This window comes from Myodes glareolus, chromosome 16 (assembly GCF_982192425.1).
Source record: "Myodes glareolus chromosome 16, mMyoGla1.1, whole genome shotgun sequence".
Classification (NCBI taxonomy): Eukaryota; Metazoa; Chordata; class Mammalia; order Rodentia; family Cricetidae; genus Myodes; species Myodes glareolus.
This window is the reverse complement of record NC_142041.1, coordinates 9,598,761-9,670,849: the sequence shown is the minus strand read 5'-3', so window position 1 is coordinate 9,670,849 and position 72,089 is coordinate 9,598,761. Positions and strand designations below refer to the sequence as shown.

Below are 72,089 nucleotides of genomic sequence, written 5' to 3'. Positions count from 1 at the left end.
AAGGAAGCTGACATTTGACTCAGTTAAGCACTTGCCTGGCCCTACAGACTCCTAAAGCACAATTCTCAGCACTGTAAAGAAGCAGAGGAAATCAACACAGAATCTCTTAATAGAGAGTGCACTAAATGAAGGTTGATATAATCTGTTCACTTTTGAAATAGTTTGAGAAAAAACTTTCCTCCAGAGTCCAAATGGTGCAATTTAAAAATCCTATGTATACATCCAGTTTCATCACTGGCATCAAAATGCATCAAAAGGCATAAGAACAAAGAGCCAATGCCAGTACTTGATACTTCCTAGATATATTGTTTAATTAGGTAATAGAATAATAAGGGAATTGTGAAAATGTTTTATTTCAAATGACAAATTCAAGTCAAGGATGAATTCAAGTCCATGAGCATAGCCCCCCACAAATTGATAGGAAGATTAAAGATATTTGAGCTTCTGAATGAAATTGTCTGTTCCTGTTATATTTTTCATTTGTCTCAGGTCTAACATACCTTTTGTTGCAAGTTCATTTCACAAACTACAGACCACTCCAGAAGAGAATACTATCAGGCAACAAACTATAGAAAACACAGTCGCTAGCCCATCAGTTGGAGCTACAGAAATGCAAGGGGAAAAGATTTCAAGGCTGCATCTTTCTTTGTGTTGAGAGTGTCTGGGGAGTGTGAAGTAGCAACTGTATTTTCCATGTAAAAAAAAAATCCTGAAAAATCTTTATTTGCCCCAACCAGTTGTCTCATACGAACGACCCAGCCCCAGGCGGTACTCACAGAACTAGTGCAGCCTGTGATCCTTACTTCACAGATGACCTGAAGCAACAGTGACAGTCCACACTTCCGTGCATTCTCTTGCTATAGCATGAGCTCATTGTGGAGGGTCTTCCTTTGTTTCCATAGCACAATTTGATTAGTTGAATATATTTCCATTCAATGTTGGACTCTTAGGTTAAAATGTAGCTCCAATAAAAGATCCCTATTATCTATTAAGAGTAACATGGAGTCTGAACTTATTTTGACATGTGGGCTTGTTGTTAGTTAGCATTGTTTAAGTTAGGAAAGTAACTATGTAGCCCAAGCTGGCCTCAACTTCACCATCCTTTGGTTGCTGGGGACAGAATTACGGGTACATGCTATTATGCCTTTCACCTTATTATTGTATAATGCATTTGTTGATAGCACTTCTAGCTTTTCAGTCTCTCCTATAGTCCATGTATGAATGTGTGTTTATGTATATACATTTTATACATGCAGTATATATATAAAGTTATATAGCTCATATACAATATATCCTGTTATATATTCTTTCTACTGAACTTACTATTCACATAACATAATACCATGTATGTACCAAAACATATATAAATATTAACAATATATAATTGTCTGAAACTGTCATAATCACAATTGTTAGATTGCTAATTCCCACACCCCCCCCAAATAATTGGCAGAGATAGGATGAAAACCAGCAAACCTGTCTAAAGCCTGCAGGTTTAATCACATTACCATATCGGTGTGGGGGAAGCAATGACTTCCACATGGCATTTCAGTGTCTGGAAGAATGATGGTGTCATTGCAATAAATAGAAAGCTCACAAAGAGAAACAATACTTTAGAAAATAGAGACAACTTCTTATTAGAATAGATGGTATTTATTTGTGGCATATGGTAAGTTAGACTTTTACAGTAGTCATTTTAGTACTACAGAATAGAGAAAGTTAAAACTAGAGATAGAACCTCCCAGAGAGTACCAAACTCACTGATGAAACTTGCCAGACATCAAAGTACTTCTAGCATCATCAGGGAACATGTCTTTTGCTCCAATTGTCACTGTCTTCATCTTAACAACCAAAATTAAAAGGATGCCATTAATACCATCGATGTGATAGGCTGATGAAACAGTCAGTTAAGAAGTTACCTAGGTAGAAATAAGATTTAATCAAACACAATCATTAGTTATGCTTGTTCAGTAAAACAAACAAAATCAACAAACAAAAGGCAGTGTTTTGTAAACTGCCTAGAAACTCTCTGCTATATACTTAAAAGTGTTCGTTTTCATTTCCATAATCAATTAAAATGAGTGAAATGTCCCTCTAAATTACAGTTAATATGCAAGAATGAAAGGGTGATTATTGACGTCCCAGAAACGACTCTAATTTCCCAATTATATCACTGAGGCATGCCGTGTGTTTCGTTATCTTCATATCTCATATCTATGGGTTGAATATAAAATTTCTTCTAGAGTGATAAGAGAGTCTTTGTTCTGTGAACTCATGCACGATCAGCCTCCAGCTGACTTACCTTACTTCAGTGAATAAATTCTCCCAGCACCAAGGAAATCAAATAGAGAGCAGCTCATTAGAGGGTTGTTTCTCTCCTTGAAATATTCAATGCACAAAAAGAAAATGTAGGGGTACACCAAGTACAGTGTGGCAAAGGTTCAAAAACAATCCCTATAACACCTATATACAAATTGTTCTTTCTAGTTTCCCCAATGGTAAAGGAAATCAAAGTATTTAAATAGAAGGGCACTAAGAAACCAGTGTTTTGCACGTGATATTAAAGTGCACATTACAGGCAAAAGGTTTAAGCAGGATGGAGATATGAAATGGTGGGTAGAAGGGAGTGCATGGAGATTTAAACAAATTAAAGATGTATGAAAAAAATATGGATACCTGCTATTTTGTAAGCTAGTTTTTAAAAATATATTTTAAAATATCATTTGTATAGAGATACCCTGCATGGATGGACAAGGCTGCTCCCAAAAGTCATTTTCAAATAAAATCTCTGTCTCAATTGTAAGATACTTCACTATGTGCTGTTGAGCAGGAGGACCTCAGCAACCCTGCCCTACCATTATTACATTATTGCTATTGTTTTTGGTTGCCCACCAGAATTATCAGTTACCATCATATGTTTAAAGACACCACATATTTTGGTAGCTAATTAGAAAGAAATCAGGCTAGAACTAACCCAAAAGCTTCATTCCAGATAGCTGGTTTTCATATGCAGGCTGTTGGAGGAGAAAAGTTATTGAGCACCTTCTCCAGTTACAGATCCCAAGAACTAAAATAATAGCCTACCAAGCAAGATACACCCACTAGTGCAACTGTGGCATAAGTGTTGTGGGGGTAACCAACCATTTCTTGATTTGATTTGAGGTCTATTCCACAAGAAATCATTCATGGTGGATACTGTAGACCTCTTCAAATGCCCATGACTGGGGAGGTCATGGAAAGGGAAACTTACTATTGTCAGTCTCCTGAATAGACATGGTGCCAAACCGTCTTGTAAATGTCTATGTATATACCCGTACATTGGAACGACTCTCAGTCTCAGTTGGAGTACCTTCTGTTTGGTGATGGTTAATGAAGAGACTCATAATGGGCCAAACTGCTGACAATAAGTAACCATTGGATACCCAGTCCTTAATAGCACATCTACATCAGTTTTGGAGGGCTTCAAAGCTTAGGAAATGGTAAGAAAAAGGAGACAAAATGAATGCAAGGTCTGTAGGATGGGAAGATAGGCAGTACATGCTGTTTCCATTACAAGCCCTGGCTGTTGGACTTACAATCTCACAACAAAGGCACTCATCTGCACACATCAGCAGGCCACCCTAGACAGGGCTGGGGGTGATGAGGTCCCACCTCTCCCTGAATAGTGAGAAGTTACTGGTAAGGATGAATCACATCACTCCAAGATGCCACCAGAGTAGGCTTTCCTTACTCAAGTAAATATAGAAGCCTTGGTTAACGCAGGGAGGTAGACCCGAAAGCCATAAATCCAGGAATGAGTGTTATGAGGAGCAGGCTTGGCAAGAGGGAGAGGAGGGCAAGAGAGGACAGTGTGACTGGAGAGACAAATAGGCACTTAACTTATCTGACAGAATCTTAGCCCAAATTGATCAGATTTGGGGATTATATTCTGGAAAATCTGTGTGGGGAGGAAAAACACTTCATGATAACGGCAGAAGAAAGGAGAGTATCGATTTGCTCTAAGATGAGGACCTCAAAGCTTTTTTTGTGTGTAACAGTGATGTTGATAACTCAAAGTGTAGTCCATGCAGTCAGACGGTGCTGGCGGTGAGTTGGTGTTGCCTCTCTTCAGTGGCTGGGTCATTTTAGACTAATACCATCACATCTAACAACATTTGATTCCATCATCCGTAGTGTGGAGACAATGGTCTAGAAAGCTCAAGCCCATTTTGAGTTCTGTCTAATATGCCATGACAAATATAAATTGTCTAGTAGCACTCCATTCTGTTCTTGATAAACTCCCAAAGACAGATGCAGTTGAAGAATTTTGTATTACATTTGATAACGTTAGAGAACACCGAGGAAACCAACGGCCTTCAATTTGTTTTCTTCTGAGAAACAACAATGCCTTTGTATTCCTGAGGCTATTCTCTTGAAGTATAACACAGAATCAGAAAAAGAACACAGACAAACAAGGATCTTTTAAAAACTGGGATCTGACAAAGATTGCCTCCTGGATCAAATTCTGGCTAGGCTCCTCAGGTTTTCATCTTCGGTGGGTCCTAGCCATGACCTATAAAAACTTGGACAGGGTTCAGAGACAGAGTTTACTTAGCATGAACAAGGCATGGATTCCATGCCAACAGTGAAGGAAAGATAAAAACTTGGGCAAACACTGACATACTGTCTAACAAACTAGCGCTGCTTTCTAGAATAATCTCACTCCCCATACCATTAAAGAATATGCCTGCAAAAACTCAACATCAAAAGCGTTTTGTCTTCGTCCCAGCCAAATCTTGAAGTTAGGGCCTTGGTGGAGAAGCCTGCCATTGATAAGGGCCAGGCAGAGAGAACAGATCATTTCATACACGCCAGTCACCCACAACCTCCTTTTGTAAAGTTGTCTTCTCTGATTCAATGGGATCTCTGATTGCTCTCATCCCTTCTTCTTCAATTACCATCTCAAACACCCATTCAATTTTAGAAAAATCAAATCTGAGTCTAGATCAGGTTAGAACCTCTGCCTGACTGCATGAATACATTGCCAATTAAAATGTGTTCTTACCACTTTCATGTCTGCCTTTCTTTACTCTTGACAGACTTTGAGTGATGGTCTCATTCTGGGTTCTTATAGCACTGGGTGAAACTCTGGAAATTCTTTCTGGAGTTTTAAGATAAGCCATTTTTTTTATAAGCCTCTTAGTATCTTAGTTGAGTTCAAGCTTCAGTAAGGAAAAAATAAATATATAAGACTTGAAATTACAGTTCTCTTAGATAATGTCCATTTATAAACTATTTCAAGTTTATCAATGCTTGGGGCGATAGCTACTATGCCACTAAATCAAATGAAAAGGGACCTCATTTCGAGAATGCCACTCCATAAGGCGAAGTAGGAAATATAGAAGATTCATCTGATTCTCTCCCAGCACTCAGGACGCAGAGGTAAGCGGATCTCTGTGAGTTCAAGGCCACCCTGTTCTACAGATCTAGTGCCAGGACAGGCTCCAAAGCTACAGAGAAACCCTGTCTCAAAACAACAACAGCAACAACAACAAAAACTCATCTGATTTTCATTAAAGGCATCTCTGGTCATGCTAGGACCAAGAATTTCATAGAAGAAAGTCTGAATCCATGGTCCTTCAGCATGAACATAGGCAAACCTGGCTAGCTGTGTCTGCTATAAGAAGGTGGAACTGATAATGTTTCTGGGCTTCCTGCTGCAAGCAGGCACTGTCTCCCAGAGTTTACATATTCCTGAGAAGCTAACACTAATCCTACTTTGCTGGTTCAACAAAGACAAACCTGACACTGGCGTTGGTATCTTAAAGAAGCTGCAAAAGTTTACCAAGAAAAGGCACGGACTTGAGTCTGGAGCTAGTGTACTCCAAAAGTCTTTGGGACCACTTCATCTGACTGTTGTGACTCGGCAAAATAATCTTCCTGTATCTGCTTCAAAATGGCAGATCCCACTCCTTACACTTTTCTATAAAACTTGTGCAACATAGATTTTTATTATGCCAGAAATTACAGCTTCAACTATCCAGCAGTTGAGTTTAAGATCCTTTCAGACAAACAATTCCTTTTCTGTTCTCTAAAACACTAATTCCATGGTTTCCTCCTGATTTCAATGATTAGAGTTGATTTCAGCTGCCTCTGGGAAAACAGGAGAAAGTGAATTGCAGCAATGGTCCTGGGGATATTGTAGGGACAAACTGGAGGCTCCTGGGATGGGGAGGCAGGAGTAGGGGTCTGAGGGGCCTGGTCCCCATCCCAGGTACTTAGCAGACAGCAACAGTATCTGTGGTTGTTAGAGATAAAGTCCTAGGACCTGGAGTCCGGGTATGAGGACATGGTGGCATGCAGTACGGTGTAAGATGGAAATACGGAGATATGGAAACTGATTTCATCAGTGAATACTATATACACATACAGAAATGTCATACCATGGCTCATAAGTATGCATCATCATGCCTGTTAAACAAAACGCTTTTGAAATGTTTAAGGATACATATTTTATACACAAATCAACTGATCACATTGTACCCACAATATGCATAAATACAATAAAAGTTTTAAAAGATAATGCTTATAAGACATCTTACCTAATAACACAGTTATTGAAATACTTTAGATACTATTCATTACCACATCCTAAACGATGTATGTATGAAAATGTGTGTGTGTTCTATTGATTGGAAATCACTTAATGGCTTTGTTAAGTGAAACGTAACTCAATGTGGGGACTTAGAGAAGACAAGAATTAGATCACTTTAGGATGAAATTCCATAGGAGTAAATCCAAAACGCAATCTAATCCCAGCATGTTCTCTTTAATAGACATCTTGAGAAGTTCAGAATGGAAAATTAATAGAATGCAATCTGTCCTCAGCTCATGACCTGAGAACCCGCTGGAAGCATGTATTGTTAGAGTCCCTGAATGTGGATATTAAAATGAAAACCAAAGGCATGGAGCCACTTTGTTTTAGTGTGGACACTATTACCATCACATTAACCTCTGTGGCACCCTGAACGTGCGTATTTCACAGAAGTCTACCGGGGACTCCATCCGTCCCAGCCAGGAACCTGCACAGACATTTCTTGAAGCTCTGTAATGTATTATAGCCCGAGGGTGTGTCAAAATGGGCGTCTTCACTCTGGACAAATCCACCAACTTCTGTATCAAATCCTATTCATTTTGATTGCAATACTGAGTTCCATCAGCCCAAGGGGGGAGGGGGTAAAGAGATTTTTTATTTTCTACCGGGCCAATTTTTCTTCATATGTTCGGCAGTGCAGCAAAAGTTAATTCATTCTAAGGCACACGGATTTCCAGCAACATTGTCAATATTACAATGTTCCTTTGCAGCTCTGCCCTAGCCAGTTTATTAGATGAAGAGAAAATACAGATGGGCTGACAAGCAGGACTACATTTTGTTATAGTAGAGAAAAAGCCACTACAGGATCGTCTGAGTCATTTTCTCTTTTCCAGCACAGGGCGTCTGCTCAAGTTCAGTGGTTAGCCCTCTTTGCTGTTTTGGATCACCCTCTTTGATATCTGCTAAGCTATTAATAGCTCTTTAGCATAACATAGAGCATACTATCCCCTTTAAAATGGGCAAATAGAAAGCCTATCAATTATTCCTATTTGGTCTTTAATGGAATCTCTTAAGAAGGAAGAACTCAACGTGTTGTCGTTAGGGAGTGTACTCCCACCAGCATAGTTTTGCACAGGCAGAGAAAAATAGATACTGCTGTCTGCATCTGGAAATGAATCCGTTTGATGGTTCCCAGACAATAGAGAAGAAAAATGGTGAAAGGGCACCTGTTGGAATCTGGGACCCCCACGTTAAAGCCAGCACAGCCATTGCCTCCTGAATTGCAGAACAAGTTGAGTATCAAAGAACCCGAGGCACCGCTGACATCTCTGCTTCCTCCAGCTGGACAGGGTGAGAAAACTAAGAAGGCCTGGTGTCAAGCACAGTAACTAGAAGACAGGACACACGGATGAACTTCCAGAAACTTCCATCTGATGAGCAAGGCTATTGTTCTTGACAATACTTGACCCAATGCAGGTAGATCCTTTTCAAAAACATGGCCCTGTGTAAGATGAGAGTAGCTGCAATTTAAAACTCTTGTTCTGCCCAAGCTCTTTTCCAGTCATGATACAAATGATGGAGGAGGTGGTCTGCAGCAAGCATTGCTATCCATTGTGGAATGCAGAGTTAGAGGACATAATGCACGGGACTTTTTCCCACATACAACATGCTAGAAAACTATGGCCCATGCTCAGTGTACTTCATCTCCACGTGCCTTGGTGCCATGGAGGGTGCAATGGTGTTTGGGATGTATTTATTGCCTCCAAAATGTTTACGTTCTAGAAAGGCAGATAAAGCCATCACAACACCTATTAATTAGAAAACATCATGCATGAAACCCAGTGATGGTAAATTTGGCACATTTTTTTTTCTTTCATGTTTTTGTAGATGAGACAATGGTTTCCTGACTTGTTTCAGTCAAAATTTTGGTTTCAAGGTTTCAACTGAGTTTCTGGTCTGAAAAGCTTCTGCCAGGAAATGCATGGTCAAAATAAAATTAATACAAATCAACAAAGTAAAATAACACAAACTCAAAATGAAACTATTGGCCCATTAGAAGCATGATATGTGTTTATAAATTTAACCAAAAGCATCCTAGAGTAATGACAGCTTTTGTATATTGTGACATTTATAACTTCCCAGTGGGTCCCAGTTACTGTGTAAAGTGGGTAGATAGACACTTGGCTGGATTCCATGTGCAGGACTTGCTATTCTCTGAGTGAAGCTAAGCGCATGCGTGCACTGAACGTTGCTTTTGTTCTCACACTTCATCTGAGCTTAGATAACGTGCTTTGCTGAGTTTCCACTGTTGCTACTAATCATGATGCTTTTCTATGACCAAAGTAGGACCAAAGAGCAGCCTGTTCAGATGGTTAAGTGGAACCGTTTCATGGGAGGAGGGAAGTGCACAGCTTAACTTATACATTTCTTGGATAAATGGTGAGATGGGTGTGGCTTTGTTTGTCTGTGTTTTACAGTGGTCTGTTGTTGACTGAAATCAAGCATACGGCAGAGGCGTGATGTGACATGAGATGCCCAGGCCTCAGAGTGGGAAAAGCCTAGCATGAAACCACAGGTCTTGCGTTTGTCACCTTGATGGCATTGGTTAAGACACTGAATATTTCTGTGATTTTTCTCTAAATTTAAAAGTCAACCTAAAAAGAATTCTCTCGTATTTCTTTATTGAGATGAAACGGTATATAAAATTTCTCCCATTTGAAATAGGAATCTCTTCCTTCAGTGCAGAGAACACCAAGTTCTTATGCAGCAGACGCTAGTATAGTCTTGGACTAAGGCTAAGGCAGATGAAAGAAAGAACAAGCAGAAACAAGGGGAAAGAGGAGAAGATGATTGAAAGTGAACAAATCAAAGGAAGACACTAAGCTTGAAAGCTCCAAAGAAACCTGACTCAATTCTGGGAGACTTAAAATAATGATGACTAAGCCTTTTAATATATGCCCACAGAAAGCCAAGATTCACATGTAGAAACATTTAATTTAGAAACCTGGGAAAGGCTACAATCTGGATGGGCATAGACCAAGTTATCTCAAGAAAATTTATTTCCATACATGAAGTTGGAATAAATCTATTTTAATGAAGGCTCCAATTGTCCTTTCCTAGATCAAACCATATGTAATTTAGAGAATCTCGATGTGCTTCATTTGAGAAAAAAAAAAAAACTTTAATGTCTCCACAAGGCAACTCCCTGAGATCGCACGAGCTTTTGGAACGCCCGCAAGTAAAGTGCGATTCAAATTAGTCCTCAAGCTGTTCCAATGAGGAACTACAGCTGACAGCATCTCAGTTCAACAGGGAGCTACATGTATTTTAAAAGTTACTTATATCTACGAGATAAGCCTGAAAAAAAAAAAAGTGAACCCAAAAGTGAAACCCGAATGAATAGTGTAGATTAAGGAGTGAACTTTTCTAATCCCCGGGGCAAGTCACGATCATTGGGAAGATAAGTATTCTTGTTCAAACCTAGCGATTGCTAAGGCCATTCTTCCTGAAAGTGGTCCCTGGAATGATGTTATTTTGTGCATGATGCAATTTGGGAATGGAATTCGTTGCCTGACTGTAATTTTCAACTGAACCTACATCTACAGCCACTTTCCTCCCACCACCAGGACATACCCTAACTCCCAGAATCCTCTGTGATCAATGGCGCCTCCTCATTTTCTATTTGTAGCTGTCACTACAGCTTAACCGACAGAGAAGTGTAGTGCTAGCCCGATCAGTTGACTCTCAGAGGCATAGCTCTGGCTGCTCTGCTAACCTTCAAACATGAGTGAGCCACTTGACCTTGTCAGCCTAAGTCTTGGAGTCAAGGGTTGGCTTGCTCATCTCCAAGGTTCTCTTCTACGGTTACCCTATGATTCTATAATGTATTTCTAAGCAGTTTGCTTAATCACACAATTACCCAGCAGTCCTCCAGACCTGAAAGTGGATGATTACTTGCCAGGGGCATTGTAGAGGGTATTTGTGAATTAGCGGGAGGTCAGTTTTTAACCTCAGAGGTCCCTGAAACTCGATTCTATTCTGGCTCCGGAGAAGGCTGTTTCCTGGCCCGATGTTCTACCCATCAAGAGGATATTACCCAGTCTTGGAAGCAGTCAGTTTCTAGCTCATTAATAGGGGGATAACAGGCATTGAAATCAAGCTGTTTGAATAAATGGTAAATATAAAGCATTACCAACTTGTCCTCTTACTAAAATAATCACATACAGAATCATTGTAAAATAATCTTGCCATGAGAAGTTAAGAAAACAGAGGCATCATTTTGGTGCCCCCAAGTGGGGATCCATGATGGCTGCAGCTAAACTGTGCCTTTGTAAGGTATTTCAGGGCATCCTGCAGACACACAGATAGGTTTTGGAGCTCTTACACTCCTCCTCTTGTATTTGTCCCAGGAGGTCTTCTAAAGAGTTTGAGTCTCTTCATGAACATTTTGCAGTTACTTAAGAAGGGACAGAGGAGTATAAGCATCTCGAAGTCTGAATTCTTCTCAAGGATTGCTTTTGACTGAAATATATTACCCAAGGTCAAGCTGATCTGTGAGGGAGGCCTACAGATATCCATCAGGATCCATTTCAATTAAAAATCATAGAGCGTTTTAGTTCTCTTGACACTCAGAACATTAGAAACAGACTAAGTATCTCCTGGAAGAGTTAAGTCCTAGTCCACACGCTGAAATCCACACTGCATTTCACAAGTGGATATCACCGATGAAAGCAGTCTGGCAATGCCTGTGGTGCAAATGCTGGGAATGCGTATGGGGGAACTGGCATCCGTTTGTCACAAAAGCTAATGACCAGAAGTCGTCAGTAATCTGCAAAAGTTCTTCTGTCTAGCAGGTTTGATTATCGACTGAGACAAGCATTTCAATGCATTCTCCAGGGACAACTTTAACGTCCCTACTGTGCACTACCCCAAGTGTCCAGCAATTGCTATCAACTTTAATATCCCTACTGTGCATTGCCCCAAGTGTCCAGCAATTGCTACCAGCAGTGCTTACTCTGGGCAAGCTTTTTGTTTCTTCTTCATTCTTTTTAAACCTCACAGTATCCGTCCGCTTTGATATTAAGTATTTAAACAATGATATAAATAAATTATAAAACCTACACTGGGTCAAGGAATGACTGAATCAAACCTGTTATGAATCTTTGCTATAAGAAGGGTAGTTTGTTAGGCAAACGATCCTACTACCAGGGAGAGGACTGCACAGAGCAGACAAACATCAGCAAAACACAGATGTGCTAGGCACACAAAGTCCCTTAAAATATGACTACAGATAAACGAAGAGAACCGATCCCACAGGAGGCACTCTCTCAGTAATTCACTCAAAATATTCTGAGATCTATCTGAAAGGAGTGTGTGCTTAAATGATACGTGAAAATTTCAGACAACTTGGATCTAGGACTCCAGGTTCCTGTGTTCTGAAGTAAGATATTCCAGAAAACTTTGTGAGAAAAATAAAAGAGGGAAATTGGAGGAGATAAAAGGGCATCCATGGGGTCATGGTTTATGTGTCTAGATTGGGAAAATAAGAAAAATCATAACATGAAAGTTGGAAGATTTGTTTGAAGAATAATGGATTTTTCTGAAGCAAAATATTAAGAATTATGAATAACTAGCGATATCAGTTAAAGGAACATGTGAGATATGAGTCATGAAGCCAAATTTCAGGTTTCGATTGATATTAACAGCACAGGTGTTTATCTCATGGACCAGGGGTTAGAAGATCCCTACATGCTTGTCTGCCTTCCTCTACTCAGACCCGCTTGAGTTAGCAGCAAGCAACCACCACATTCTCTCTTACTAAGCACTAACAGGACCTCAGATTCTCTCTTGATGATTTTAGCAAAAATGACGATTCAACAGGATTGTCTCAAAAGATAAAACCAGTTTGCCTCTCCTGCACAAGTTTAGACAGTGAAAGTAGGAAAACCTACATGTGGTAGGGGCTGGCAAAAATTAGTCAGAGCTGATCCTGGCCAAGACTATTGCCAGCATTTTGTTATCAATCACCAATCTGGAATTTAGATGATGGCTGTTCATATGTAGAACAATAACCATGCATTGCGTGGCTGTTGTGTGCTAAGTTATGTATTACAACCTGGGTACCATGAGGAAGGAGGATACGGACTATGAAAAAAGACCAACTGAAGGCCTCAGAAGGTTGTGATGGCATAAAAACTAAAACGGAAAGGTAGAACTCTACAGAAGGGGAGAAGGGGAAGCTGAGTTAGAGGTCAACAAGAACTCTGAAGGAAGGTTGTAGACAGAGCAAAGCCAAATGGGCAAAGCTAACTGTAAGAAATGCATCCAGATGCCACAGTAAGATCATAGACACCACATGAAGAAAACACTAAACTACTGACCCCAGGATCAGAAAAGACCAAGGAAAAGGGACACCAGGAGCCAGGGAAAATGATTGGGAGCTGAAAAAAATATCAGCAACCTGCCGTGGGCATAGTTCTTGCAATAGACTGTATTGAACTTGACAGATAGAACATTATTGGTAATATGAAGAAAATATTAACAAAGCAAAAATAGTTAATAAAATATTGGAGGGAATGGACACAGGAGAGGTTGCTCCTCAGAGCGCAGGCTGACAAGAAAGCCTTTGTGAAAGAGTGAGGAGGCTGGAAGAGGAGGAAAGGCAGAAGGGCCTGATGCTGAGATGTGAGTAGAAAAGTCACTGAGAGTCAGCCAGCGAGTCTTGTCAATAATGAAAGGACAATGCCCTCTTGTTGAAGAGGGAGCAAGGATGTGGCACTAGAAACAGCAGAAAACATAAATAAGGCAGCCAGAGAGAGTGAAGCACTGAACATTTCTGTCAAATTTTCCTTCTCCATTCCTCTGTATAATTTGAGAATTGCGTGCTTGAAGATTTTCTTAATTGAAAAACTAATAGCACATATTCTCATTATGCTTTTTCCTTCCCTCAGCTCCTCCCAGAACCTCCCCACCTCCCTAAGTCCTTGTTCTTTCTTTTTCTTTCCCTCTTTAAAAACAAAAACACACACAAGAAACTCACACAAAAAAGAACTCACAAAAATAAGAAACCAGAAACCAAAATACACAAGCAAAAGATAAGAAAAAATTAGTCAAACAAAGCAATGAGGGGCAGAAGGCCTAAAGAAATCCCATTGAGACTGTTTTGTGTTGGCGTCTACTGCTGGGCTGAGGTGTAGTTAACACACCCAGTGAGATTTCACTGGAGAAGATTGTTTTCTTTTGCATTCTGGTGTCAATTGCAAAGAGCTTCTTGACTAGAAATGGAAGCCCATGTCTATATTCCCCTCTGAGTGACAGGACCCTGTCTGCTATGAGTCTATGCAGACCCCATGTCTTGCTGTCGTGGTCTCTATGAGCTCATAAGTGCATTCATTCTGCACTTTCTAGAGGACACATACATAAATGCTGTACGTACATAATTTCCACTGTTCACTACTCCTCCCATCTCTTTCTATACTGACCACTGCCTCTCAGTTTCATGACTTCTTTGATTTAAATACATAAGGCACACAAGCAAAGAAGGAGAAAGAGTATGTGTATTTCAATTACTTGATTCTTGGCCTTTCCACTTGGAGACAGCTATCATTGTGCTGCCTGAACAAGAGCCTGTGAGCCACTATAATAAATCTGGTTTAAATGTGAGTGTGTGTGTGTGTGTGTGTGTGTGTGTGTGTGTGTGCCCTATCAGTTTCCTTTCTTTAGAAAACCCTGACTAATACGGGGTGCTACCGAGATAAGAAGGCAGATCATATAGGCCTCTGTACACCATCGCAAAACCATGGGTATTGCTTTAAGTTCAAAGACAGTAATTTAAGATGGGTGTCTCTTAAATAACAAATGCAAATGATGGACTATACTACATTTTGGTGGTTTTTACAATGTGGAAAATGAATCAGAGAGAGATAATGGAATTCACAAGTGGATAAAAAAAATGGTTGTGTACTAAGACTATGATAGCAAAGATGGAAAGGGAAAATGGCTCAACTCATTTTTTTAAGTATACGAGACACAGCATGAAGAGAAGACAAGAGCAAAGTGCCCTAGCCTGCTCGGCCTGTAGGGCAGACACCTGAGGCACTAAGGCAGTCCCTAACCAGAGCATCTGACACAGAATCCATGCCTCAGCACTCATATCCTCATTATGAGATGAGACACCCAGACCTGCCCCACAGCGTCGTAATGATGAAAATTTCCACATGCAGAACAGGCCAGCCCACTTGCTGTTCACTTTATCATCAAAAGATGAAGAAATGAAATTTAAAACCACAAAGTTGACTGAATGTTCTGGAAGGTCCTTATAGGGTGACTAAAATTATGGAGCTAGTGGGCACAGGGCACCCTGGTCACTGCAAGGATATCCCTGGTGCTTGCAGACTGGACAGTCTTTTCTTCCTAGACCCGATTAAATGCAAATACTGACAATCTGCAAGTGCAGAAGGAAACCACCATTATCATAGTACCCGTAACCTAGTCAGTTGTCTGTGCAGCCCCTCAAACTAGATTCTTTGAACAAACAGGTAACATTCATGCTGCTGTATGGTGGACTCACCATTGAATGGGATAAGCAAAGTGGTCTTGGGATAATCTGTGGGACTACATAAAAATTAATATCAATCCTGTGTTGGACTCACTCTAATTTTTTAAGCATAAGAAAATATATAAAACAGCAAAAGTAAAAAAGAATATATAAATAGCAAAATAAACATGAACTAAACATGAAGGCCTTTGAGAGAGAGAGAGAGAGAGAGAGAGAGAGAGAGAGAGAGAGAGAGTCTTTTAACAAAGAAAGAGGGTGAATTTCCAACTTTAAAATAAATAATCTCTCCACATCCTGTGGTTACTAATTTGTATTTAAAATCTCACCAATTCTATATATCCAGCTATAATGGCCTTGTGCAGGCTGGTACAGTAAAGCCCAATACTCAAAGGTGTTTTTATGCCGTAAAGCATCTTACCGCATTATTAGAGTAAATTAGTTAGCCAAAGAATGAGAGATTAATCCAGTAAAGGTCACATCGCACTGATTACAAGAAGCCAATAAAATAGAATTATTTCCTTTAATAGTTGAACATCACCGAGGGAAAATAGACAGTTACACATTTCTCTCTGTAATGGAGTAGGCTATTTATTTATTTATTTTCAGATTCTATTGCACAAAGTACCTCTGTTGTTTGTGTGCCATGAAATCTGGAATGGCATAGTGTTGGGTGGGCAGGAGGCAAATACATGAACTTCCAGTCCATTGGTCAAGTCTGGGTCTTGCTGCTTCCTGCTCACCGACGCAGTCTACTATATATTTAGATTTCTATGCCTGTAATCAGAAAGCAAAGATGATTGTAGTTTCTTCTGTGTCTTCGAAACAGTTCACTCATAGTATCATTAAAATGTATTTCAGGACAGGCTCAGGTCTCAGTATCAGGCACCTTATGTTACAATCCCCTACAGTGGCCTTTGGAGATACATACTGGTATGGCCCTCATGTTGGAGATCTGACCACATCTGCAGACACAGATAATAAGAAGGGGAGGCAGGAGCTGAACCCAAGATATTCAGCCTTGAGGCACCAGTCTTCTGACTTGCTTCACTGTCCTGCGTCTCTGGATTATATAAGATCATCTCCCTGCACAGGTCTGTGCACCGACACACTGCATTTGCATCTCTGGGGTAAAACAAAAGTAAAAGGATAAGTTGGGCGGTGGTGGTGTACGCCTTTAATCCAGCACTCGGGAGGCAGAAGCAGGGGAGTCTCTATGAATTCGAGGCCAGCCTGGCCTACAGAACAAGTTTCAGGACAACCAGAGCTACACAAAGAAACTTTATCTCAAAAAACTAAATAAATAAACAAATAAAAAGAAAGAAAGAAAAAATGTCATCAAAAGTCCTTGAAGAATAAGAGAAATGATAAGAATTCAGCACATGGTGAAATCCTGTAAATGTAAATGAGTAGCAGAACCATGAGAGATGCTCCCAAGTCGGCGAAAACTGACCACAACAGTCCCTGGGTGGCAGAGAGCATTTCCTGTGGTGATACTGGTGATGTCATCAGACTGCCTGAGCTCAACTTCAGAATCCACAGCACCGCCCACCTAAATCCAACAGGTGTTTAGCCCATCATTGCCTTGGTTTCTCCATCTGCTACAGGGATACAGCAGCTACCATTTCCTGGCAAGTGTTTATCTATCTAACTCACACACAGTGTTAAAGCGCCAGCATGCAGGAAGCCACTGAGGGTGTGTTAGCTCTGACACTTGGGAGAAGTACAGGAGGTAAGTAGAAGAGGAGAGGGGAGGAGAAGGCGGCACATAAGCCTGTGGGCAACGGGAAGGTCCCTGGTTGTCACTAACTCTGTAGCTCGGCACACAGTAGAGCTGGTGGCAATGCCTCATTGTCTTTCTTGGCTGCCTTAGTACTTTACCTTTTGTAATGATCCTGAAGCTATAAAAAGTGTATAGAGGGCCAGGTTCACTAAGTTTTAGGCATCTTCTCAGCTTAGCTTCAGCATCTCCATTTTCTCCATTTCTCCTAGTTTATAATACAAATGTCACATTGTATTAGATGCCTATGATAACTCTTTTAGGTCATCTATTGTACTAATAGCTTTGGGGGACACAGGCAGGTGAATGAGTAATGGTAAACCTCACAGAAAAGGAACAAAACCAAATCAAACTGGTCTTGCCCCCATTGAACCCCCACAGTCTTACATATGCCTTATAAGCGGAGCTGGGAATGTGAATGTGGTTTTTCCAGTAGGCAGGTAGGTTGGAAATAGATAAAGATGCATGGAGGTATCACACCCCTGGGAGATCTTGCTCATCATTGTAAGATATCCTCCCACCTTAGAGAGGACTACACACAAAACAAAGCAGTGAGCCCTCAGTATACACTGAGATAAACTATGGAACATTCTGAGGTAGCATTAGAGACTGGAAGTTACCATCTGAGAAACAACTACTCGCTATGGAGCTGAGGAAGGGTTCTGTCGACCTTCAGGCATTGCGCTGAAGGATGGCTAGGATCTGACTATGCAGAGAGGAAGCGAAGAGCATATGCTGTTTGTGAAGTCTTGACAGCGCCTCCTAACTAATGATGCCTATCATTTATCTTGAAGACAGATCACTGTCAAGAATACAGACTATTAGCAGTTAGCAACCAGAACAGCAGGTACACACTAGCACCGCCCGGACAAAGCAAAATCCATAGGTTTCAGGACCCAGCTGCTGCCAATGAAAGAAGCCTTCACTTTAGCCATCAGCAAAGCTAACCCTGCCATGAGATAAGGTACAGTAATACGTGCCCAGCATTGGAAGGAACTGAGTGTCCACAAGGAAGGAGAGTGCTGGACACAGAAGCCAGTCTCTGCCCATACCGAGCGATGATGTTGAGCAGCTCGCCTACCCCTGATGACATCCTCTCTCCTCCAGAGAGCATGGGTAAGAATACACGGTCTTCAAAATCACCTGTAACTCTGGTGCTTAAAGATGCTATTTTTGTTATTGGGATCACAGCAGCTGGAGACATGGCCAGTGATTAAGAAGGCTTATGGTTTTTGCAAATGGGTCAGCGTTTGGTTCCCAGCTCACAGCCACCTGTCATTTCAACTCCAGGGGACCCAGTACCATCCACTGGCTTACACAAGTACCAGCATTCATGTAAACACACACACACACACATATTAAAGATAAAATAAATATTAAAAAAATATTTTCTCTTCGCAAAAGCAGAAACATCAACCCATTTCATCCTACTGAGGGTAGTTCATTTCCTCAACTATCTCATTGTTTGTAACATTCTTGGGGGAGGGGAATGGCGTGATCTTCAACACCATAGAGTGAAATGAATTATTTGGGAGGACATAGGGAGAACGATTTCCAAATCCATGTAGCTTGCAGCCAGGGTGTGAAGAGAAATTAAATTATGACAAAAAAGACCGTGAATTTCTAATATAATCTAATACTGTAAGAGTCAATATTTTACTTTTATCAAAGCTTGAATAAAGGAGGAGCTTAAATGGGGTGGGATTGAGCACCCGTCTTTCTGAGAAAGCACATAGCACGGCCTTGCATCACGGTCATGTGACCGGAAGGAACAGAAGAAACGCACGGGAGCAGGTGCTGCCCCACTTGGTGCTGCTAAGCTCTGCTGTGCCGGTGTACTCGGAGATTGACTGACATTACTTGGTGACACAAACCATTTAAGTGCTGGAAAAGCCGCTTATGAGCCAACACAATTTCTGCATTATGATAACATGATTCTTCTATTTACTGACTATGGGCTAATTTGCATTGGGGAAACATGAAGAGGAATAGAAAACTCTATCTGCAGGGTCCCATTTATCTCAGCATATTAGCGCTGAGTTCATGCATCCAGTCCCTCATTCATTTGCTCGCTCCACCTCCGCCATGCACCTTCCATGTGCAAAACGCTGGGTTAAGCCGCAGGGGAGGCAGAAACACAAACGTAAATGACAATAAATCGTTATTTGTTCCAGAGCTTGATCGCCATTTTTTAGCGATGAGTTCTCGGGTCAGAATGTGTACCAATCAGACAGACTAAGACCCTTTCGAGTTGGACACCAGTTGTTCTCAGGACTCTGCCCGCCGCACATGTAATATTCTGAAGTAGACTGAGGTACCTTTTCCTCTTTTCTTGTTAAAGTCGTTCTCTCGGAAACTGATTTGTTTTGTGCTGTTTTCCATTCACGTCACGATCCAATCAAACCTCAGAATATAGGAAAGATCAGAGCAGTGCAGTCGAGCCATCTACAGTAATTCGTGGAATATATGAGGCATTAAAATTTTCATTCCTCATTCTTATAAGAAAGGCTATAAAGGTAACCGAAAATGATGCGGAATATGAATTCATTCCTGAGACAATGATTGTAGCAAGAATGGAGAAAGACATAAACCAACAAACCATTTTTTTTTTTGCCCTACTGTTAAACGGTTTTTTCAAAAACAGTTCATGCCTGTGTCGGGTTCACACTTTTCACTTTCATCCTCGATCTCGCTGGCTTTGCTCTTCTCTAGATGGCACACGAGAGAGAGACCAGAAAACATTTCAAGTATTGGCTCGCAGCATTTTTATCCAAAGCAATCTTTAAAATATTCCTGGAAGCTCAGAAGGAACTGTCTATGGCGGTGTGATGCAAATGTAGAAACAATGGAGAGATAATGAACACTGGGGCCAGACAGTGCGCAGAAGGGGCGGAAAGCTCGTCCACAAGGCTCCACGTTGCGAGAGTAACGCTCTGGCTTGTATTTCCTTCTGCTAAGCATTTTCATACTTGAGTCGATGGTTGTTTTTTGTTTTTTTCTATATGTGTGCACTGGTTTTAGTTGTTTGGGTCAGGTATGTGTGTGGGTGTGCTTCAGTGCACGTGTGAGGGTCACAGGACATCTTGTCCCCCCACCACCACCCCCCTCACTGGCCCTCAGTCTTCTGCAGCGTCCTATGCTTTAGTCTCCCATCACAGGGGCAAGAAGGGAATACGGATGCGAGCTCCACTACAGCTGGCTGTGTTGTGAACACTTTTACAAACTGAGTGATCCCCAGGCCTCAAACATGACTTTTATTTCATTTGTTTTTATTATTGTTTAACAAAGTAAATCAGTAAATAATGACAGTAAATAATGATTCATACAGAGGGAAAAAAATCTATTTTCTCTACTTTCAAAATTTTAGTCAAAAGACAATGAGATTCAGTGTTATAGGAACGCACATACATGCAGAATTACATACCTGAACTGGTCATAGGAGGCAATGTGATCAGGAAACTCAAGAACAAAAGTTCTCAAAGATTCTTTTGCTTTCTTTTCCTATCAATGCATCGTCTTTATCCTGAACAGAGAACTTGGGGAAAACATTCGAGGTTTTGTCACATTGACACCTTATATTTTAAAGAAGGAAAAAAAAAACTATTTTCAAGTTTTAAATCAGAGTGAAATAGGTTAAACACAGAGAGAGGGACTAGAGTACTGACAACCTCCAAGAAGCCTGCGACACATGCGTGTCTCCACCAGAGTGACAGCCATGCTCTCAGGATGGACAGACAGCAGCACACTCACGGTATAACCGTGTCTCAAGACCTCAAGCTACACTTACAAACCTTAGGAGCTCAGTCTCCGGTGGTCTACCTTCCACTGTTTTCTACCTGCAAAGTCAGTGGCTACTGTGATTCCTGATGTATCTTTGCTTAGCCTCCCCTCAACCGCTGAACAAATGGGTGAATTTCAACCCATTATTTTGCATCTGTAAGCTACAGTTTCTTCCACTGGAAAATAGAATAATAAACCTAGCAACATTTAATCTTGGGAATAAATACAGATAACACACATAAAATACTATCTACAAATGGACCTGAGCTCTGAAATGAGGTGAGGTTCCCATACCAGCTGCATCATTGACCTCTTAAAGAGACTTGACCAGTGGTCACTGCAGCTCTTGGTGTGTTGGCCACAAAAGGTAAATAATTAAAACAGCCACTTCGTGGGTTAGTTTTAAGTACCCATTGTTTGTGCAATGTTTTGAAGGATATTTGGTATGCCATGAAGGTTTTATCTCATTTGATTCAAAATTTGAAAATGCCGATACTCAGCTGGTATGCAAAATGGGTAACACTAGACAATAAAGACCACATATGAGAAACTAAAGAAGGCAGACACAAGAAAAATGTAAACCTGCCACTTTGAAGCATTTCTGTTACTGTTGGGGATGATAGAGATGGGAAAAAATAGGGCTTCAGAAATTGACTTGGTCCATAAGATAGTGGAAGAACTGAAAGAAAAATGGGGAGTGTGAGAAACACTGGACTGAAGAAGACAGGAAATCTCATAATAAAGGGACTGTTGTGAATCAAGCACTCCGAGATAAATTTAGATCGCAGACATTCACAGAAGAATGATTCTGCTGTCTCTATGCCAGTGCCGTGACGCAGCCAGGAGCTGGAAACCGTGCCTGGCAGAGTGCATGGGGGGGGGGGGGGCAGCTGCAGAGCCATGTCCAGCAAGGAAGAATAGATCAGCACTGATGTTCTTTAGAGCTGTCAATACACCACAGTAATAAAAAAGACAGCCAACCTTCCCTCGCTGTCTGTATTGTTTGTGATTTTTTTAGCAGAACATCAACCAGCACTCAGTGCCGAGCCCCCCACTACCCCTCTGCTGTTTGCATCCCGTAGACACAGGTGATATGTGTCTATCCAACGTCTGGAGGATACACAGAGACTGTTTAGAGCAAATGGTCATGATTGCTAATTGGGAGCCTCACCTCCTACTGACTGACTACCTTAAAGAATTCAAGGTGTTCGAATATTTCGATATTCAAAATAAAGTTATTTGGAAACCAAAACCAACACGCCAAAGCAGGTGAGCTTTTGCTTGACTTTATATTAAGCAGATTTCCTAAAAAATCCAATAGCCCTTTGTCAGACTTAAGAAGAGAACACAGCATGAGCAACAAAATTTCAACTTCAGGTGACCAATAAAAATGATTTTATTTTGACTATTATTACATTATTATTATTATACCTCAAATAATTAACACATATTTATGCCAAAAAACTTTTATTTACACAAAATTCAAATTCAATTGGAGAGAGTCTTACCTGGCAACCTTCCAAACACCACAAGATCCATATAAGGAGCGGAACTAGTTTCTACTAGACCTACATGTTAAGTCCAATACAGTTGTAAGTACTGGAGATAGGCAGGTTCTTTTTAGCTTGCATGTGCATGCATTTGCATGCTATGTCACATGTGTGAGGATCAGATGAAAACTTTAGAATGTCTGCTCTCTCTTTCTACTGTGGGATCCAGGAATCAAACTCAGGTCACTAAACTTGCATGGCAAGTGCACTTACGAGCCACACAATCTTGCCAGCCCATAATTGTATGTTTTCAAGAGGTAAAATAAAATTATGGAATTGATAGGACCTATAAAATTTTGATCTAACTCTGAAAATGGTAGCAAACAAAAAAAAATCTATTGCAAGTATTTAAAATTTACTTCAGGAAACAGTCAAAGGATCAAGGCACATAAATAAAGCAACAGTAATGTACATGAATGATGAAACCAAGGAGAGGGATAATAAGCCAGAAAGGAGCTCGCAAATATCAGCAAGAGAGGGGACTGGTACTAAAGAGAGAAGATGCCATGACTCTGTAAGAGGACATTTCAGCAGGATCTGATGAGGGTGAGACAGGGGCCCCGGGGGAGCTGGACAACAGGGAACTGCTGGGAGAAAATGGACAGGCCTGACTGTGTCTGCCTGCAAGAGCAAAGAGACCAGAGCGCCAGGAGTTCAGATGCAGAGAAGACTGGCCAGGGCAGAATGTTGAGGCCTCCCAGGCTTCTAAATGTGCTGGGCTTTGTTCAACATGAGACAATGTGAGGATTGTAAACAAGGAAATACAAAGAGTCGGTATGGTCAAAGTTCTACAGAGACGAGGGAAGAAAGCTAGCTGGGGCTAATTTACTCATTCAGTAGACATGGGTTTTTCTCCAGAATGGAAAGCATCCAGAGAAATAATAAACCAGACGAGAAAATTAGGGACTATGAAATATGACAAGATAAGGACAATGGCAACATTGAGATTTTTGGAGTGAAGAACAGAAAAGATTGAGCTGTCCATTACCAGAGGAAAGACTTTCAACAAGAAAGGCAAAGCGTTTCAACGTGTCTCTTAGACATCCCATGGGAAATACCGAGTGAGGAGTTGCCTACATGAGCTTGGAACACAGAGGAGAGACCAGGGCTGGAGACAGATACATGTCATTTGGTGCAGGGCAAAGCAATGAAACTACAGTAGACCACACAGGGAGTGAATGTTGAAAAAAGTGAGTACAGGGCAGGAGAAGCCTAAGAGATTTGAAAACTTATGCAAGATCCACAAGGAAGACGGAGAAGGAAGCACAAGGACATGGGAAGAAATGCTATGGGATACCTCGTCCCACAAGCCTGGTGAAGGAATGTCTTCAACAGGGCAGCATAACATGGTGAGATGACAGTGACTATCAAAGACGATGGACTCCGATGTTCGATGAAGCCACTTAGAGGCTTATGACAGTGGAGTTTGAGGAGTTGAGGGACCAAAGGTATGATGTGGCTGATGTCAAAGGGGAACTGAAGAAGTGAAAATAAATACAGACAGCTCACGAATCTCCACTTAGGAGAAAAGGGACTCTGGGCCCTAAGTAGAATAGAAAACAAGGCAAGGAGACTCTTTTTCTTTTTCTTTTTATAAATGGCATGCCAAAATGTTTATATATTGATGGGATGGTCCACTTGAGGCAAAAAAAATAAGAACTTGTGATAAGAGAAAAGAAATACTTATTTTTATCCGTTTAAAATATAATCGTGACTATTCTTGTAACTACCATTTCTTCAGTATGTGACCACTATATAGCAGAATAGAATGTAAGCTGCCAACGAAAACAATTATTTCTTTAGCACAGCTCTAAGAGACAGAGACGTTGCCAGCCTCCATTTGATAAAGAATTTAGATCATATTCCTGAAGTTAAACAGACAACAAGCAGCAGAGGAAAACTTTGCATGGGTTTGTCTGAGTCAGACTGGGTAACTTTAAGTCTTTCCTGTCTTTGCTCTTGCAGCAGCACAGTTGGGAGTTCTCAATATTCAATAGATGCCTTCTGAGTATGCAGCTGTGTCAGTGAGTAAGCAGTGAAAGAGAAGCTTCTCAACTTCCATCAGGGTATTACATCCCAGCAAGGCCATCAGAAGTCGAAAACAGAGTAATTCCAAGACACATTACTACAGCCAGCATGTCGAGCACCCTAGCTTAGCTGCACAGCGCTCCATGGCTACCTGGCTGTTTCAGGTGGCTCAAAGAAGCATGCTTTGTCGCTAACTCTACCAGACATCACAGGACAGCACCATCATCCTATGGAAAAATTAAAATTCAAAAGTTGAAGTACAGTTTCTGCTGAATATATATCAGTTTGCACCATCATAAAGCTAAGAAATCATAAGCCAACTCACAATAAGTTGGACACCATCTAAAAATACATAAAAGCATGTATACTTGTATATACTATAATATACAGGCAGGATTGTAGTGGACATACTGAGATAACTAGGAAGTATAAAGATTTAGAGTTCTTTTACTAGACAAGGTGTTCCTCGCCTGTGTCTTCCAAAAGAAAGAAGGAAAAAGAGGTAAGGAGAATTAGAGAGAGAGAGAGAGAGAGAGAGAGAGAGAGAGAGAGAGAGAGAGCACAATACATGATAGCCGGCAAAAGCTTTCCCTAAAAGGAACACCAAAACCTAGGTCCCCATTCATTGTCAACCTCCCCAGTGAGACATGCTTCAGCTAGTTAAGACATGTGCCTTGAGGCGAAGACTACCAATTGAAATTACCGGACTAGTAAATAGGGGTGATTTGAAAGCAGTATTGGGGTGACATGGTTTAGGAGACATAAACAGATATTGTGATAACAAAAAAATGAAGAAGAAGACAATTTGTCCTCTCAACTAGTGGGAATCTCCCTTCCTCAATAACTAAATGCAGGAGGTTTGTGTTTTGGTGAGTGAACACACATAGCAAAACCAGGAAACTGGAGAGTGAGGGAGGGGGGTTTCTACTGCAGATGCTAGGGAAAGCCCTGTGGATCATTCCTGAAGCAGTACTGTGAAACAGATAGAGCAGAGTCTCTATTGAAAAAACTTACCCATGTTCATATCAGCAAGATATTCCACAGCGTGCTCATTTGGAGATCATGTTTCCTCATAAGTAGCATATGCAAAACCTGCAAGACACCTCTGAGCAAAATTTCTTACTCAAGATCACCTACAAGGGAGCCCATTAGTGGCTTCTTAGTTTGGGCTGCTTTCTTGCACGTTCTGCAAGGTAGGGAAGGCTTACTTGAAACAATAAAAAAAAATTAACTAATCACAGCACTCAGGAGGTGGAGGCAGGAGGATTGGTAGTTCAAGGTCATTGTCAACCATACAGTAGATTCAAGATTAGGTTTGCAATATATGTGAACCTGTCTCAAAGAAGAAAGAAGAGAAGAGAAGAGAAGAGAAGAGAAGAGAAGAGAAGAGAAGAGAAGAGAAGAGAAGAGAAGGGAAAAAGAAAGCAATGTTGAAGCACTGTTAAGTCATGAAAAGCAGTGTTCCATCCACTACAAACACATAATTGTACATAGCAGCACCTGCTTGGTGGGTGATATTACCCAGACAGTATAATTTCTAAATCCACAAACATTACATGTAAACAAACAAGTGCAGATTATAAGTTTACAGTATTTCCAGAAGATCGATTTGAACTGGTGAAATCTCAACCTTCAGTTGGCTATTCATTATGATCCACATAAGTAGAGATTATTAAACCGAAACCGAAAGAAACATACAGCAGTTTTGGAACATTTAGCATCAAATACACCCTGAAATAAATGCTAACCCATTTGGTCACCAAGGACAAATTTGCCAGGGTAAGAATGCACCTTGTCTGGCAATCCACTCATAACTTATGATGAGACTATCAGCTTCCATACATTGTTAGATAGTTTATTAGTTCTGAGTTGAACAAATTACAACAAACTTGGAGCCAGTCATTCCATTTTCTTTCCTCATTATATTTAGCTTCGTTTGTGTCATCTCTGATATAAGCAATCATATTTTCAATAGAATTTGAGCGCATTATTTCAGTTTCAATGAGCAAACAAGTGACATAACCATCCTTGACTGCATTATAATCTTCTTAGTTTTAATTACTGTTCCCTAGAAAACGGTTTCTAGATTCTGGATTTTTTTATTTTAAAAAAAAAACCTTCCTATCTTCTATTCTGAAACAATTCGTTTTCATTGAGTAGAAAAGGGGTACTTACATACACGTCATTCTTTTGAAACTGTACTTTGTCATTTTAATGGTCATTGCATCCAACCCATTAGGTACTGGAATATAATATTGCACAATCATAAAAGAAGCAGAGCTTTAGAAAACCACAGCACTGACATAAATCAGCACATAGGATGAATTTAGAATCAGACATCAGAGACTGGAGGAACTCTGAAATAGGTCTTTCTTTTGGTCAAGTTTTGCATGGTAAAGGAATATTTAGTTCTATTTGTGGCTCCTTCATATAACAGAGATATGAATCACTGTGTGATGATTAATGTCCAAGCATCTTGAGATAATAAATAATGGCTGGGCTTTAATAAAGATTTTCTGCCAAAGCAGAGACAGCAAGTAGGTTCCAGCTGCCCTGCCAGCTCTCCCTGTTGGGCCTGACTGGATTCATACAGAGGTCCCTGCAGTTGTACTTTGAATGCGGCAAGGCAGAACTCGTGTGCAATAGTAATGCTTTCATGGTGTAAGGATGAAGGCAGCCTGCAGCCCTGTGGCTCCTGGAACTAGAAGGGACATGGAAAACTGTGGTCACCCAGTTCAAATCCCTGCTCTATCTCTAAACACATCCTAAACTTTTGCTCACTGTGCTTTTCATTCTCCTGGTAGCTCAACAGCGTCTATTTTCAGTAGTTAGTGTCCATGCTAAGTAGCAAAGCTTTGTTATGCTATATTTTTTGCTCAATGTCTAATAAATGTTGACATGGTGATTAAGTATATGCGCAAGTATTTCAGTTGGTTAAGAATTTAACTAAGAAAGAGCAGTTGGTTTTGCTTTTTTGCAGGACTGGGTATCAAATTTAAGACCTTACACACAGCACATGCTCTCTTCCAAGCTCCGTCTCAGCCCTGATGGGCTGTCTTTAAAAATGAGGTGGGTGCCTTTACAAGAAGATACACTGAGCCTCTTCCGAAAGCCATTGACGTTTGTCTGTGTCGCTGAGGAAATGAGGCAAAAACGAAAGGGACACAGTGGAGTAGGTGACGGAGTAAAACAGTGAGAGGCAGCACTAGCCACATGTCCATGGGAAGTCTGGAAGCTTTGATCACTGCCCTTGTAGGCTACTGCTCTGAGGCAGAGATGGCAAATAGGTGTGCTGCCTTTGGGCACCGGCTGGAAGAAACAGAGACACTGTTAGGACTCGTTCAAGTCTTCATCAGCCACTGTTGACGCAGGTGAGCCTGCATAGAGCTGGGTGAAGGAGAGATACTCTGTCTATATGTACATATACAGATGTGTGTGTGTGCCTCTCATGTGTACCATCGAAGATGTTCTCTGCTACTAAATGCCATACATGCTACACACATACATCTCTCACACACAATTACCCACATTATACAGGTGGATAAAACTGATAACCAAGGGTGCAATACTTAGGCCAAGATGGGTCATTAAGTTTTTAAAACCAGGGTTTGAACCCACAACTGTCTGTCTCTAGAACCGGAACTCTAAATTATTGCAGAAACAGTTCAGCATTCAAGATACACTCATTATATGTGTGTGCATAGGTGACGTGTTGAAGAACCCAAGAGAAGTCCTGAGGAAGAGTTATGTATTCTGACTTTGATGCCTATGTTCCTGAAATGTTCTTGTCTCTCAACGCAGTTTCCAGAAGGCCTGGATGTGGAGTCCACACTTCTGACAGCTGATCAACACGCCTTCAAAATCTAGGCTACTTAAATGTTACCCATGCTTTGAGTAGATGATGATGAAAAGTCTATGCCTTTCTTAGGACTCAGATCTACTCTGGGGCTGGGATGTCTCTTTCTCTAAAGTGATACCAGAAGCAGCATGATCACTAGAAACATGGGACTTTTTCTCCAACAGAAAACATTCTACTATATTAGTACAAGTAACTGCTTTTTTATGTATCATCCTTTCTTTTTTCCTTCCTTTGTGGAGAACTACTTCTTCTATTTGAATTTTAACAAATTTATAATTTATATGTATTTATGTTATTTAATGTATATGCTATTATATAATCAATATTCGTCATGAATATTTGTCTGCAGCTTCAATTAAGATAAATCATTAAATGAAGCATCATCAGACTCAAAGGCTTTGGAAACCTGATGCTAAATTGCTCTGAAAATTTTCTGATTTCATTGCTTTGGGATGAGCTGCGCCTGTGACCATGGGCTTCATTGTATACATCAGCATACATTATACAACTTTTAGTCTTTCTAATTTGATGAATAAAATACTACATTTTTTTATTCCTTGCATTAATTTGAATAATCATGCATAGTTGAACATACTTTCATGTTGCTTTTTATGTTTATATATCTTTTTTTATAAATTGTCCATGACTCATGTCATATGAAATCTCAGACTAAAATTTGTCATTATTCACATTGCATTTACTATTAAGGTAATTCAAAGGAAGCATGATTTATAAATGGTATGTCTCAGACAAATAAAATATATAAATATATTAAGTAAACAATCATATAAATACAATTTTAAAACTTTAAGTATGGTTTCTAATGAATATTTGCACTATCATAACATCAAAATATCATAACTTGAACTATGGAAATACCAGTTGTATTTGGTCAGTAAAAAATATTAAGCATTGGAGTAGAAATTGGGACCATGGAAAGGGAGGCAGCCTGACATGGGGTCTCAAGAAGGGGATCCGTGAGAGAATCCTCTTGGGGGCATCTAAGAAGTTTGGCAGCTCCCTGGAGCAGAGAACTTGAGGGACATAACAATTCCTGTTAGTTCCTGAGTGGACTGACCACCACTTCTCAGATACCTAGGGACTCAGAAGAGCAATGCAGAGAGAATTGTAATTAGGCCAATGTATATCCAACTAGTCAGCAAAAAGCATAAGGCCCAAGCCTTAACATTTTTCAGATGTGTGGCTTGTGTATTAAGAAGACTCTTTCCCTTATGAGGAAGACAGGAGTCTCCTTCCCAAACATAAGGTATTCACTTAATATCAGTTGTTATTTTCCTATATAAACCAGCTTTGAAGATGTTTTTCCCTAGATAATCACTTTCTACTTCCTGATGAAAATAATACACTGTTGTGTGACACTGTCCCTAAGGACACACAAACAAATGTTCCTGTATACCACATAAGTAACAGATGGCAGAGCCAAAGTTCAATTTGGTGAGCAAGAGCTTTTACTGGGATTACTTACATGGTTTGGGTGAGAGCTTCCTTAAAGAAAGAATAAATAAAGGAAGGAACATTGCTAAAATCTACACAGTATTGGAAATTTGGGACCTAGAACTCACTGTGTGTCTTAAAAGAACCTCAACAAATTGGAGAGTGTCTTCTAGGCAGCTCAGCTGTTGTACCTTCCAGGCAGTTTGGCTTGCCTCTTCTTCTGGATAGCTGTGCTCATCTCAGTCTCCTCAGCAACCCTCTGTCTTTACGTAACCTTGAAGAGGGAGGGACCTTGTACATCTTATCAGCTTCAGGGACTTCCTGAGACTTAATGAACCTTCGCTTAAAATTTTCTGAGTCCTAACAAGCATCCTTTAGAACTTCCGGGACCTAACAAACTTTGTAGTATGTTCTTGTGCCACATGCTTACATGTTTCCTGTGTGCCGTCCAGAGACACATATCTTACATGGGTTATTCTCTGAGGAAATTTCTCTTGCCATCCCAATATCCTACTGGGTAAATTGACACTCGGCAATTAAAGAAGCTTTAAAACATCCATTGGATCCATCAGTGTAGCTTTGAGCTCTGTCCTTAATCAAAACCTTCTAACTTCTGTTGTTTTGGTGTGGCTGTTCATTTACGACACAGGGTCTCACACTGTAGTAGAGACTCGAATAGAACTCACTATATAGTCCATCCTGCCCTTACACTTGTGACTAACGCCCTACTGCAGTCTCCCACACACTGGGGTTATAGATACTAGCGAAAGTGCTCACCTTCTTTAGTCCTTTATAGAACTACTGCCAATCAACTACCTTTGCTGTTGTATTGCAGGAATTGCAGCATCCATACTGGTAAATAGAAATCAAGATCTTAACAGTGGGTGATGGGAAGGAAGTAGATTAGAATAACTACTCTCAAGTGGCAGAGGGGATCTGGGACTGAAGAGTCACAGCCAGTGCTGTATCTTTTTTTCAGAAAGGGATAGCAATGATGCCCTTATAACAGAAAAGAGAGCACTGCATTTCCAAATTCTTTCCAGTGAGCAAGATAGTCTGTTTTAGTTGAGGTCTCATACCTTAATCTACAGGCATTTGTTTGTTTCAAGACTTCACAGTCTCTTGGAAACAGAAAAGTTTACATTTTGACCTTGTGACTTATCAGTCTTTATACGTCATCATTTTAGATCTTCAAGGCTTCATGAGTATCCCACTGGCAAGATGAGAAAGTGCACAGTGGGAGCCAAGGCAGATATCAATCGAAGAGTCTCAAGCTCACCATCCTGAACTAGTCAAGCGTCCATCAAGATGCATTGCCAATGAACTCTGTGTGTGCTCACAAACACCCCTTGTCCCTCTGTCAGTCCCCAGTTCTCTGGAACCTTGAAAGAAGGTCCTTTTATTACCTGACTCTGGAGCTGCAATGCAGTGCAGTAAAAGGTATCTTTTCAATTCCTACAAAACAGTTCCCATACTTAAAATCCAACCTCCTCGTGGGGTTGCCCCTAGGTCAATAGACATCTGAAGAGATGAGAGAAGTATTGTTAAGCTTGACAAAATTAACCACTTTTTCATTTCAAAGAATTTCAGTCTTCACTGACCTTAGAAATCTTTATGATTAGTTTAAATAAATACATTAATAACTTGGGAATTGGAAATCACTATACAGACTATGCACTATTTTGGTTAATGTGATGTTTAAGCTCAATGTTTCGGTCATAAGTGATTTTACACGTCTCTTGCTTATTTTGTCCATTGAGATTTTCATTGAACCATTATCAGTTAATTTTTAAAGCACATTTTACACAGTTCTAAAGCCATATAATGTATTACAAAACAGATTTCCAAAAATAGATGGGCTCCTCTATATTTAAGCATTTGTAACTAAAGATATGTTTTAGATAATTTTTAAACTTTAATAGGATTGCATTTGTAACTATTGTTATTCAATTCACACCCAACATCCTTTCTTACCTAAATTAAACCCTTCTTGGGGACATCCATTCAAGCTGTAAGTGTTTTCTCTAGTGAACGACCAATTCATTTCCCCCACAGCATGTTCTAATTTGTGCTTGTCGTGGTTTACAGAAGCATATGGAGACCAACTGCGGTTATGTTTTGAGATTTTTTTTCTACAAAACACGGTAATTGCCTTTGTTTTGCTGATTGCTCTTGAAGACAGTTTCAAACCGTTTCAACTCTTTCTTTAATCCCCCAGGTTTTTAATTGCATACCCTCTTCTGTTTTGTCAGGTGGGTTTCTCTGGGTGAGCTGACTCGATAGGGCTAGTTAACGTGTCCAGACAGCGTATGATCTGTGGGAGATATCAGCCCCTTGCTCATAATCGACAAATTGTTCCCAGGTATCAGACATCATCAGACACATTTTTTTCCATAGTGCTATGAACACAAAAGCAGAAGAGGCATGCAAGGTAACAAGCCTTTTGCAACACAAAAGAGAAAGGGAGATTGGCAGATCCTTTGCTTATGGTTTCTTCTGGGTGGGGAGGAGGATGTCGTGGCAAAAGATACAATAATACAAGCATCCTTCTGATTGATTAAAGTCGCAGAGTGTGTTCTTTGCTTCATAAATAATGCTCTATTACTTTTCTTCAAAGACAAGTACACCTTGGCAGACTGACCTTTTCCAGGGCCCGAGTTGTTCCAGTGCCATAAATTAGACTGTAAAATGAGTGGAGACGCTCCTGAGGAGTGTGTGACAAAATAAGATTAAAGATTACCGCACACAAAAGATTGTTGTTTTATTAATGGATTCCTGTCAATGGGTGAAAAATTCTCAGCCTTCCACTGGATCCTGAGCACATGTAAGGCAGAGAATTAGGAGGTCATCTTCTAAGAGCTACACGTATCCAAACAGCAATACCCAATTAGCATTTTCTCCCTCCTTAACTGCATTGTCTCCTGAAACAAATCTCGCTATTGTGGGAGAAGGCTGTACCACCCACAGTCGTTGGCTCTCGGAGGCAGGCTTTGGTCGCACAGCGACTGTTTCCTGTGTGATGAGCACAGGTGTCTAAGATTAGAGAAAACATTTTGCCTAATAGAAACCTTCTATGTTACCTTCATCAAGTGTTGAGAACTGCCAAGCAGAAAAGCATATGGTAATGCAATAATGCTCGAACCATTCATTTGTCCGGTGAGCCCTCAATCTAACAAAGGCAGTGAGGCCACTATGAGGGAAGGAAAAAAAAACCACCACATGGCAACCGAAGCTGTACACGTGACTCTAGCTTTCTCTTTCAGTACATATTTCTAGTTTTATTGATTAAGAAAAAAAATCCAAGTCAACACCATTTAAAATCCAATGAAGGATATAGTATGTCTACTTAAAGGACTGATGATGTGGTCACGAGTATTGAGAACTGTTATTGTACTCCACGCTGTGTGCCTACAATAGATTATGCCTTGCCATGTCTTTCTTGGAGAATTTTGACTGATATTTTAATTATCCCTGCCCAATTTGTCATTAAAAGGAAGACTGGATATTTAAAATGTTTCTCTATGGGCTCTTTGCAGGCGTAACTGCAATCATAAATAAACAAGCAAATAAATGTATCAAAGCGTATAGAGCATGTTAGCAAAATAGAACAAAAAAAGAATAAGAAAGGAAATGGAAAATCTAGAAAGTGTCATAAAATACATTTTAAATGCTAAGTTTCAATTTTAAAAAATCCATTCAAGACTTACGGCCCTTCGTCCCACTGCAGCCACACTGGAGTAAAACAGGACTGAACTCCAAAATGTCACCCTATGGAACTGATTTAAAGTTTCAAAACTTTGCTTGGAATTTGATCCGGCATGGCACACTTCAGCAATAGCACAGCTCCTTGTTAGATAGGGCACATGCTCAGCATGGCATGCTGCTATAAATCACTCCATGTCACCAAGAAAAATAGATACACTGGCTCTGCCCTGCTTTGTCATTCTTTATAACTAGAAACAGGGTATCAGTGTTTCCTTCATTAGAGCGAGAACAAGAATGAATGCCTTAATCCACACGCGCCATTGTAGACAGGTGTCGGGAAGTCAACTGACAAAACCATGAGATTAATGTGGCAATGAGCATCCATCTACTTCCCAGACAAACATAAAATTCTGCTTAATGTACATGAAGCGACATGATGAGATGGGGCGATATTTGCATGTCTTCTCTTTGTATAGAAGAAGGCACTTTTTGAATTGAAGGCTTATCTACTCTCTGCAGTGTGCAGTCTGTTCACTTAGCTTGTAAACCATGTGAGAAATGATCCAAGTATTCTAATTTTATATTGGTCACAGTACACATCAACGAATATTTTAAATCATATGAATATTCTAAGACACCCTGATTCATCTTTGGAGGGGGGGTCAATGTGTAGATATAGATCTTGGGCTGCTCCCACACCCTCTGGATTCTTCTAGAATATTTAATAGGCTATGCTTCTTTTAGCATGTAAGATACCAGGCAACACAGAAGGAAGCAGCATGAATTAAGAATCTTCATGTTCATTAGACTTAGAAAAGAGCCACGATCAAATGAGGCATGGACGTGCATGCTGTAATGCAGAGCTCATGATGCACAAGCAAGAGGATGACGCAGAAGCAAGAGGGTAAAAAGCTCAAGATCATTCTTGGCAATGCAGTGAGTTTTCGCAAGCCTGGAATACATGAGGCTCTGAAAAAGAAGGCGAGAGAAGCTACGGGGAGTAAGGAGGGAAGAGGTGAAGTGAGGGGAAGAGAGGGCATGGGAAGGGAAGTGGTGTGGAGGGCAGGACAGGAAGAATGGCAGTGCATGCACCCGAACCACAGCAGTGACTTCAAGTGCAGACTCAAGTCTTTTGCGCCCCTGCTATCTTAGCACTTAATGTCATGTGTTGCATGCCAAACCCTTTTCTATAACTGGCGCTCACATGAGCTGCCCTTTCGCCTTTCCCATAAGAAAAAGAACTCCCTTGATTCCCTCTTTTCCTCCAGAACGTGGAGGAGCGTTGTACTCATCAATGACCTAGCAAGCCACCACCCATGTAGTTCTCTCACCCAACAGTGCTCCCTGGAGCCTTCGCAATCCTATGGCCAATCCTCACTGCCCAAAGTGACTGCCTGTGCACACAGGGCGCAGTTCCTCCACCAACTCTGAATTCCTTGCAATAGAAAATCCTTCCTCCACCTAAAATCTCAGACTTGAATTTTAAATTTGGCGAGATGGTCGCTAATTTTGCAATTTCACAAGAAGTACAACAACTTAAAAGTCTAACAGTTATACCGCTGAGGATATTCCACACAGTAGCTAGTTCATGAGTCCCACTCCTGGTCACTGCAGCTATGAGGCTGAGGTCACGTGAGCTCTTCGGAGCCACTTTCTAATAGTAACAGTGCAGGCAGAGACAGCCAGCTTCAGCACACAGTCTACACCTTCTGAAACAGCCTCACATATTATATGCTTTCATCACAACCACCATGTATTTTGTCTCAGAAAAACAATGCATTACTAACACAAGCATGCCACGTGTCTAATCTAAATCCGGATTTAAGATACTCCCTTGACCATAACATTCTCCAATGCTCCAAGGGATGTCAACATATCAATGAAGGAAATGAGTTTGATGCTATCACCCCTTGAAGGGTAAGAGTCTCCAGAAAACAAGTAGTCTGAGCCAGAGGTACCAAATCCTTTTGCCAAAGCTGGTATTGAAAAGGAAAAAAAAAGAATACCACCCTGGATGTTGGAATGTAAGGCATTAGAGTTAAGCCTTTACTGTAAAATAAGGGGGGGGGCCTTTTGTCCTGTGACAGGATGTGAGTCAGGGTATTTACAGCCGGCCATCGGGTCTCCAGCTAGGAAAGCAGGAAGAGATAAGAAAAACAGGAAGCCCCTGGACAATCCCCTCCTTGGTATTTAGGTGAAAGGTCAAGAATGTGCCACTCAGCGCGCATTCTTAGCCTTATTTGAATTGACCAATGGAATGAATCCCCGTAACCACACTTTTCGCTTCTGTACCCGCGCTTTTGCTCTCCTATAAGAACCCCTCACTCCAACCTGGGGGCGCACAAGTCTTCTGAGAGACCTTGTCGCCCCAGGTACCTGTGTATTCGAATAAACCTCTTGCTGTTTGCATCCGTAAGTGTGGTTTCGTCTGATCCGTGGGTCCGGGGCCTCTCTCGAAAGGAAGACATCCCTCGGGGGTCTTTCATTGTTATTAGTTGTGATAAAACCAACACACATAGCAATGTAAATTCAACATTAACTATCTCAGAGGAAGAGCATTCATCCTATCCTAGGACAGACACGCAAAGCCAAAAACCTCAGTACCTCAATACAACAACAACAAAATTCAAACAGCTTTACCAAAGAAGCAGAAAATCTAAATGATGAAATTAAATAGTGGTAGAAATTACATTGACCAATTTATCAAGACAAAAATGTATCATTCAAACACCTCCAAGAAAGTCATAAAAGAAGCTACAGCCTAAAGTGCAAAAACAAAACAAAAACTATCCTCATGTATTAAAAAAAAAAAAGTTCATAAAACAAGCAAACAAACAATAACTTCAAATAAGGCTAGAGAGATGGCTCAGTGATTTGATCCAGTACTGCTCTTGTAGAGGATCCAAGTTTCACTCCCAGCACCCAAATCAGGCAGCTCACAATCACCAGCATTTTCAACATTAGGGGATCTGGCACCCTATTCTGACCTTCGCAGGTGCTGTATTTCTGTGCACATACCCACACTTTGACACACACATATACACATAATTAAAAAAATATATAATTTTTAAAAAACCTGAAATGAACCCAGTAACCTACCCCAAAAGTAAGCAAATAACATGAACGCTCAAGTTGATTAGTGATTAAAAAAGATAGAAAAACAATGTTCAATTAACCAATAAGAAAGTTTTTATTTTTATGCCCACCAGATTTTTAAATATAAGAAAAAATATTAGCGAAAGTATACTGAGTTTAAGAAAGTCACTCAGCAAGTTCAGCTGTAGATCATCACCATAACAAAGATCCGGTGGAGCTGCTGGATAAAGGACGGAAGTCTTCCCAGGATGAGCCAGGATGAGCCAGGATGAGCCAGGATGAGGCCTCAGCAAATGCTAAATGATAGCATCACAGTCACACAATCACAGCAGGGCCTGAGCCTGAGCTTGGCCTTCTGACTCCTGTTATTCAGGACTTCAAAGCTCGTTGGAATTTAACAAGCCCTTTAAAATGTGCTTCTTTATTTCTGTGTAATAGCTGTCGAAAATTAGGCATCTTTTGTCACTTAGCAATCAACAGCAAAAAGGCCACAGAACCTAAGTCTTAGTGATACACACAACAAAATAATCAATTTAATATATCATGCATTGTAGAATAATCAGGATGTAGCCAATGTTTTAAGGTATTTGTGGGATTAATTAATTCTTAGGCTAACACATTAACACTAAATGTTTGCATTGCTTTTGATATTTTTCTTCTTGTTTAGAAATGCTCACCCTCGAATGTCATGAAAACAAGCATCTACCTGGTACTCCAGCCTCTGAGATCATGTGATCCAAGCTCTCCTTCTCAAGGTCTTCCAAAGCCACAAGCAAATTGTCTTTTCTAAGCACACAAAGAAAGAGAAAGCAAACATATGTAAGTTTGGTGCTCATTAAGGAAATAAATATTTAAAATGAAAACGCCTCTTCAGCTACCACATTGGCCTTCAGATGTCTGTCCTCCTTGAGCAATTCACAGAAGCCTTTACTCCAGAGGCCTTGCGAAACTGCATCCATTGCTCAGGTGGAAAGTATGGAAGAAGAAGCAGGAGAGAGAGAACAAACCAGCACAGAGGTCCACCTGCACACACTACGGTCAAAGTCCGTTCCAGCCAGCTTAAATGTGAGGTGAGAAGCCTAAGGACCTTGGTGAGAGCCACTGCTAAAGGCTCCACTCTCAAAGCCAGAGTGCACTGTGTGATGGAGCCTGGCCACTGGGACTTCTATGAGAGAAATCAACGGCATCACGCGAGACAAACAAAGCACACCGTCATTTGTGTGGACTGTAGAGAACTTCTAGGAAAGAAGACCTCTGTAGCCGTCAGGGTAGGTGAGAGCAAACAAGCACCACATCTACTCAGGGTGTGAAAAGAAGCGAGGTCACCAAACTAGCTCATGGGAGGTAAAAATCTGTGAGTAATGACAGATTGCCTGGGCATGAGCGGAACGGAGCAATGAGAGCTGGCTCTCAGAATTCCTCACTGACGAACTTGGGTTATGTTATTCCCAGTGAGGAAAAGAGGAAAAGCGCAGTTGGGATAGGTGAGTGTTATTTCTGCTTTGAGTTTCTATTGACTACAATGACAGCGGACCAACCAATTACAGGGATTTATCAAGCATCTGGATCTAGAATTCTAAACTCAGGTGAGAAATTTGGCAGAAAGTCATGAGCAGATAAGGGGGCAGAATTCGAGATGCAAGATGGAATGACACTGTGTAGGCAGAGAATGGTGGACCATTTTTATGAGTAAATGTCAGGGACCTACTCTGGGGAGTTAGTAACAAAGATGGCTGGAGAATGCTAAAGTGGTTGTTCCATTTGCACGCTGTTCTTGCACTAACCTATCCACATCTTCGAGTGATGTAGACAACTGATTAATTCACCAAATAGAAAAGTTATTTAACTTGTCATTGATTATGGTGCATTTGAACCTGTCCAGCCTATTGGCTGGACATCACATAAATGGAGTTTAGCAAAAAAAGAAGTATCTTGATAGAGGGAGCTATTATGGGATTAGCGAGAAACCTGGCAAGAGCAAGATTCCCAGGAATCCACAAGGATAACTCCAGCTAAGAATCTAAGCAACAGTAAGGGTGCCTGAACTGCCCTTCCCCTGTAAACAGATTAATGACTATCTTAATTGTCACCAGAGAAAAACCTTCATCCAGCAACTGATGGAAGCAGAGGCAGATCCACAGCTAAGCACTGGGCCGAGCTCCTGGAGTCCAGCTGAAGAAAGGGAGGAACAATAATATGAGCAAAGGGGTCAAGACCATTTTGTGGGGAAACCCACAGGGACAGCTGACCTGAGCTGGTGGGAGCTCACTGACTCCAGACTGACAGCTGAGGAGCCTGCATAGGACTGAACTAGGCCCTCTGAGAATGTGGGTGTCAGTTGTGTGGCTTGGGCAGTTTGTGGGGCCACTGGCCATGAAACCAGTGTTTATCTCTAGTCCATGAACTGGCTTTTTGGAACCCTTTCTCTATGAAGTAATACCTTACTCAGCCTAGATACAGGAAGGAGGGCCTTTGCCCTTTCTCAAGTGATGTGACAGACTTTGTTGACTCCCTAGTGGGAGGCCTCACCCCTATGAGGAATGGATGGAGATTGGGGTGGAGAAAGGTAGGGAAGCATCAGGAGGGGACAGAGAGGAAACTGGGATTGGTATGTAAAATAAAAAACTTTTGTTTAAAAAAATAAAATAAAAACTGGAAAAAAAATGGAGCTCAGCTTTTCCAAAATGTTTTGTGGTCATTAGGTCTCTATTTTACTGAGTGGAAGTTTGCTCAGTTTTCCAACTTGAAAATCTGAAAATTTTTGCAGATTTTTGTTTCCAACACCTAATAAATATAGCCTTCTACTGAAGAAAAGCAAATATGCCATTTTGTTTACATAAGGCATATAACTTCAAGTATTTGATGAATACAATTTCCCTCGTATCATCCTTGTGTAAATCCTCCTCCTAAACTTAATAACTGATATTTCCTAAGCTCAGTCGGTGACATTTAGGGCCATGGGTTCTGCTGTGTCTAGAAGTTAGAAATATTTACTTCAAGCTACGTCCCTCATTTTCAGTCAATCAATAGATATATTTGATTATAAAGACAAGGAAGCATTTATTAAAGAGGAACTATTACACTTACCTATTTTCCTATCATTATCATTAAAGAGGAACTATTACACTTATCTATTTTCCTATAATTATAGCTTTGATTGTTGCCTAGCATTGACAATCTTATTTTATAACTGGGCCAACTGGGTTAATTAGGGTAAACCTAAGCTGAGTAGAAACTACACAAGACAAAGGAGATTCCATCCAATTCCAACTGCAACAAAGCATCTTCTGAAGAAGAGGAAAATTGTATGTCAGATGGCACAGAAGATTTGCGCTCACTTTTCGTTGGCATCATCTCGTGGCCACATTTCCTCATTTTCCAGTCACTTTCGATGGCTAGGCTAAATGCCAAGAGCAATTGTGCAGCGCACAATCAAGAGACTGCATACATGCGAAGAAAATGCGGTCTCTGACTTACATGCCTGCATGCGATGAAAATGCGGTCTCCAACTTACACAGGAAAGTCCAAGCTTAGGAATTAGAAGTAAAAGTGGAAAACTAAAGTCCCCTATAAGTCACCCTTTGAAGTTTCTGATGCCCTTAACTGCACACACAAAAGGGTTATGTTTTTAGAGAAGGCATAGGCACTGAGGGCCAAAGCAAGTCTTATTTATTCCTAATTCTAATGGAATCTTCCTTCGGAAAAATTCTCAAACACACTTTTCATTACTTTATACAATTAGGTCATTTGTTAAGCTCAAAGGAAGAGAACAAATAGGACTTTGGGAATTTGTATATCAAATTACCTGCCTAATCTTTGTAGCTAAATTAAGAACAAATTAAATGCATTGCATAGTATCTAATGTGAAACTACGAAGCATGCATAAAAATTTATTGGTGTGAGTTGGAGTTTAGGCATTTTTCACTAATACATAATTACAAATACAATAAACATTTGTCATAAAATGAAGCCCAACATGATGTTTTAACAGGATTGATAGAGCTTTCTTCTCCAAGGAGCTAAGAGAATGTGACCATGGCAACTCAGCCACCGCAGAAGCAAGGTAAACACAAAGCAAGCAACCATGGTCAGCAGAAGGAGGTTACTATAATTATGAAAGGCTGCTGCATGCTCACAACACTTGTCTGCCATTAGGAGTTCACCGAGTCAATAAAAAAATTATGAAGCGCCTAGTAAAAATCTTACAGGATGTGAGATAGGAATAGAAACAGAAGCAGGCTAGGAACAATAGGAACAGGTTTATCCTGCTGAAAAAGAGAAGAGCTTCATCTGAAGACATGGTCTCTGCCTGTGGAGCTGGTCTTTGGTCTGGGCCTAGATGAAGGAGTGGGACTTCATTGCTCAGTTTCTCCAATTTCTACAAGCAGGATGGAGAGATATGTAATCTCGACCCAAGAGCCCGCGTAAACTTAGGTCAGAGAAACTCAAGATCCTTGGTGTTTCTTGTCAGTTCCAGGGTGCTCCTGGCACATCCTGGCAGGGACCCATGGTTGCTACACAAGGTTGATGGATTGACCCGGAAATGAACACAAGACACTTAGAATATAAGAGTAGCATTGCAGAAGGAACTCTCAGCTGATCTCCAGATCACTGCGAGGTTATACTGACTGCTAACAGGGGATGGTTGACTATCTTGGAGAGTCAAAAGAGAAATGCAAGCTATTTTTAACTCCAGAAACTGCATGTCATTTGAACACAGAAGCAATAAAATGCAGAAGTACAAGGTACAGATCCTGCATTCAGACTAGTTGAGTTCAAATCAGACCTCTCTATTTTACTTACTAGGAGAGCATAGGCAAAAATAAATTCACCTTCTTTGCATCACAATACTTCATGGGTAAAGCTGATCTATAGAGAGTCCTACATCTCCCGGGTATAGGAAGATGACTAGTTAACATATGGAAAGCGTGCGAACAGAGCCTGGCATGAGTCAAGCGATTGAACAACATCTGCCACTTTCTTTATCATTTTGTTTGTTTTCACAGATTATATGAGATCATACCGAAAACTGGAAATAGCTATTTCCAACGTGCTGTTTTTCTCACAACCTTTCTGGCTTGCTGATAAATCTGAGTTTCAATCTTGTTCCTTTTTCCTGCAACATTATAAATGTCTCTTCTGTTCATCTGCCATCTGTCTAGGCTCACCACGTTTTAAATATTATACCTTTGTGACGCTTGCCTCTCCTCCTGTCCAGTTCTCTACAATCTGTGCCCCTGCACTTCTCTCAGAATTCAAAGTCAATCATTCTTCACAAGGTCAAAGAACTTTTTCCTTGAATAAATACACTTTTCATATTTTTTATCAATAATTTTTTTGAAATTGTGATTCCTTTGACAGAGTAATTAAGCTAGGTTTTCAAATACAGTTGGCAGTGGCAATCACAATGCTCTCAAAATGGCAAAGACAGAGGATAGACAGAGGGACAGACAGAGAGAAGTCAAGAAATAAAAGACAGTGGTTTAGTAGACAACCAAACACAAGAAGCTGATGTATAAATGGACAAAGGCTGAGAGATAAGTGTCCCAGATATGTCAAATGACAGCAGCCGGATGAGATGGCTATGGAAAGAAGGAACTCAAGCTAAGAGATAAAAGGGGGGCATTTCACAGCGAGAAATTAAAAGATGTAAGATTGATGGTATTGCTAAATATGGTACTTTGTGCTGCCTCAACCTGATAAGACTGCTACTGTGGTCCACAGAGGCCGCTTCCTTTATAAGCTTCAGATAAGGGTTAGCCGAAAAGAAAATTTGCATGAGATTTGGGGGTTAGAAATGAATCAGTAGCCAATGTCCTCTGGAGGCACTTACAGATGGGAGCTGGAAGTGACTCCTCCCCACCCCCATAACACACACCCAGTTTCTTCTCTTGGTCCTGTTACCCCACACATCAGACCCCAGTGCAGCTTCCACTCCACTAGGGATGCATGGACCTTCAGGTGGCTGCTGCGGGTCCGGGCCAGCCCTCTGCTCAGCTCCCAGAGTGTCACTCTTCTAGACCCTTTGGACAGTTTATTTCTCAAGTGAGTAGCTTGTATCATAACACATGCAGTGCTTCCGTGCCTGATAGATGCTGCTCACTAGATTCTGGAGTATAGCTTGGACCTCGCAGAAAAGAACAGAAATATAAGCCTCATTAGAACATCGAAATTAGAGGTTTGACTTTCATTACTGCATCTTCAGTGCCTAGACCAGTATGCAGTACATAGTAAGGTCTAAGCAAATACTGGCTGAATGCATCAATCAATGGCTGTTATCAGTGACATGGCAAGCTCTTAGATCATAGATGGAAGAAACTGTTTATTAAGTTCAGTTGTCTCTTTTGAAACAAAGTTTACAACAGAGTTCACGAAGTGTATCACAGCCACAAAAAGACCCCAACACAGACTCTACTAGACAAACTTAGCCTATAGAAGAGCCGGGCCTATAGAAAAATGATATGCTAGGAAAGTTTACGTTCCTCATCTAAAAATGGGGCATTTGTTTAATATATTTCTGTCACAGAATTCTTTATCGTTGTTGCTTTTTCTCTCTTAGGCTAGAAATGATCTGAGAGGTTTTCTCCGCCATTCAGGAAAACCATTTTCAGCTATAAATATTAATGGGTTTAGTAATAAATTACACACTTGAATGGCATTTTATTACTTAAAACTAAAATATTAAAAACCTTATTTGAAATGCACAGAGAAATCATGTAATTTAAATCACCTTAGACTTGGAAATAGACCAGAAGCCACTGCTTAGGAAGAAGTGTAATTTTTTTAAATATGCATTTTGGTAATGGGCCAACATATTCTATGAAAAGTCATCTGGAAAGGAAGTGGACAGTCCTCTGCTGTAGTGGACTTTTTCCAGATAAGCGAACTCTTTATTTGCTTCCCTTAGACATTCCTCAAAATTAATAACATGACCACTGGAGTCAGATAGGTCATTTTTGGCCCATTAAAGTGAGATTTTCCTCTCCCTGAAAATAAATTTACTCACAGTGTTATAAGCCAAGATAAAATTTTCTCCAAAGTAAATCCCTACAGGTTGTCGACATGAAATGCACCCTTACCGGCGTTTCTCTAAGTGATAGTTCCTCCTTTGGGAAGTTTCAAATTAATAATTCAAGTCTTGATAGTAATTTATTTCTCAACCATACAGTGAATGAATTCCACAGATTAATTCCATGTGATCATTTTAGATTTAGAAATAATAATTTTATTCAGGGATCATCTGTGTCACTCATGACCTTCAATCAATGTTTAACATGACTAATGATTAAAAGACTCCCTAAACTTCTCAATTGAAATTGGTTACAAAAACACTCACTAAATGCTCAAAATGCTGACTGTAGTAAAAGTGAACCTATTTTATATGAAAGGTACTACATTTGGAAAATGTCCTTCACCATTTCCAGTAGAGATGATTTTTCCTGCCACCTCCCATTTAAAACTTTTAGAGACTGACTTTTATACAAATAATATCGTGGTTTCTTTATCTTGATGGGCAAGTACCATTAGAATCCACCTCAAACCTTCTTTTGAGGGTGATTCATATCTATTTTTTGTTTAATCTAACATATAATACCCCCACGTGTCCTCCTTCTGTTGATGAAGAAGACCAAAATCAACATTGCCGAGGTATCGACATCACAAAAGTCTTTTTTTCAACAATAAGCATCTCACATTTTTGAAGACAACCATTAATATCCCGAAACGTCTTCTTTCTCTCCCCAATCGCTCCACTGATTCCTCCACGGTGTGTATTTTTTCCAACCTTCTGGAGTCAATTGCACACCCAGCCGCAGGCCTGCCCAGCTATAAGGTCTTGAGGAGGGGGCTCCGACTCTTTCTTTTATCCCTACTTATCATTTAAACAGACGAATATTCCATTGACAGTTGTTAATCAAATTGAATTGACTTGAAACTCAGAGCAAAAGTAATATGGAGAAAGAAATGTGTCTTCCAAGGAAGTTTTCCACTATAACCACAGATCAATTAGCAAGATTAATTAATCAAATGTTAATCACTGCGGGAAAATTAAAAAAAAAAACACCTTTAGGAATCCTCAGAATAACCATTGAACAAAAAAAGTGAAGCAAGATTAGTCATGCTAGGCTGCTGGCTCTTCAGCTTTAAAGAGACATCACACTTACAAATGGAAAAAATGAGGTCCCCAAATACATAACTGTATCACAAATTTGATTCAAATCCCTGTCTATCAAGTACGGGTTTCGGTTCATGACAGCTCACATCTGTACCATGTTCACATATACACTGAAAAGGACAGATCATCTCAAAGTCCAAGTGCTCAGAGAAAACAAGGGAACCTGTGTTCTGCCCTTTCCTATGAGAATAAAGAGGCAGCATGTATATCTTCCTATTATTAAATCACTCTGTAAATGTAAAACAGTATGAAAAGTTTTCCCTTTATCTGTTTTTTTTATGATTCCTACATTTACTAAGAAATGAAAGCTTGCTATTTAATAAGCCAGTTAGCTGAAAGAAGTAGCCATAACTCATTCCCTAAATCTTGTATCATTAGCCATTTAGATGATTTCTGCCTTTACTACTATAAATAAAATTTTAACAAGTGTCCTTGTACATAAATACTTTATGTTTTTCGGTTTGTATAAAAGGACCCAGGGCAGAGAAGTTGCTGCATGTGACTTCACACTTCTGAAAAGTAATAGACTCTAGACTATCATGAGAACGCTTGACCTTCGGAACCCTAACACTACGGTACCAATGGACTCAGATAATCCCTTACTATGAAAAGCAACTGTGCATGGGCAGCTATAGAACACCAGCTGTGGGCTGCATACATATACGCCTGTTGCAATTACTCCTTCATAACTCTAGACAATGAAAAATGCCTACAGAAGCAAGAGATGAGGCTCTGCAGCAGAGCGCTTGCCTAGCACGTGGGCCAGTTCCCCATGTGACATTATAATGAATACAGCTAATAAGTAAGTAAAGCGTCTATAGATGTCGAATGCCCCAGGTTGTTGTGATAGGGGTTAGACAACTAAAAACATTCATTTCCCTTAGCTTCCCACTTGGATCGGTCACTAGTCCAAGGCAGTAGACTCACAACCACAGCCTATCGATCTACATTTATGCCAACCTGATTTGAGAGAAAGAAGGAAAATCAATGCACACACGTATAAAAACTTAGTAAAGATCCAAAAAATGATGCAAAGGGGTTTGCGGTTGCATGGGACTATGAAACTGCTCAAGTTCAGACACCTCTGAACATCCAAACACACCTCACATTGGGGGAAGAAAAAGGACTGGTTTTTTGAGCCACAAATGACCAAGTTGAATATGTAAAACGCAGTCTTTCAATGGCCTGCAATAGAGGACACCTCACTGCAAACAGTGAAGAGAGGACAAAGCCTTGAATAGAGACAGATTGATGTGTAAAGAAAAAGAAGTAGAAGAGGTTAATGAATTATTTCTAAATCAATATAATGTAATAAAATTCTCTCATCTGTGAAAATGGGAAATTTGCATTTATGCCCGGTGAAATATAGATGAACAGTGATTGTGGTTATTACACCTGTCACCGTGAAAAAAAGTCAGGGCACATTATCTACTGGTTACATTTCTCCAAACTGATTAACCTTAATACATTTCTGCCTTCGCTGATCCTACAGAGTTTACTGAATATGGCGTGTCTTGATTAAAATTGCCCACATCTTAATTCAAGTCATCCTTTCATCTAACTCCTGTATCCTTGACTATTTATTTAAATTAACTGTTTAACTAATGAGAGTGATGCAAGTCCTTGCCCATAATACTTACAAGCTCAAATGGGCATCCCTCAAAAGGGAACTTTCTAGAAAATGAAAGGAAAATATGAAAACAGTGATATTTTGTCATCTCGAGTTTCAGGATAGAAATTATTTCAAAAGAGAAGTCATTATTTTAAGAAATATGGAGAAAGACGTTTCTGTGTTCCTTTCTGTACTTAGCACATACTGCATGTTGCTTTCTCTACCCAGGTCCATTTAGAGATCTCCCCTCAGTGTAAAATTTTTGAATGAAGTGCTTGGTTGGACTTATAAGACACTCCCTATCTAATTTTTGATTGTGTTCAAGAATCATAGAAGTTAAATCTTCCTGTAGATACTTTGTGAGGAAAATTAGCTTCATTATCACCATTCAATTACTCCTGTAATAAAAGTGATTATAATTGATGTTGCACCTGGGTGTGGTTTTGTCATTTGCCCACCCAGCAACTGATCACATTTCTCTAACAATTGATCTCATTGATTTCATTAAGAGAACCAAAAATATCCAATTATCCAACTGTTTGTCTATAATTTATAAAGAAAATTGACAGCTCTTGTCTTTTCAACTGGGTTAAATCTAGTGCGACTGTTGCCAAACAACTGAAATATTTGGGGATTCTGTTTTATTAAAAATCTATATATGATTACGAATGATTATGAAAAGTGAAACTGTAGATCCAAAGGGCAGATTTTAAGTGCCACAAATGACACAGAATCTTCTCATTCAAATTTTTGGTGAAACAGTTACTTCTGCATAGACTTTACCTTTGTTAAAAGAAAAATATTATTATTAAATATATGTCAGATTTATATCGATAATTTTTAAATATTCCATTAAAACAATTGTAACTTTTTAATAATCTTGAGCTATGAAGTCAGTACTTTTGCCATTTCACAATATAAACCAAACTGACAATAAATTCTCAATCCTCTCACCTTAGCCCCTTGGGTTCTGAGTTACAGGGTGGACAATGACATTCAGCCCTTGCTTGTGGTGGTGTTGGTGGTGTTTGTGTATGGGAATATGTGAGCGTGTGTGTGTATTTAGTGTGTTTGTAGTACTGGAGAGTGAACTCCGGGACTTGAGGATGCGAAGCCAGAACTCTTTGGCTAATCTGTATGTCAAGCCCTATCCTTTTAATCATCTTTTAGACATGCTTTTGTCAAATCTTTACATAGCAAATTCATTTGCTACATTGCATACATGAAATATAAATTAGATCCATGTTCTTATAATTTCCATTTATAATAGTTAACTTATTATTTAATAGTGCATAGCATCTTAATCCATACAAGATCTTTTACCTAATACATGTCCACACATATGCACATATACACACACACACACATGCACGCACCAGTAGTTAATTAATTTATTCTGTGGACCAAAAAAAAGGAGGATATATATATAATCTTATGATGAATAAAATATTGACGCATTGGAACTAGATTGAAATAGTAAATATTTTGTTTGGATGAACAAATAGGAACTTGCCCTGATTAGGTCTGTCAGAAGCAATATAACTGACCAAACATAATATACACAGATTTATTCTCGAAGAAAATTGCTTCTGCCAAGTTTCCTTCAGAATAGAGTACATAGAATTCTTACAAGATACACACATTCTCTTCCACCTCCCTCCCTCCCTCTCTCCCTCCCCTCCCTCTCTCTCTCTCCTTCCCTCTCCTTCTCTCTCTGCATCTGTTTTGTATGCTAAATAGCCCATTTTTATATAACACTGAAATAGCCAAACCTGAGCTCTTAAAATATCTTCAAGTTTCCTTTAATTAATCTGAACCACACAGAGTATGAGTGGAAAGAACATTACAAAGTGACAAATGCCCCTGTCTGTAATGAGATGAAGTCCACGAGGAATAAGCAAGAATAAGCACAAATCTAGTTGTTTTTAGAACCTGCTGAGATTCTGTTTCTCTGCAGCAGATCCAGGAAAAGTGTGAGACAGAAAAAAATGTCCTATTTTCTTTCTTGTACCTGAGGATTATGTTAGTTGAATAGGTGACTTCATCATTTTTTTGAACTGTTTGTAATTCTAGGACAATTGCCAATGACATATTTTTTTCTCAACTATTCTAAGACATCAATTCAACCTGTTTACACAAAAATTGCCAGGAAATAGTAAGTCACGGCACAATGCCACACTTTCTCCTTGGCCAAGGCGACTCATTCAATAGTAAAGGATTCTTCCTGTGGCCTTAATATAAAGCTGCCAACATTCACCACTTTTAATGTTAGTGATAGTCATACTCATTAGGGAACCTGTGAGAGACAAGCACACAAATTACTTAAAGCAGGTTTCAAGGTCAGTATCCAAAATCCATCAGAAACATTTGCAGACAGTTGAAATGGCTTAGGGTCTGTCAGTAATCTTTTAGGATGTCCTTTCTAGACTACCTGTTCCTTCATCATTTGATGTGACCAAGGCAAGGTTTGGGGCAGTTTGGTTTGGTTTACGCAAATAGATTACCAGGTTTCCATTATAGTTAAGACTTTGTTTAAACTCGAGCTCCTAAACTTCATGAGGGGTGGAATTTCAATTCTGCATCAGCAGAAATCCATCTTGGAGCAAGTTAAACAAACGGAAGCACATTCATCCTAAGACCCAGATTGGAGACAGCATCTCCTTCAGCATTCTCTCCACAAGAGAGGCTGATTAACCTCTCTCTGCTTTGACAATAAAAGTGTGTCTGGCCCTTGTGTTTCCTTATAGAAGGAAAGCAATGTGGAGTTTGAAATAGTCTCCAGCTTGATCACTTTTAGTTGAAGATTTGTTGACTGAATAGATATGAGGAAGGTAGCAAGAAAGACATTAGCTAATTTCCATCGAGTTTCCAACTGTTTGTTCATACAAGAATGAGAGTCGAGAGTTCCCAAGTCTGGAGACCTTGAATAAGAACATTTTAAAAACTTCAAAGCCAGGGTGAAAGAACATCTTTCTGCATGTAAGAAATGAAAAAAAAAATACAACTTAATAATGCAGACACCAAAAGTAAAATGAACATTCCCTCTTTAGTCTAGAAGGAAAAGAAAATTTGCAGATTATATCCCCAGGAAGTTGCCTGAAATACAAGAGCAATTACCAATGCTATCATAGACTTTTAAATTGCACTGGATTAAGAGAACCACCAGAGACTTTTCATGGTATTTTTTTCCATGTAGAAAAGTCACCTCAGCTCTGGTAAGCGGACCAGATGACTTCAGAAACCACATCCTCGTTACTCAGAACTGGATTCCCCTGTCAGTATTTCAGTATTATTAGCTACGTCCCCAATTCCTACCCTTGAAACCGCTACATGTGTTTTTAGTAGCTCAGTGACCACTACTGATGCTAATCAGGCCTCTCATTTTCATAACCAGGGATGTTTGGCATGAAGTAGGTCAGGCAAGGGAGTGGGACAGTGTGCGCTAGAAATATTAAATTCGTACATACACATGGGCCTTCCATTTATAAATTGATCATTCAGGTAGAATCTGAAATACTTGTCAGATTTCCTGGTTCTAATCTCTTAGTGACGTGTTTTCAGTGCTGGTAAATGCTTATACACTTTGATATTCCTGTAGCAGTTCACAGTGCTCATATAAGCATATGGTTCATCCTGTGGCAAGTATGGCTTACGAGATATGAGATGGTAAAAAAGGTTGTCACTCATTTACACAAACGATGGCGTCACTTCATGAAAACAAGGACTTTTCTCTTCCCGTCTTATTCAAACATGTGGTGCTCGTTCATCCTCCTTTCCTTCCAAAAAAGACAAAGAGGTCAAAGCCCTCCTGAAACTTCTTTACTTTAGACTTGGAATGCCACTTGTTAATTCAGGGCTGATACCAAGTTTATCTCTATTTTTACCAATGCACTGTTTCTGTGCAAACACATAATAAAACATTACTAATCTATTTTTACCAATGCAGTGTTTCCGTGCAGACACATAATAAAATATTACTAAACCTGATGTTTTACAAAGCAGTCTTTCAAAGTTTCTGTGAGTAAATGATTTGACCAAGGCTGGTGAGGCCAGCTCACCTCTATGGTGTCTGTAGCCTCAACTGCAAGACTTGGTGGCATTAACAAAATCTACCAATATCCTTGAATCACCCAAAGGTTCTTACACTTCTGAGTCTTAGGTTGAGGCTAAGAGCTTTGCTGGGGCAGTGACCTGGGTGATATGCATACAGGTACCAAAGAGCCCCAGCTTCTTGCAACTTGGGATATGGCTTTAAAAGATGAGAAAGTGAGAAGGTGGAGCTGAGCTTTTTATTGCAAAGTCTTAGAAGTCATGGAGTATCATTTCCCCATATGTCACTGGCCAGGACAATCATAATGAAGAATATACAAGCCCATCCTCCAGGAGCAGTTGTTGACATTATATCATGTAGCATGGGAAAGAGGTTGACAGAGGCATACAATATCACTAGGCATAACCATCCACTATTTTCATTTCTCCATATGCTAGGCAATATGCACAGGAGTATGAAAAGAGTATTCATACTAATATAAGATTGAAAAAAAGCTTCACCTTCATGGAATAATCATGACTGCATTAGATTTAAGTAATGATTGATTATTACTGACTCTATTTTGCATATGAGTAAACTGATAATTCTCAAGAGTTCAGAAACTTTCCAGAGAGTCATAAAATCAACACATAGTGAAACAAGATCACATTACAGAAGAAAATCTACAGAAACACCTTCCTAACCTTTTTATTCTATCCCACTAGAACACTTACCAAATCCAAAAGATAATTATTTTCATGTAACACTAATTAAAATCCAACTATTATAGCCCTGTATCTAATTATATCTCATATTTTAAAAAAACATACTTGATAACTAATAACTATAACATATTATAGTGTTATTATTAATATTATGCATTATATGTAATATTATGTATGTTATTATTAATATTAGTGCATAATAAATGTATAACTTATGTTAGACGCAATCAAGACAAAAAAAGCCAAAGATCAGCAAAAACAAATGATGCAGAACCAGCACTACGTTTTCCTTTGTTCCTGCTTGGAATATTTGCAAATTTCACATTACTTAGTATATGGTCAACATATTTCAAATAGGGGAAGAAGATATGTCACTGCCATTTATTTTATGTTACTGGTATATATTTTAAGGATGTTCAAAGGCTGGGTACAAAGAGGAGACAAAATAAAGATGTAGAATATAAATGAAAATACCTCTAACTTGTCCAGAGTCTGTTTTAGTTTCTCATAGCAAAGTACCACAGAATGGGTGGCTTCAGAATATATGTATTTCTTCGTAGAACATAGACTAGAAGTCCTATATTGTGGTATTGGTGGAGATTGTTTCTCTGGTTCTCTCTTCAGCTTACAGATGGATGTTTTCTTTGTCTTCTCATGGTCTTCCTTATGTATGTGTCTTTGCCTTTGATTATGTATACACCATTCTTTTTACAAAAATAAAACTAGTTATATTAGATACCAACCGAATGATCTTACCTGATCTAGTTACAGGTACAATATCCCTACTGGAAAGAGCACATTTTGATATTTTGAGTTCAACTTCAACATGCAGATTTGGGAGGGCAAAGTTTAATCCATAATAGAGTTTTCTCAGGTCTGCTATATAAAAACAAGTGAAGAAAACTTATTAATAACATGCAGGATACCAGAGGAGCTCACACAAATATCTGAGTGACTCTACCCCTGACACGCTGACACTCTAGTAGGTTGACTAAGGTAAAGGCCAGTATTTTCTTTACTTCCACAGTGGGTCAACAACCAACACAGAAGCATCCTTTCTATTACAAGTTCTTCTATCTATCACTGTCTACTTACTTACTTCGGTTGTTTCCATAACACTTGTTATGCCTGGGTCTCTACTAATAATGCCAATGTATAGTTTCTACTCAAAGAGCTATTTCTTAATGGTATTTCTGCCAAATGTTCAGGCTGAACTCAGGATTCATAAATAAGTAAAGACAAACCTTCAGATACCTTGTCAAATGAATTCAGAATATATTCTGTAAACCATGAGAGAATGGAAAACAAATTTTCATTCAATACTAATACCAAAACTATGTACCTAAAAATTCAAGTGGCTTTTCAGATGGCTTAGATGGTTTTTATCCTAAGTATGTTTATCACTGCATTGTTTAGGTCTTGACTATTAAGCACATGATAGGAAAATAAGCATCCTATGCCCTCTTTCTTTTGTATAGAGAATGTCTTATACAGAGATGCACACAGAGAAATGCCTAAGCATTTTCAATTCAGATAACATAGAGCCTACGTCAAAATGTATTATTAAACAAATTTTAAGCACATTTTTCTTCACAGTCTAGTCAGATGAGTCTACTTGATTCTCTTCTTCTCACACTCTCCCAAACCCCCAGGTCTAGCCCAGTCCCACACTTAATACCCTAGCCTAGTGTGGCCAACCCTAACTAAGCCACAATCAACCTCTAAGCTTCAACTCTGCCTACCCAGAAGCAAAGATTCTGGCCCCTCTTTTGCTGAATTGAATCTCTCCACCCAGCCAGACCCAGAAAGCACTTACTTTTCCAGGGTCTATCTGGGTGAATCCACCTAATTTCCCCCTTGATACGCCATCCTCAGCCCCCAAATGTACCCCTAAACTTCAGACTTGAACCAGGATGCATACACCATCCCAATCCCTTATGCCTCCCTGAATTCGTTGCACACAAGTTATTTTCAACCTATGGACTCGACTTTATCCACACATCCTCATTTCTCCCTGAATATTCCTGTCCCTATCAGACAAGACTAAACAAAAGAAGTTTATGTGCTCAAACCTCATTGCAAAAATACAAGAGTTATAAAAGATCAAACCAGTATTGCCATTCTTAAATCCACACATTCTACATAAAAGTTTGCCAGTGAGAATAAGAATTTAAGGAGTTTAAAGAAAACACAATGAAACAGTTCAATGAAGTTAGAAGAATGAACTTAGAAAGAATAAAATTCTAACTGATGCCCAAGAAAACATAGGCTGATAGAAGTGGTGAACACAATCTAGGATTTGAAAATCAAATTCAGTGAAGAGAAGCATTACAGGATATTCTAGCTGAAATTAAGATGGAACTGGAAAAAATTCGATAGCCTAGCTTGAAAACTCAAAGGAGAGCTTTACAAATAGAATGGAGCAAGCAGAGGATTGGATACCAGGACTTGAAGATAAAGATGAGAATCTAACAAAATAAATGAAGACTACAAAAAAATTTAAAACCCACAGAAAAGCAACATACATTAACGCAAGATGCCATGAAAAGAATGAACCTATGCATTATTGTAACACCCGATTCTGTGTTACCCCCTCGGTACAATTCGTGTGCCACTGTACCATACATGAGTTGGGCAAGGACCTGGAGATTGAAAGAACACACAAGAGACCTGGGTCGTTCGAAAGGAGATCAGCCGAATGCTGTTTATTCAATTTAGGGGAAATCCTATTATACCTGGCTGCTGCACAAGGATTTCCAACCAGGCAGGTGGGAAATTACCATACCAAAGATGAAACAATGTCCTACAGCTAATCACCAGGTGAGGCAGAGGGAGCACAGGAACAAACAGGATGTTTAGCTGGCTGACCAAAAAAATGTCCTCAAGATGCACCCCAGGAGCAAGGGTAGACCCGGGCCCTACACGTTATCAGAAGAGATAAAGTGAAAAACTTCAGGGCAAAAGACCAAATCCTGAACAAGATCATAAAAGAAAGACACCCATACAGAACCAAGAAGTACACAGGAAGCCAAATAGATAAGAACAAAAAGGGAAAAAATGTTGAAATGTATACATATATGAAGGCAATCTACAGAAAATCGCCAAATAATGGAGGAGACGAAGCCCCAACTAGACATTTACCACAAAAAAGGGTCCAATGGGAATTTATAAACAACCTGGGCTGTTGTCAAAACCATAGGTTGCTTTCCAAAAACTGACAACAAGGCCACATCACTGAAGGCAACACCTAAGCAACTCATTGAACACAGAGATATCAAACTGGTACCTATATGGAGCTTTCACCTCTATGTACTAGCATCTTTGGTGCAAGGAAGTATTTTGTAGGCTACCAAAAGATAAATGTAAACACCGAGACAACCACAAATCCTTTGATCTACAATGTTATCTTGCCTGTAAGATACAGTAGGGCAATAGTGAAATAAAACGTGAGAATAATAAACAATAACTGATTTGACTTAGGGCTTATGCCACAAGATTGAACCCATACCCAACATTGCTTGGGTAACCAAGAACCAGAGATTAGATGGCCCAAATAGCTATCAAATACTACTGATCTAAAGAGATATTTAGTGATAAAATGACTTCTAATGACATATGACATTCTTCTATACTCAAAGATCAGTATATTGCTCAGCCATCAGGAGAGGAGCTTCCTCCTGTGACACATAGAACAAATACAGAGAACCATACATAGCCAGACAGTATGCAGAAAGTGAAATACTTTGGAACACTATGCAGTCAATGCGCTATCTCTATCAAATCCTTCTCATTGGGGCTCAAGGATCCCTCCAGAAGAAAAGGTCAGAAAGAGTATACGAGCAAGAGGAGATGGAGGACATCAAGAGAGCAAGGCCCTCTAAAGCAAAGCTTGTATAAACTCACAGAGACTGAGGGAACTTGCACTGGGTATACAGGGAACTATACCAGGTTCTCCGAGCATATAGTATGGCTTCCAGTTTAGTATTTTTATGGGATTCCTATGCACATGAATGAGTGACTCTCCAATCCCTGGGCCTTATCCTGGGTTTTTTACTTCTCTCTGTTTGTCATGTCCACCAATGGTGTGATAGCTTTTATTTTATCTTATTATATTTTATTTTATTGTATTTTATTATTTTTTTCTTAAAACCTTGTTCTTTTCTGTTAGCTTCTGCACTTTTCTGTGGATACCCAGGCCTAATCCAGGAGCGCGCTTTCCTGAACCAGGGCCACGAGAATGGACGACTGTCCTAAGGGTTTAAGTAGACAAAGACACAAGAGACCTGCTCCCTTGCCAGAGAGTAAAAAAGCCGCTTTATTAAACTCAAGTCGGGTATTTATACCAGGAGGCAAGGCCCCCTCCCATCAGGAGCAGTAGAATAGATTGATACATTCCCAGTGCCTCAGGCAGAATCAGCTACGTGGGAGGTAGGCATGGGAGGCATGTAGGGCCCACAGCTGCAGCCTTGTTTACAGGTGGAATTACCATAACAAAGACAGCCAAATTCTTTCTAAGCTACCCTCAAGCCAGTGCTGTGCAGAATCTCCAGGGGCCAGAGGTCAAACAGCCCTGCAAAATGCCAAGGAAGAAAAGGGAAAAAGACCTGGGTACCTACACTTTTCTTGTCTAAAGTTTCTGTCCTGCCTGTTTTCTTTCCTCCCACCAGGTCCCACAGCCATTTAGCCCCAAAGAAATCACACAGAGGTCTATATTAATGATAAACTGATTGGTCCATTAGTTCAGGCTTCTTATTAACTCTTATAACTTATATTAACCCATTATTCTTATCTATGTTGGTCACATGGCTCGGTCCCTTTTTCAGTGGGGCAATCACATCTTCTTTCTTTTGTGACTGGGACAGGACTGGGAAGGAATGGGCTTCCTTCTTCCCAGAATTCTCCTGTTCTCATTGACTCACCTCTACTTCCTGCCTGCTTGTCCCGCCTATACTTCTTGCCTGGCTACTGGCCAATCAGCATTTATTTAAAACATTATTGACAGAATATAGACAATTGTCCCATACCATTTTCTAATGAGAGACAGAAAATGAGTAGATTCAGACATGAGGGAAGCTGGAGAAAAACTGAGAGGTTTAGAGAGCAGGTAAATCATAATCAGAAAGTATTGTATGAGAATAGAATCTATTTTCAATAAAAAAAGAAAATATAATGAAAAAAACAGAAAGAGAGCAAATAATTGACTTAACGACACAATTTAAAATTTTTATAAAACAAGACCAAATTGCTGTGGGAGATTCTTCAACTCCTTCAGCCAGTAGGCTTTAAGATACCAGCCCACTTGGGTGTAGTCTCCTATACTATAAATGCAACTGTAAAACGTGCACTCGCTCTCTTGCTTCCAGCTCTTTCTGATCCCTATTTGAGCAGAAGACTGTGATCTAGGACAGTGATCTATGAGTCTGACCTAAATAAATAACCCCTTATTATAGGTAATTCTGAATTAGTGTGGTATTACTTTGTATCTTCTGTCATCATCTGGCACCCAAACATAGGGACCAGTCCAGACTTTTTGGGATGGATCTGCCAGCCATGTGGCACATTGGGCACTGACTCTCCTGTCTGTGGCTCTAGCCAGCCCTCAGATGCAGCAGGCTGTTTCTCAGTGCTCATTGGATCACAATTCACATGCTGCCTGAGTGTTACACGCCAGCCCACACACTGCTGCCTGCAATCCCTATGGTGCACAAAGTCCACAACTCACACTGATGGAAAACTTTGGGTTTTCTCCTTATCCTGGGCCCAAATCACATGATCAAAGTTTATATGAATTCACAGAGACTATGACAGCATGCACAGGGCCTGCAAGAACTTGTACCAGGTCATCTGTGTAATACAATATGCCTTCAAGTTAACTTGGACCCTATCTTATTTCATATTCATTTCCATGTCAAGTAGGGATCAAAATGTGAGCAATCATCAATACAATTTCTAGGACAAAAGCACCTCTAGTGAGAATTCAGGAGACTTTTCTCATAGTACAGAAAAAATGCTAAGCAGAGATGACAAAATATAGTTTTTTTTTTAAAGAAAGACTTTCTTAACATTTAAAACTCACTCTCTCAGAAGAAACTTTGGTAAATGACAGAATGTAGAAACAGAATCAACAAATATTAGAGTTCAGAGGGTCCCTTCAAAGGGGTCCCAAGTTCTTATGTCCCTATACCAGGAGTTGATCGAGGTCACAGTTACAGTAGAAACCGGGAAATTTACTAAGAGAAGATATTCTTCCAAGGACAGAAGCAAGCAGTGTCCACAGCCCTAACAAAGGCAGGGATTTTATGCCACATGATTGGAGCTTTTTGGTCATTGTAAAGACTCTTCTGATCATGCTCTATCTACTTCATATGGTTCATCTATTGCTACATAACCAGATATCACATCTCCACATCTTTTATTCTTTTTATATTTTTTTTGATTTTCAGGACTGTGTAGCTTTGAGGCCTGTCCTAAATTCACTCTATAGACCAGACTGGCCTCAAATTCATAGATATCCACCTGCCTTTGTCTCCCGAGTTCTGGTGTGCATCACAATCACCAGGCTGTCTCTGTAGTTTCTTAAGTCTCCAGTGAGGGGTCTGAATTATAGTATTATAACAAGGTATATGTTACTATCAGACACTGGAGTGCCTGTGGGCTTGAGCTAGTGGCTCTGTTTGGACTTATTAAACAAGGCATAACGGGATAGCTTTCTTGTTTTCTAAATGCTCCTTTTTTTTTTTCATAAGTTTGCAGTCTTCATTTGAGGTCTTCAAGTTTTCATTCTGTGCTCCACTCTCTTGCCTCAAGAGAATGTTAGTCACATAGTACCATTCAACTCATAACTAGAATATGTAAAGAGCATGTTTTGATAGCAAGTGTGGAACCTAACTGAAATGCGACAAGAAATTTGAGAGGATATTTTACAAATATCTAAGTGGTCAACACATATGTGAAAAGATGCTTAAGCTACTCGTTTACTAGGGAAGCAAGGGATTCACACTCATTAAGAAGTTAGAAGTTGAAAAGGTAACTAAAACTGTGTAAAGAAGGGAGCATCTCTGCACTATTAAGGGAATATCAAATAATACAAACAAATGGTAAGAGTTGACTTTCTCTGTCAGAATTAAATATAGCAAACTGGTTGCCTCAGAAAGCAATTCCTAGAATTAGGTTCAACATAAAAGTCTCCCTACTCTTTTAAAATAAAGTGTGTGGAAGACTAAGAACTCTAAACTGGAAACAATCCAAGTGTCTGTCAGCTTCAAAATGAAAGATTACATTATATACTCTTATAGTGGAGTTCTCCAAAGAAATAGAAAAAATTACAATATAGCCTTGTGCAACAAAGTAAGTGAATTCTAAAATTCTACAACTCACTAAAATTCAAACTAAGTGTCAAAGGAATGCAAAAAAAATTATGTAGAGGTACTACTAAAGTTTAAATCTAAATGGCAGCATTGCAACTGAAGGTGGGGCTGCTTCAGAGGAGAAAGATGCCTACAGAAGATGAGGGATGCATGAGAGACATCTTGGGGACCCAGAATGTTTTACTGTCTGAACAATACAACAGCTGCACTGTTTCTTTGTACGACAATCCGCCAAATTCCAAGTTGGCATTCAATCTCTTTCCCTGCAGACTTTTTCTAACAACAAAAGAGGTCATAAAGTGTAGACTTACCACCATTGCTCCCTACTTAGTGGGGAGGGTATTCATGTAGTCTGAATGCTACTGTTGACCACCACCTCTCAACCATGAATTAAGCGTGCTCCTCACCACCTTGTCAAAGGTATCACATTAACTTTTCTGTTTGATTCTCTGATAAGTTACTTTCATCAATAGCATCTCACATAATTGTTACCTATTTTATTGGAAAACTACATTAAATTGACTCAACTAATTAATTCACCAGCTAATGACCTGTCTTCTCGACTACGTCCAGTACATTTCTTGTAAATAGTTATGCATTTTTATTCTTCTACAAGTTCATATATATATATGATTATATTGATCACATTCTTCCCCATCATCCTCTTTTACTTGAAACCAAGCCCTTCTCCCTGCCAACCATTTCCCTTGTTATTTTCATGTCTACACATGTTGTTTGTGACACACAGATTTTATTAAGATGTTTGCATGAGCACAAGTGAGTAGCTATATATTCTTGTTTGATCTGCTTTCCCTCCTCTGTGTTTAAAGCCCTCCTCAGCAGCCTTTCTTCTTACTACTGTATAAAAATCCTATGTTAATGTCATTAATGACCTACCAAGTGACCTTGAAATGACATTCATCCTCACCTTGACTTATCCTTACCACTGGATAAAATTGATCTTTCAACAATAAAATTGTTTTCTTTAATAGTCTTTTTCCTATTGGCTTCCAACCACTTCACACATTCCTGCCTACATCCCCAAGCTCTCACCCAGTGTCATGGCTTTCGATATCATCTGTATACAGAAATAGTCTCAGGCTTACGTGTCTAGTTTCCCTGTTTTCTGCACTTCAACAATATAACTTCTCCTTGATATCCTCTTTGAATTTTTTTTCCAAAATGCACATGTATGTGTAGGCATGTCTGTGTCTGTTAGAGTGAGGGCAAGAGGACAACCTCAGCTGTCCTCCTCAGGAAAGCCATTCCCCCTCCTGGAAAACGGGATCTGTAGACCCAGAGTTCACTGATTAGTCTAAGCTGGATGACCCTGTGAGTCTAGGAGATGTGCCCGGTATTTCCCTGCGGATTCAGCAATTTGAACTCAGATCTTCTCTTTGCAGGACATGCACTTTATCATCTGAGCTGTCACCCTAACCCACGTTAGTCACATCTGCTGCCATTTCTCACCTGAACTTTGGCACTATCCAGGGCAGCTCTCGTTCTCCTGACTTGTCTCCCACTAAGTACTCAGAATGAGCATTGAGCAAAATGATTTTTAAACTTTTTTATCAGATCAGATTGCAGATTTTTTTTCTTTTTTTTTCAGATTGCAGATTTATTCAAGATTTTACACGGGCTTCCCACACCTCAGGGTGAAAACTACGGTCTCTAGGACGTGCCCTCACTGCAGCCTCACCTCTTTCTGGTTTATGCGCACACACACCTTGCACACGATCTATTCAGGGCCTTTGATCTCATTCTTTCCTCTCTCAGAACCATCGGTCTCCGTTTCCTGCAATTGTTTCCCTCATTTTCCGTCTTCCTCCCCTACATAATCTCACACCTGAGCCTGCTGTCTCAAGCATCAACCTGTTTCCTTCTGCTTCACATACCTGATTCCTTTAGTCCTAGTTTTATAGCACTTATTATCTTTAGGATACTAAATATTTGCATTCTTCGTTTCTCTGTGTTGTCTAACTCCTTCACTGGAATATAAGGCCACAGGGCAGTAATCGTGCCTGTTTGGATGACGCATTCCAAGTGGCTAACAAACAGCAAGGCTCAGTAAGTGCTTGTTAGATGAGTTAATTTTTGTTGGACATCTCAGCTTCGAAATCTTTTGTTAATGCAAACAGGGATGATAAGAATCGTTTTTAAGTTACAAGAAAGTTAATATCTTTCAAACCAAAATAAGAAAAATATAATTCATATTGATTTTTAAGAAAGAGGAAAATGAACCATATACGGCCGTGTTCAGAGAAATGAAAAGATGTATTACCTTAAGCATGGAGAACACATTTTCTGCCCCAGGAAAAAAAAATACTATTCCATATTTGGTCAAAATAAGGAATCAAGAAATACATTTAGATTTGGAAAGAATATAAAATGACACAATGATATGGCATCTGATAAGCAGTGTATGGTCACCCGGCATTCAGGAAATCTGACGACTATCACAGAGAAACAGCCCTCATCCTTCCTAGGATCTAGCAAGGCAAGCCTCTGTTCCATGCACGGAGCTGAACTCACCTGCAGCCCCACGGCCGATGGCACCAGGAGGCTGCATCATTAGCACGTCTGTAAACATCATTTTTCTTCACTACAGAGTGCTGCATTTCATCCGAAGCCCTCCAAAGCTGAGCTATTCTCCTAGAAATGTTCACACATAATGACAAGCTAATTTATAAAAGAATTTCCTTCCCGACCCTGGGTCTTTGGAAATACATAACAAGAAGCTCACCAGTGCTAGCCACCTCAGGAGCCGCAGACCTCAGGCAGGCTGAGGTCATCACATAAACCTGCCTTGCTTCAGGGCACTCTTTAATTTACCAAACAATAAGAATTCCCTTGTGGCTGATTTTCTCAAGATCTTTACCTAAGATCTCTGGAACCAAAGCTCAGCTTTGATCAGAAATGGAGTGGTACAGGCAGGACTCTGCTGAGAAAATCAAAGAGAGACCAGCATCCTCCGCCATGAAAAATGCATGAGCAGCTCCATCTCTAGCTCCTCCAAGAGAGAGCAAAAGGCAAAAAGGGCCTGTTGCTCTGAATTTACAGGAAAACCGAGGTAAGGGCACTGTGTTTAAAGAACAGACTGGAGCCAACCTGGGCAGGCACTGGATTCCACCGTGTCCATTACAGAATCAAATTCCTGCACGCGCCAGTGACAGCAAAGCACTGATCAACAATTCCTCAGCTGATTTCTGAGAGCTAAAGCGTCACCAGTACCCTGCATGGAGTGTCAGAAATATTATGTTAGAAACAAATAAGTGATAATTTATTGTCCATGTGATCACAGAAGAGGTAAAACACTCTGGATCAGATTGGGAAAGGTTGGGCCTCTCTCTCTCTCCCTCTCCCTCTCCCTCTCCCCCCCTCTCTCTCTCCCTCTCCCTCTCTCTCTCTCTCTCTCTCACACACACACACACACATACTACAAAGTACAGAAGGAAGATTCGAAAGATTCGCAATCACACAGGAGAAAGATGGTATCCCAAGTACTTTCCCAGCAAGCAGCTTGCCTAGTTGGGGGTGAGGCCTCCTTGTGGGAAAGGAAGAGAGAGACTTCTAGAAAGAAATATGGACTTGACCTTCAGTGAGTTGTTTGCCAGACTTAACCGTTTAGACTTTATCAAAGGTTAGGAAAACCCACTGATCAAATTCAACCCCAGGAATGTTATAGTCAATTGGCTTTGGCTGTCAGTGGGAAATTAGAGGGAAGTATCAACAGTGCAGAAAAATATCTAAAGGCAGGAAGAACAATCAGGGTACTAAAGTAGTGGAGGAAAAACGTCATTTTAAAAACCAAATTGGAAACATACAAGGATGAAAAGATGGGAGTGTGCTCCAGATGAGTTACAGGCAAGAGACAGGCCGGCTCGAGTGTTATGCAAAGATGGGAAGGGCTGGAGAAAGATGTGACCGAGCCTATTCCTGTCCGTCTAGATTAGGTACCTGGGTACACTGGTATCCGTGAGCAAGCTAGGTAATGAGTAGCTTTGGAGAGAAAGACATGGAGCCCATTTTTGACAGGTTGGAAATTGAAAGTTGTATAGAACAATGAGAAGGGGCAATCAGCCAGTATCTGTTCAAGACATTGTAAAGCTATGGAGTCTGAGTAGCAAATTAAATCTGGGGTCACCAGGTTTAGGCTTGTGTCCTACAGTGAACTGGTGAATAGAGAAAGTGAGAGCATCATGGAGAAGGACAGAACTCTCGTGGTTGGACGGGAAGAGAAAGTCATCAGAAGAGATGTCTCTACGGGACAGCTCCTGCATCTGTGGCTCAGGAAACGCAAGGACGGATGCTCCGAGTGGAAGCCTAGGAGTCAGACACCAGGGCTGCTGCTGTGCAACAGTGCTGCCTTGAAATAGCAACAAGAGCAGAGCAACCTTAGTATCAATGAACTTGTACACACAGAAGGGGGAAAGTTCTGCAGAGTTCCACTTCCAGACAAAGAACTACAAACTAAAAAATGCTGGGAGAAGAAGATTTATCCTCTAAAGGGATGGACCTCCTTCTTGGCTGTCCTATGCAGAATGGACAGTCCGGAAACCATATAGCCATATACATACAAATAACAAAAACAGACTCAGTAGGTTGTATTCATGTATATGTATGTGTGTGTGTATGTGTGTGTGTGTGTGTGTGTGTGTGTGTGTGTATAAATGTGGAAGCCTGGGGAGACGCAAGCAGAAGTCTAATGGAGCAGCCAGGTGTTATTAGTGAATTATTTGATGAAGCCCATGATAACTTTGCTTAAAGCAACTTCCATGGAGTGGGGGAAGGGGGAAGTAGGTGTACAAGGTATACATCAAGGCAAGAAGAGTGAACAAGTAAACAATTGGAAGAAACTAACCTTGGCCTTGGCACAAGGGAAAGGTGGTATTGCTACTGCCAGCACATGTAATCTGGCAGTGCCGTTCCATAATGATTATGGAGCTTTAATGCGGTGGGGGAAGCAAGCAGATGAAGTTATAGAACAACCCCCTAATCAAGAATTGCTGAAAGACTGGCTGCAGTAAAACCAGCTGATGAAAGGCAATGCGTCTAATCCTTCAATGTTTCCACTGCATTTTAGAATAAAAGAAACAACAACAACAACAAAACCAGAAAGAACAATTTCAGTGGACAGGATAGTAACTGCAATGTGAGGCTGTAGCTCCAAACCCACCCAACACCTATGGCAAAGGGCCTGGCTCTGAGCCAGCCACAGGCCTACAGGTCTCGGTCTTGGTGCTTTCCACCCACTAGTGCTGGTTACGGCTGAGGTTGCCTCTGTGTTTCTACCAAACCAGGTCTATAGCTGGTATGCGTGACGGAAAGAACTGCAGAAAGGCCTTGACACCATCGGGGTGTGCCCAGCACAATCAGAGAAGAACACGATTTGTCATTGTTGATTACCCTGGGCATCACTCTGGGGGACCCACAGAAGAACTCAACTCTTCCTAAAAACTGGCAATTGTTCCTATCTCAACTCCACGTGAATCTTTCAGGACAGCCTAGCAAGCTGAGAAATCACTGGGTGTTGCTCAGTGGAGAACAGCGTGGGCTCCCGGCCCTCCTGCCATCATTGAACAAGGAGCAGGACCTGAGCTCTTGGAGACTCCTCTCTCTTCCAGCCCCTGGGAGTGGCTCTCACATCTGCATTTAGAGATGCTCACTCCCATGTGTCTGCATCTTAATGTATAATTTATTTCTTTAAAAAGTGGTTCCCCGCCTACCTTGTCAAATTATTTGAATACATGTATATATTCTCTGCATCAAATTGTATATATTTTCTACATATTTCATGTGCTATAAACAATTTCTCAATTATATAATACATGCTACAAGATAAGTAATTACCCAAGCAAACTCGTGACTGAAAAATGCATCTTTCTCAAACAAATTAAATGGTGCTATTATGACTAATCACTGCCTTACAAAATTGTCTGTTTCCAGCTGTATATTTAATTTTCTGACTCACTGCTGTTATTGGTTTCACATTTTCTTTCTGTCTTGATAAAAAAAATAAAAATTAGATGAATTTATTCAAGTCTCTTGATTTTTTTTTAACTGACAATATTTCTTCCCAAAAAGTCCTTTTCTCCCTCCTCCAACAATCCATTTGTCTGCTAACATCAAGAATTCAGAACTGTCACATGAAGAAACCAGCCTGTTATCCCAGCACTCAGTAGGCTGAGCCAAGGGGACTGCACACTTGAAGTAGACTTAGGCGACACAGTAAGACCTAAACTTCCATTTCCTCCCCTACAAAAAAATTGAGAAAATATAGCACTATGATTCTGTCAAGAAGAGAAGACTGTTTTAAGACTTAATCCCTTCCTCCCTCCCTCTTCCCCTTGCTTCCACTGTTTCTTCCTCTCCTACCGTAGACAGCATGGATCCGATTGTTGGTCGGGGACCATGCCAGTCACCAGGGGCAGCTATGAGGAGTGCTGAGGCAGGACCACTCGGCAGCAAGGCTGAGAGGCACACTAACAGTGGCACACTAAAGCTCAAGTTAGGCACTGTGAATAGGAGGAGAGGAAAGTTGGTTGCTTCGGATTTCTTTTAAAGGGTTTAAGACTCGGCTATGATTCTTTTTCAAGTCTGGCAGAATTCTGCTACAATTAAGCTGGGCCTGGACTTGTTTTAGTTGGAAGGCTTTTGCTACTGCTTTGATCTCCTCATGAGCTGTGGGATGCTTAAGTTAGGCTCTTTTTAGTTTAACTTAATAGCTTGGATGAGTCAAGAAATTCATCTATTTCTATTAGATTTTCAACTTACTGAAGTACAAGTTTGTAAAGTATTCCCATGGAATGTTCTGAATTACCTGGTGTCTGCTGTGCTGGTTCCTTGTTCATTTCTGTATGTATTCATGTGGAACCCCTCTTTTGGTTAGTTGGGCCAAGGATCTATAGATTGTTTATCATCTCAAAGAACCAACTCTCAGCATCATTGATTCTTTGCATTATTTTTATTGTTTCTATTTTATTGATTTCTTCTTTGATTATTTCTTGCCATCTACTGGAATTGAGCTGATTAAGTCTGCTTTTCCAAATTACTTAATTGCATCATTAAGTCATTTATTTGTCCTTGGCCTAATTTTTTAATGAGTAGGGTTAAAGGGGAGAAGATAAAGAGGAAGGGAAAAGGGAAGAGGCTCCAGGGGAAGGAGTAAGGTGGAGAGGATAAAGGGGAGGAGACAAAGGCGAAAGGTTAAAGGGGAGGGTACCCAGGCAAAGCTGGAGCGTTGGGAATAAAGTGATTTGTTTCAATTAAAAGCGTATCTTAAAAAGAGGAAAAAAGAAACCTTTTAAAAACTAAAAAGAGATCATGAGTTTGAAAGATAGCAAAGGAGTTCAGTGGAGGGGTTGGCAGAAAGAAAGGGAAGGAGGAAATGATGTTTTTATAGTAGAATCTTAAAAAATAAAATTATAATCTTGTGAAAACAGAAAAAATATAAAAGGAGGGAAGGAAAGGTGGGGAAGGGCAAGTGAGTGGGAAAGATCAGGAAAACCTGGGAGGGTAGCTGTCAGCGTCGGCTCATGATAACTTGAATGTGATCAGACCAAATTAGACAAAAGTATATGAACATTCATACTTTCTTATTAAAAAATAGCCCAGAATTGGAAGCAATTCAGATGCTCATTACTTACACAGATAAGTACAATTATTGCATTGCCCTGTAATGAACTATGATGCAGCACTATAGAAACTGATACATATGAGACGACCAGGGCAAACCATGAGACATGATACTGAAGGGAAGAACCGATCATGAATTAGTGCATGAATTAGCGTGTGTTTATGAATAATATTATATGCCCAGAAGAGAGACCTACAGAAGCAAAATGTAGATTCGTGTCACATGTGGGTACCCAGACATCGCCAGGGTGTGAAAGCTGTTTCTGGTGGGAGGACAAAATGTTCAGAAATTAAGTCCTAGTAATGTTTACACATCCCCACAAATACACTGAAAACGCTGTCTTCTGAGCTTTACACTCATGGGTGCTCTGGTTGTCGATAATGTATCACTGGAGTAGTTGCTGGGGAGAACAAAACCTGCGAAACTGTATTTTAAACAAAGCAAAGCTTCCGTGCTGGCATCCTGTGACATGAAAGTGCCACTCACCCGGGAAACTGGTGCCTAGTGTTGCCGTGGCTGCGGTAAGAGTGTGCCCTCCGCCTCATTGGCGAGCGGGAGCTATCGGTCATCAGCCCGTAGGCAGCACACAACCCTGGGCAGGCTGAGATGCTCTGCCCACGAAGAGGAACCTACACAGCTACTTGAGGAAGGTCACAAAGCATAAGAGGGGTCAGGGATGTAGAAATGGGTCTGTGGTCTGCTAATGCCTGCGCTTCTAGAAAAAGGAACACAGAAATCATGAAGCGTGTGTAATTGCCGCTTGTGCAACAGTCTACACAACAGGACAGTGTTCTCTGGTACAAATGTGGTTCTTTTTAAACAAAAGAAATTCTCACACCCAAGTGAGCAGTACACAAAGACTGAAAGTCACTCAGTCACACTACTCATGAGACTGGACCGACCCATGGTCCCGGAGTATTGTGCTTTAAACTGTCTGGGTCTTTATTTCAAGGGTTTGAACAACACTACCTATTTGCAATACTGCCTGCCTGGGTCCTGGGCTAGCAGAACCCTCTGGGACCTCTGCAGAGGTGGGTGACTGTCAAGAATGACAGTATGATCGAGAATCTGTAGCAAAGACAACAAAGGACACCTTCGTCTGGAGCAGAGTCCTTACTTAAGTGTGGTTGGTGGAGCACTCCATCCCCGCTTTGGCTGGCTAAAGCAGAGCTCTGGGCCCCGGCTGTGGAGCAGTGAGTTGGGATTCCTGAAGATGAGGTTGAGTATCCGTTCTTGAGGAAGTGGGTCAGATAGCTCTTGTGCCCTCCAATGCTTCAGCAACTCAAAGAATACTTGGGAAGGAAGCCGCGGAAAATGGTTTCTGTCCGCCATCATCTGCCTGCTGCGGGGCTTGAGTCTCCCACGTCACTGCTGTCCCCAGCAGGATCTGTCCTGGAGCCATGTCTGCCAGGGGTGGTTGCAGAATCCCGTAGGAAGTAAACTGCGGGGGCTTAGGGACTCAGGTTTCTGATCTAAACTGAGGTCAGGCTTGCCTCATTCCGCCATGTTCTTTCATCATCCCGAGAATATACCTAATATCTAATGCGGCATAAATACCGTGAAAACAGTTGTTAGGCTGTCGTTATGGAGTAATGACAGGGAAAACTGCCTGCACACATCCACCACAGCCGGGGCCACCATAGGCCTAGCTGTATTTCCATCCACAATAGGTCACGTCTCTGATGAGGAGGCCACAGGTAGAGCAGACGGCAGATGCTTATTTAATGAATCATTGAAGGTGGCCGTGTATGTATAGGACAATGTTTATACATATAAAATCAGAAAAATGACTTGTATCTACAGGCCTCACTCCATTTGGGGGCATTTATGCAGGTCCCCCTTAATGTCTTATTCATTCTGATCTTGTTTAAAGTGGGCACACGGCCTGCAAGCTGAAGCAGTTTTTTTTTTTTTCTTCTCTCTGCTGAATTCAATGTGCAGCTCTCATTCCACGGCCTGAACACATTTGTCCTTTCTGAACAATGAAAGCGAGCATGCTCGGGAAGAAAGGGCAGCCCATTAGGGGAGAAATTGTATTTTCATAACCAAGAGCTGCGTTTCCTTGTGCAAGTCCAAGTGAGAATAAATGAGCTTGCAGCCGGTTTGAGTTCACCGGAATTACAATTTGAGGTCTCTGGAACCTACCAAGGAGTTAGATGAAATTTCTGGTTTTTTAAACCACAGGCCAAAACTTCACTGAGGACCCCCAGCTGACCTACTTTTACACGAGATTTCCTTGTGACATTTCTGAAGATCGCCCGGCCTAACTCTGACACAGTCAGTCTGAGCGTCTTAGATTGGGTAAAACTATTTCCAAAGCCACTTCCTACTTGCACGGCAAGGACAGACAACCAATGTAGTATTGTTTTTAACTTCACATGCTAAGGCACACTCCATTTCTAGGACATTTTCTCACGCTCAACACTGCCCATAGTAAATGCCAGTGTCTCCTTGTGCCATGTCCACACAATGCTAAACACAAAAGCATCTGGTCTCTGGTGACCCTGTAGCTAATCTCACCATGTCCCATCCACTCCCACTCAGCCCTCAGGGCTTCGTCCCCTTGTCACAGGACATAATGTTATAACTACCCATCATGCCCTTCCTTCCCTCCAACCTGTTTTTAAGACTCTGACTGATCAATCAAGAAGCAACAAAACGACAGATCCACCTATACCCAAGGGTGAAACTACACCCAAGGCTGCTCAAAACTCTGCAGATTTCCCTGAGCCTTTGAATAAAGCCCAAGTTCACAGAGGCAAAAGGCTCTTGCACAGGTTGGGGTCCCTTCCACCATCTCGCTATGCTGCTTGCTCAGCCAGGGATACAGGGTATAGCTGCTCCTCCTGCTCCTTGTTTGGCATGAGCACTTGAAGATAGTCAATAGCTTCTCCCATAACCTGCATCTTAAGGTTTGAATAGCTTTTTTGTTTAGCAAATGTGGCCACAGAAATGATGTCCATTGCCAGTGTTTTTTGGTAGCAGAAGGTCTTTGTACCACCCCACGAGAGTCCAGATAAGCTTACACCTTGTTTGCAAGAACTAGTTTTGGTGTGAGGCTATTTACACAACTTGTGAAGCTACCTGAGGCAAAGGTGTTGCTAGTTTCCGTCACTGAGAGACTTCTGCTAGGCAACCCCAGAAGCATAGGCCTACATAAGCCCTTTTGTCCAGAGCTGGAGGCGAGAGCATTCAAGATCTGTCTGTGGGGAAAAAAAGAATGAGTTCAAGACTGGTGAAACCACTTAGTAAAAATTGGTGTGAGGGGTAGAACACTTGCCCGACATATGTGATGCCCAGGATTGAAATGGACCCAGTGCACACAAATAATAACATCTGCCACATAAATGTCAACTTCTGGTGTAGCCTCCAGAACACATTGATGCTTATTTGGATGAATTTAACTTTCTGGAAAGTCTTAAGGGTGTCCACAAGTTATAATATGAGTGTTTTTCAAGAATACACCTGATATCGCTTTAAAGAGAGATTTATACCCTGTGTGATTTCCCCACAGTCTATCGTTCCAGTAAAAGTTGGCCAACTACACTCATCCCAGGTCTCCAGAGGATGAAATTCCAGAATTCCACTCGCTGGAAGTCCTCACAACATCACCTCTGTCAATCACCTACTCCAGCCCCATAACAGTACGGCTGACTCTCATGTACCAGTGGATTGCATCATTATAGATACCCCTGCAGGAAAATGTCAACAAAGGTTTCCTCTTCTCACAGGAATATAAATTCTTTGAAGACAGGACTTAGTTTTACTCAGCTTATCTCCACAGCCAGAAAACTTAAAACAGAGACAAACACATTTGGTTCAGAGAATCATGGATGAATGGTGGGTGGGTAGATGGATGGATGGATGGATGGATGGACGGATGGATGGATGGATGGATGGATGGATGGATGGATAAGTGGATGGATGGATGGATGGATGGATGCATGGATGGATGGGTAAGTTGATGAATCGATGGATGGATGAATGAATAAATGGGTGGGTGGATGGATGGATGGTTGGATGGGCAGGCAGGTAGCTGAGCAGATGAATGGATAGCTGGTTAGATGACTGGTATGTTCTTTCTCCCATTACTAACTAGTGGTTTAGGGTAAGTAACTTAGGTTCTCTAAGTACTTTAGTTGTTTGAAAATTAAAGCTGATACATATTTTTATGAAAAAATGTATTCTAACCCTTCTATTCTAAAAAACCAATGTTTCTTCCCACATGAGGAGGTGTGCTGAACAGTTGAGCCGTGCTGAGTTAAGCTAAGCCCCTGTGGATCTTCACTGTAATAAGATGCTCATTTTCCAAATGGGACACAGGGAAAGTGCAACACGCTAAAGCATTCCCCAGGCTTATGTAACATGAATCAGATCACTCTCTGGAATATCAGGTTTCCATGAGAAACATTTTAGATCACACTGGGTCTTAAAAACGTTAGGCATTTTTATTATCCTACAATTACAATAACGGATCATTAAACTGGCATTACCTGAAGCAGAACAAATGAGGCCAAATTAGATCCCCAAATCATAGTGAATATTATGAGAGGGTTCAACTCATGTGAGAAGCTTTTCTCTAACATGGACAAATTGTCATCTGTATCCTGTGTAGAATTCCAAGTCCACCAGAGAATACGCTACAGTCTTTTGCTATATGCGTGATTCAACGAGATAAGAAATACCTGCCGAGGAAACTCCTCTTTCACTATCATTTATGCAGATAATTACACTGCACACTGTAATTAAGTATCCAATAGCGTTTTAACTTTGAAATAAATTCAGAACACTAGGAAGAAGAGGGACATTTCTAGCTCCTTATAGTATTTCAAATGAGAAATAAAGCTGACAAAGTCAGGACTGAAAAGGGGGCTCTGTGATTAAGCATGTATATTGCTCTTCCAGAGGATCTGAGTTCGATTTCCAGTAATCAAGTCAAGTGACTCACAACTGCCTATAGCTTCAGCTATAGGAGAGCCAAACCCTCTGACCTCCACAGACACTCTCCAGCACAAACGCACACATGATTTAAAATAAATAAATTATAAATTAAGTGGCTAGGTCAGAGGTCAGCTACTAAAAGCGGTTAAGCACCAACTATCCCGGATGTCCTTTTAGATATAGGCAACTGCACCCCTCAGATTTGTTGCCAGCTCTCCTTTGGGAGGTCATGATAGAGCAGCGGAAGCTGCCCCAAGACCACATTTGATCGTCAGCACATCTTTGCACACTGACTTCCATCTACAAGGAGAGAGCAACCGACAAAGAAGCACACCACAAAAGGCACAAAAACAAAAAATTGATTTTTAATAATCTTATTCAAGACACATATTTTACTGAGAAAAATAAAATATGAAGCAAAAAGTCTTTGCATGTTTATTCACATGAAAAGGAACATATGGATTTTTTTCTCTACTCAAATTTTGTATCATTTTGTGGTCAAAACCTGTAGTGAAATCTTGAGGAATCTGGATTTAAACATTGTTACTCAGATCCAGTAGTAATTAAATGAATGATAACCAAAAAAAATTCACGTAATTCTTAGATTAAAATTGCTGAATTTAATCAACAATTAAAGATTGTATTTTCATAGACCCACACATTCTAATTTTCTGAAGTTTAACATCTATTTGTATTCTTATTTTATATATCTGATAATTGCCTTCAACTCAATAATTTTCCTAATTTGTACTTATGCTCTGTCTTAGTGAAAATCAATTTTTCATTCAAACTTACCGAAGTATAATTAACACATAATAAGTTGCACATTTGCTTTAAATGTACAATTAATAAGTTTGACAAATGTGCCTTTGGCTGCCATCCCAGTCAAGACATTAAGTTTCTTTGGCAAGCATTCCAGGAACTTCCCTGGAGCATCCCCCCTGCTCCCATCCCACCACCCACTGACCCTTCAGGCCTGCTTTTCCACCAAGAGACTCATCCCAAGAGAGTACCAATCTGCATTTTCTGGGTGCCTTCTGAAAGCCCTCATGTCAGATCCTCCTCCTCAAAGAAGAGAAGTTTGCTAGGTTGACTAAGAATCTCCATTTTCCATCATTCCATCAATTTCAAACTTAAGGCACAGCTTAAAGTTAATATTTGGGCCCAATAACGCTCTGTGCACAATCAAGCACAATCGCTATATAATAAAAAGGCCTAAAGTTT

At 40.4% G+C, this 72,089-nt stretch overlaps 1 long non-coding RNA gene across 1 annotated transcript; it reads right to left on the bottom strand.

Moving 5' to 3' along the window:
• Window positions 1–36,526: 36,526 nt before the first annotated feature.
• On the bottom strand, window positions 36,527–51,787 carry LOC125391314 (uncharacterized). Its single transcript, XR_007229065.3, has 3 exons — window positions 51,678–51,787; window positions 37,088–37,167; window positions 36,527–36,819 (listed from the first exon to the last, which is right to left on the bottom strand). It is a non-coding gene; the product is annotated as an uncharacterized LOC125391314 (long non-coding RNA).
• Window positions 51,788–72,089: the final 20,302 nt, after the last annotated feature.